This window comes from Ammodytes marinus, assembly GCF_949987685.1.
Source record: "Ammodytes marinus genome assembly, chromosome: 1".
In the NCBI taxonomy this organism is placed as follows: Eukaryota; Metazoa; Chordata; class Actinopteri; order Uranoscopiformes; family Ammodytidae; genus Ammodytes; species Ammodytes marinus.
The window spans coordinates 11,040,509-11,111,029 of NC_137230.1; the positions used below are offsets into that span (position 1 = coordinate 11,040,509).

Sequence of the window (70,521 nt, forward strand, 5' to 3'; positions counted from 1 at the left end):
ATCCTGTCGGTAGTCCATGTATGTAAAATACGTCACTATGAGGGTTAGAGAGATATTAAGGGTACCATTTCACAATATCTGTTGAGTTAGATCATTTGTTTCTTAGGTATTTTTCTGTTACCTCATATCACCTCTTAACACCTTTCTTGCTGCCCACATCCTGTCACCACTGCACTTTGCCTGCCTGCACGCACGCACACACATACACACACAAACACACACACACACACACACACACACACACACACACACACACACACACACACACACACACACACACACAGGACAAACACAGACACAGTGAGCGCTGAGCTGTGATCATCAATACAGCTCTCATGCTCCTCTGGTTTCCCCAGGGACTGTCACCCCACCCTGGCCTTCCCCTCCACCTCATTACCCATCACCTTCTTTTTCTACTGATAAGTTTTGTTTTGCTTGAATATGAAACAGAAGTATGCCATGCATGGTATTCAGTATTTATTTGCAAGTTGCCCACACACTGTACTGCACATGTACAGTCGGATGTATGTCATTCTCATCAACACTAAGTGGATTATTCATATTTAAAGATGGAATCAACGTTTCTATTGAATGCTTGTTGACAAAATCACTTACATGTCCATACAGTGTGGTGCTATAAAAAGAATTCCAGTGTAAATACACATATTATGCTCTGTAAACAGGTGTTTTGCTTTGTTATAGTGGGCCCCCTTTGTTTACATACCCTTTGTTTACACACAAGTTTACAGAGCTTATAGGTTGTATATGAACAACATGTATTTTTAAAACATGCACATAGTACGTACAGAGAGCGGATCAGGAGGAGGTATTCACAGACTTTCACAGAAAGTTATTTCTACTACAAACATTCTCCAGAAGCGCTGACTCCACCTTTAATTCCCAGAAAAACCAAAAACAGTTTACAGCTGGTTTGAAGCGTCTGAATAGTTTCCGCAGCAGCAGCAGCAGGCCTCTGTGTTGACTGTTCCTCTTTTCAGAGGGAGAAGTTGTGTGCTGGACCATCTTCCTGTGTTTCCTGTCCAGAGACACATCAGGCGGTCAGGGATCACTCTTGTCAAAGAGTGCAACAACCAGGACAGACTGACGCAACCCGCAGCTGTCCCTTCACCCACTGATTGCCAAACAATATGTAGCCATTAAGATTACTGTGAATCCTGGCCTGTGATAAACCCCAGGTTTTGTCGAGTGTTAACATTTTTTTCTTTAATCCATTTACTGGCTTGAAGTTGAACAATTGTAATGTTTGAAGAACCTGGATGTTAACTGTATAACTGACTGGGTTGTGAGGTCATTCTCTTGCATACTTGTGCCATGAGCGCTGTGTACTACTGTGTACTGACGGAGGGCAGGTTGATAATGATATATCACTTTGAAATTGAGGACTGGTTACGATAAACGGTTTTCCCGTAAATCCGCACACTTCCTTATCTTCACTTTCTTGCCACATCACACAGTTTTCAATTGTTCCGTATTTTATCAAAGCTATCTCGTTTTTCTTCAATATTGACGTTGATCAAGAAGATTTAAAGGTGGAGTCAGCGATTCTGGAGAACGCTTGTTGTCAAAACCCTTTTTTCAAAATCAATGAATATCTCCTCACGATCCATTACCTGTACATAATATGTGTTTGTGAGAAAAAATACAGTGTTAATACACAGCCTAGGCTCTCTAAATGGGCACGATGCTAGCTACGATGGGCCCCCTTTGTTTACATACCCCCTATATTTATATACCAGTTTACAGAGCTTAGAAACCAGGGAATATCTCCTCACGATCCGCTACCTGTCCCTATTGTGTTTGTGCAAAACATCCAATGTTCATTCACTAGGCCTATAGGCTGTGAAGGCGAGCAGATCATGTGGAAATATTCACTGATTTTGATAAAGAGTGATTTTGACAACAAGCATTCTCCAGAATCCACCTTCAATTTCTGACTAAATTAACAGTTAACAATGAAGAAGATCTGCGTAGGTGTTTGGAAAAGGGACTTTTGTTTGAAAGGACATGAACTGATACTGTTTAGAGGATATGATCCTTGATCGGTGGCTACTACGGTGTGTGTGTGTGTGTGTGTGTGTGTGTGTGTGTGTGTGTGTGTGTGTGTGTGTGTGTGTGTGCGTGTGTGTGTGTGTGTGTGTGTGTGTGTGTGTGTGTGTGTGTGTGTCTGTGTGCATGTGTGTGTGTGTGTGTGTCTGTGTGCATGTGTGTGTGTGTGTGTGTGTGCGCGTGTGTGTGTGTGTGTGTGTGCGCGTGTGTGTGTGTGCGTGTGTGTGCGTGTGTGGTTAGGTGGCTTTCTCCCTGCGTCCCAGGATGTGGGCTCACTGTCCACCTGCGTCTCTCCACTGACATGCGACCCTCAGCTCTCTCCCAGTTCCTCTCTGGATGCCTATTCTCATCTCACACACACTGATTCTAAACCAGCAGCGCTCTCCCCCGAGACACCACCAACGCCTTCAACACCACCACTTGCATAACACAACCTGTTCATGGTAAATCACAACTTCCCACTATGGGCATTCTTTGCGTATAGGCCTACATTTTGTCTCACTCACCTGGCACGACTTGAATCAGGTCTATGATAACATTAGTTTAAAAGGTTAATTACTTTTTTAGATTTTGAAGAAAAAATTGATATGATATGGTATTTTGTATTAGAATATGTAATTATATGAGTTAAATCAGGTTGAAGCCGATACATGCATTGAAAAACAGCTTAACGGAAAGCTCAGTGCTGACCCGGCAGCAGCAAACTACTTTCTTTAATCTATCAGCTTTCAAATTGCAGTTATTCCTCTTTTTTAATTTCCTTGAAGCGCTGCTTTTCTACTAAATTGGTGCAGCTTCCTTATAATGTCCACTGTACAACACAGGAGATTGAAATGTCATGAAGCAGATGGCCACGGTCACGTATGATGGCAACATCAGTTCTGTTTGCGACTCGTCTCTGATGATTTATTGTGGGAAGCCTCAGACGCCACAAAGAAATGTCGCAATACAAAAAGAACCACATTGCAGACACTGGAAATGTGAGAGGAAAAGACACTCCGTTAGCAGAAATGCAAACGAGCGTGTGTCTCCATCTCTTCCTACTTCATTGACAACAGCGACTGGATAAAGAAAAGAATAATCTAACCCAAAACATTGTTGTAGTGTTTTGTTAGCAAATGTAAAATCATAGAAGCATTTCCAAAGAACTGGCTGTCAAAAGTAAAAGTACACTTTGGCAAAAACAGTTCCTACTTTGGTATACCTTTTTTTTAAATAAAAAGATCCTGTGTCAACATTCAGCACCAGCATAGATGAGAGATATACCGATTCATCTGCAAATTAGGACGATAAATAACATATTTAGATAATTGGCATCGGCCGATATCTCTGCTCATGAGGCAGATCAAAAAACCATGACAATGTCTGCAGACACAGCAGACACAGCAGTCAGTGTGGCTGCTGTGGAGGACAGTTAGCAATTTTTTTAACACAAATATCTGACTTTTTTATTTGATTATTTTTTTCTATTTAAAAAATTACAATATGGCTGGACAGAAATCGTGAATTCCCTCATAGCAATATTTAAGAGGGCCAAATCTAGGGAAGGCCATGGACATTTTTTATTTTCAAATATTTTTCTGTCAACGTTTCCTAAATAAATGTCCATTCAAGTTCAATTGTGTTTCTCAGTGATAACTATTAATGTTGTATTTTATCAATTGCAACAACAACAAAAAACAGTAAAAAAACGAACGTGATATTGGCATCATATTTCGGCCATCTGCATCGGAATCAGCATCGACCATTGAAAAACCCAGATCAGTCGACCACAAGGAGAAATATATGTGACGTTGTATCCTTAAACAGCAAGAAGTACAGCATTTCTGACCTGTGGCACTGCCCAGTAGTAGTAAATAAACTTCCCTATCTAGGTCACATTGACCAGCTCTGACTGGGGGATCTCAAGGCATTCCCAGGACAGTGTGGAGATATAATCTCTCCACCTAGTCCTGGGTCTTCCTCTTGGCCTCCTCCCAGCTGGTTGTGCCTGGAACACCTCCCTAAGGAGGCGCCCAGGGGGCGTCCTAACCAGATGCCCGAACCAACTCAACTGACTCCTTTCTGCGCCAAGGATCAGTCCTTCCGAATTCCTCACGGATGACTGAGCTTCTCAACCTATCTCTAAGTTAGACGCCAGCCACCCTCCTGAGAAAACACATTGTTCCTGCAATCTAACTCTTTCGTTGAGGACCGAGCCTTCATGACCGGCGTAGGTGAAGGTTGTAACCAAGATCGACCGTTATGCCTCGTTTCCACCGAGCAGAGCGGCTCAGAGCGGGACAGCTCGCTTTTAAGAATCTCTGTGGTGTTTCCACCACCGACCGTACCCTTACTGGTAGGCCGGGGTGTAGGCTGGACGGCGATAGCCGCCACCAGAATATGGGTCAAAGTATCGGGCTGTGGAACAACTGTGGTCAAGCCAGCGGTCTCTCGTTTTTGCTTGGCCAAACTGGCCGCTTATATTTACTACCCCCGTGTTGGGAGCGTATTACACCGGTACATTTATGCACAGAGACGGCTTGGTGCAAGCAGGTCCGTGAGTGTAGCCCACTGATTAATTCAGGCTAATGAAGAGGAAAAACACCACACAATTAACAGAGGGCTGAGCCAAAAAATTTCGCTAAACACAAGACTCTCTTCACTCTTGCCAATGTGAATACACACACCGATTTAATGCGGAAATGATTCTTTCGACCAATCAACGGACGTCAGTGTGTAGCTCCACCTTTTCGGCACCCTTTCAGACGGCTGGTACCCCAACGGAGGAGTACCGAAAATGGGAGCGGCTTAGAGTGGTTATGCGCGCTTATTTCCAGACCTTACCCAACTTTTGGCAAATGAAAAGCCAAAATAAGCGGACCAAACCGCTCTGCTCTGTGGAAACTAGGCATTAGAATGAGAGCTTTGCCATAGGTCCCAGCTATCTTTTTTGTCACAACTGTGCGGTAAAGCAAGTGTTAAACCGCCCCGCTTTTCCGATTCTCCGGCTAACCTCATGCTTCATTGTTACATCAGTCGCGAGCAAAACCCAGAGGTACCTAACTCCTTCACTTGTGGGGAGGCCTCATTCCCTACCCGAGGTAGGCAATCCATTAGTTTCCTGCTGAGAACCATGGCCTCAGATTTAGAGGTCTTCCCAGCCGCTTCACATTCTGATGCGAAACTGATCTGGTGAGTGTTGAAGGTCACAGACTGATGATGCCACCAGGATCACATCATCAGCAAAAGCACAATGAGATGTATGATTTAGACGCTTTTGAATTTGGACAGAAACTTAAATGAATATGAGAGAATCCACATTCTGAGGGTCCAGGACTTTGACTACATGGTATATTTGTACATCATAAATACATTAAATCAATCCAGTCTCAGACATGCTATTTAGAGAGTGGGGGTGAGGGGTAGAGACTGTTTCCTGTGGCAGTTTTTTAAATAAGTTCCTGTTCTGCGGAACTTAAACAGAACTCCCCCATAAAAATAACCACACACACGCACACACACACACACACGCACGCACGCACACAAACACACACACACGCACGCACACACACACACACGCACGCATGCACACACGCACACACACACACACACACACACACAAAATTCCACCTGTGTTTTTATTCAGTGAACCATTGATTAAATATTCTAATTAAGGGGAAAATGATTTATCCAGAGATGTCATGTGAGGAACACAAGACTTTCACTATGTGATATTTGTGTGAGTCATTAGAGAAAACTTTTTTTTTCATTATTAAAAAAACTGGACTGAGTCACACAAAACATTCTCCCAACAAATATGTTAACATACTATTTATTGGTCGTATGGGGCTACAGGTGGTATCATTTTTATTTAAAGGGCCTTATATAGTTAGTGTATTTATTATTTTTGTATAGTTTTTTCTTTGCAATTATGTTAGTACTATTTGCATTTTTAATACATTTAATTACATTTTTAATTTTTAAGTATAACACCTTAAAGACCTACTTCACGGGTGGGAATATGAAGGTGTATTGAACTCTGAGATCCGATGTAGTATACATGTGCAAACATTTTAGAAATCGGTTCATCCTAGCCTGAGAAAAGGCAGAAAGAGTGTTTTATGGTCTCACTGTCTAACCCTACATTTTACCATGAGTGACATCACACTAGGAAAAATGTAAGGGTTAGGATTAACAGGACAGCTGGGCCAAGGGAAGACTGAGGGAAGACTGAGGGAAGAAAAACCTCATTCATTATATTATAATAGTGATTTTATAATGATAGAAAGCCGGTTCCGTATGGGTGAAGTATTCCTTTAAGTATTCAAATAATGTTTAATGAGAGCCACTTGGATTTCACCTTACAGCAGTGATGTTAAGTTAACATGGCAGCATTTATAATAATCACTAAAAACTAATGTATTACTTATTCATGGGGGAACTGAAATTGTTTTGTTACGTTTGTTTGTGTGTGTTTTTCTACAAACAAAAGCTCTAGTACACACTTCCCTTCCAATATTGCCACTATGTATGAAATGTTTAGTGTGTGGTGACTCACCGTGTGAGACATACAGTATATAGGAGAAGAAAGGAAAAGGAATGTCGTCTCACAGTGAATCATTTGTCTTCATCAGTTTTCATCTGGTCACCTCTCTATCTGTCCTTTCTCTCTGACTCATTTGGGAAATGTCTCCCGGCCATTGACAGCCTAGAATCTGGGCCCTAGATCCTTCTTTTAGTTTCACACAGTATTTTAGTTTCATAATTCCTAAGCCGGAGTAATAATCCGCATGTGTTCATAGTAAATGACAGTCTCAGAAGTGGAGGAGTTCCCTCTGAGGTATTTTGTGGTGACTTAACAACTAAGTGCCTTTTAATGAAGCTTTTATTAATAAGCGTGAATTGGGAAAAGCTGGTTAATTAATTGTTAGTTAAGGCTTAGTAATTGCTATTAAGGGTTGGTTAATGCGTAGTAAATGCTTAATCATTTACGTTTAGTTAATGCTTTGTTAGGCAGTAAACATGCTTACTTAACTAATGTTTGGTTAAGCATTAGTTAGTTGTTGAGCTTATTGAGCATTGACTAAGCATGAACTGACCCTTAATGCTTAGTTATTAAGAGTTAGTCAATGCTTAGTCAGTGCTTATTTAGCATTAACTACTCCTTAACTAACAATTATAATACATATTATATATATCTATCGACACTCTTGATTAACTGGGCTAAATTATGGGAACATTTGGAGGAATAGTATCTGCAGTATTTGTTCAATGTAATGGCTCAGGAATTCAAACAGTTATAGATTTCATCAATGAAGCGTGATAGCGTGATATATAGTCACTCAAGCATCGAAACAGAACACTTGCTGTCTCCACTGCAGAATTTAAATGTTGTCGTATCCTCACATGCACCGATGGTTTGTATTTATTTCGGGTGTGTTTTTGTAATCAAGTTGCCGAGATCAGCTAAGTTTTGTTGTTGTTTGTATATTATTAAATCAATAACATGCATTTATATATCCATTATCAAACAACATAAGGTTTATGCATGTGTGGTAAAGTATATGTGCAGAGCCAAGTTCATATTAATTGATTTTATTGACAAACTCAATGGTTGAAATGGCAGCAGAAAAAGTCCAAATTTTAAAATGCCATGGCGGATGGTAAAATTGTTGACAACATTTTCATTCATATGTAATTTGTTGAAATTGAGCTAGAACATGGTCCTATGACGGTTATGGGGGATCATTAAAGGTTTTTTGTAAGAATTTAACAATCAAAATGAAATAAAACAACAATATCATTGTATAAAGAAAAGCACGTGTGCAGTTCAGTAAAAATGTATCTTTACTAGAAATGCAGTGTATAAAAAACGATGCCAAAAAATCTAAGTACAACAGTTATACAGTTTGATAGTAAAACCTATCTGTAATATGATGCCTCATTGTATCTACAAATCCATGCAATTGTTATCAACTCATGTACATCATTTTTTATTTACTGTAAAAAATAGAAATATATCTAGCAAAAAATATACATATGGTCCACTTATCCAAATGGTCGTCACATAAGGAAGAAACTCAACTGCAAAAACAACAACAAAAATTTCAAAATAAACTTCAACTTTGAGAACTAAATTGCTTACATATTTTAAACTGTTGTCACATTGCAATGGGGCTTTAAGGAAGATATGTATATACTGTATATAAACATTATATAAGATGTGTTAAGAAAGTCACCAGGAGGAATCTGTTCTTAATGTTTTGCAGCACTTGTCAGATTACAATTCTCTAAATGCACTGTAATGCTAAAGCAGAGGTTGGACACAGAGTGTGTGTTAGCGCTTCTCATATACATGTAGAAGCACTACTGAAAATATTAGAGACATCCCAATATTGAGCTACAGCCTAAATGTATTACTGTAAGATTTCCTCCTCCGTATATCTGTCTCCAGTGTGATTACTGAAGAATTTAAAAAGTCCAAACTAACTGATACTGTCTTTTACCTTTAAACACTTCATTATTATATGCCAGGAAAACAGGGGATGTCCCTAATATGTTGTACATTAAGTCTCTGAAGGGCTCCTGACCCGTGTGTTATTCCTCCCAGTTCAGGCCGTGATGGGCATGTTGTCCCTGTAGCAGGCTGGCCTCTGGGGGCCGCTGTAGCTGCACAGGTCCTGGTAGATGCGAGCCATCTGGTCGCTAGCTGCCGTATCAGACATATCCAGGTTTGTGTTGTTGCAGAAAGGCTGCGAGCGACGCATGTTCACTGCATCCAGCAGATGCTGGCAGTTCACCACAGTGATCTGGCATTAGGAGAGAGAGAGAGAGAGACAGAAAGATGTTTTCATTATAATGAACATTCAGTACTCGTAGGGACAAAAAGATGTGTGTGTTGCTTAATTAGTCAACTGTTGGAGTGAGACACATACAGTAACAGTATACTGTCCTGATTGTTCTTACCTGCACAATGATCAGTTTGCACTTGGCATTGTTGAGATCGTGGAGCTCCTCTCCAAAACACAACGTCACTGTCGGATCGGGAGCAGGGAACTGACCCTCTTGGTACATCTGTAGAGCTGGAACATACAAACGGCGTGAATATATCTTTCTAGACAATCTTTTTAAGTTGTCAGCTCTATTTTATTTATATCAGTTGCTTGCTGTAAGCATTGATACGAAAAGTCTGTGTTTTGCATTGAGTTAGATTTTCTGAGCATCTCACCTTGTAGAAACCTCCCGGTGTCAAAAATCTTGACCACGGCGTCCCTCTCCAGTTTGCAGGGCACGGGGCCGTAGTGCGAGCCCACCTCTGCCAGCCCGCTCCAGAAGACTCTGCTCTGGCACAGCCTCTTGATGAAGATGCCCTCCTGGTTGGCCCTGACCAGCACGCCTCTCTCCAGGTGGTGCAGGAGCTTGCGTGTGACGTGGCGCTGCCGGTCGTACTGTATGAGGTCTGCGGGGGGGAAGTGAACACTCTGCATGCTGTCTGAACTGTACAGGGGGCCCCGGCCCAGCTGTGGCTGTGGGGAGATCCGGCAGCCTTCGTGATGATTGACCATTTGTGTGTGAATCAGCTTTCCTCCATAGTAGAAACTCATCATCATCTGGGAGAAAGCTGGAGAGGAGAAACAGTTGGTAAGCTTCAAGATACATAAAAATAATGAACATGTCTATATTCTGTTATCTATGTGTTAATATATCTTCTAATATATATATAGGTCTCCATTGAGATAGATGTATACCTGAGCTGGCAGTGCCTGATGGCAAAGGGTCCTGGTGCGGTTGGAAAGCTGTGAATTAAAGAGGGGGAAGAAGATGTTGAGGACCTTATAAACACAGTGGACACAACCGACCGCACATGTCATGTCATTATTTAGCCGCATCATCAGAAATGGGATTTCTCTAGCACGATCTCACACAGAGAGAGAGACGATCAACTTAGTCAGCAAAGTTCAACAGGATGTTAGTCAATTCTTCCATTGCAGAATTTACGACAGACAAAGCAAATACACCTCGGGTTGAGAACCCACAATCACAGGGAACATGTCATGGAGCCTTTTTTCCACTGTGGTTAATACCGAAGACGCTCGAGCACATATCTCACAAAGCAAAACAGTCTAACTTATGAGATTTGTCAAAACGGCAATGTCAACACTGACCGAAGTTTAACTTAACCAGAGGTACACATGCTTTATTATGATGTGAGTGAGAAAAATGTTGTCTTCTTACCATTGATGCTGCTATGGGGCCAATATTCTGGACTGGACTGGCCTTCCTCCTGCGAAAAGGCGACCAAGTGTTAAAAAGGGTACTGTCAAAAGAGCACCTTTGTAGGCCCAACTATCTGGATATCAAGAGGGATTCCTCATGCAACAATTCCTCATCAAGAGGGATGTCTAGGCAAACTCGGCGCAACAAGTGTTGTTGGGAACAGCACAAGTGTGGTTATCAGAAGGGGGGAAAAGAGTCACATAAGCAGAGTGACTATAACGGCAAAATGCATTTACGGTAGAAAGAGACTTGACGGGAGGATAAAGGTTTAGTAGATGGTTTAAGGGCTATATTCTCACCTCTTTAATGAGCTCCTCTATTTCTGCAGGGCTGACATCCATGTCCGTGATATCGCCAGAGCTGCCGGTGGCTGACATGACCATCAGTGAGCTTTTGCCATCTGTGGGTCAAAGACAAAAGATCATTTTAGCACTCTGCTCGTGGTACAAACATATTGACTGTCTCTCCATGACTCTTAATTGTTGCATGAGGAATCCGAGCATGTGAACCATATCTGTTATAGGTCATCAGTGCTGGCTCTCAGCTGTTCAAATTTGCTTGCAGTCGGATAATAATTTGGATTTTAACAGAACCCTAACACAAATGGCACAGTAATACAAAACTCACTCTTCTGCTCCTCCTCGGGTACAATGCGGTAGACCTTGTAGGGCTCAGAGATGTCCAGCTGCGACCTCTCCGTGGCCTCCTCAAAGTCAGGGCTTTTATTCAAGGCACAGCGGAGTCTGGTCTTCCATGTTGCGGGCTCAGCCTTCTCCCCCTCCTTAAACTTGCCTTTGAACACAGCCCAGGCCTGTGGATGGCAAAATTACATATTAAAGATGTATTAGATTGAAGCTTTATGTTTCAAGAAAATAAATAAACTGAACCATTATTTTTCAATAAAAGAAAATTAAAAAAATACATATATACATAAAAACAAATATACAACAATAACATGAACATGTATGAGAATAACCCAGAGGGTTAACTGAACTAGGCTATAGCTTTAAAACAATGACACATAAACAATTACCTCCATCACACTTTATTGTAAAACGCATGCGTAAAAGTTAATATCGATCTGTGATTTATCCACGGGGCTGTTACGGGAGTGAAAGTCATACCTTAAAAATGGATGCGTCTACTTCTTGGTTGTAATCCTGCTTCCCTGCGTGTTTCCATGGAATTCGAAACAAAGTGCGGCTCTCGTCCTCCCACTGCAGACCCGAGTACTGGCCGCTCTGGATCTGCTCCACCAGCCACTGCTTCAGCCTGCGACCTCCCGTGTTTGACATCTTGATGGAGAAAAGTTGTTTACAGGTTTGTCCACTTGTACCGAAATAAGGAGGATTTAACTAGCCTAGTAATATAATATGAAAATGGTATTTAAGTTTGCCCTGATAAGATATTTAATGAAGGGAAAATAATAAAATAATAGTAGGAAATGGTAGTCCTATTCTATAACTTTCTTGCTTAAGAATAAAGATCAAAGGTTCCAGCACTTACAGTTTGAAGTCCCTGTGTGTGATATCCTGAGATGATGATAGATGGCTCGCTGTCAGATTCAGTCAAGTGAGTTCAACTTCTCCCTGACACATGCCTATAAAGTTTATTGTGCCCCGTGTTATGAATGAAAAGTAGCTGGGAGATGATTTGACGACGCAGCCTCACTCTGACCAATGAGCGCGTAGATGCTCCAGTAGGTGCGGCCCATTCCGGAAGCGCACTTCTTCTAACTGTTGGGCATTTACAAGAAATGGCCTGTGCTGACACAACAAGCGATGGTTGTTAAATTGCTGCCCACGCTATAGAAGCGACGAAGGCGTGGGGCGCTGAATAAACCCGGAGAGTCACAAGTTACCTTGTGCTGAGGGGGATTTCTGCTCTCCAGACCCTCCACGCCTACACACTCAGCAGCGCTTATGAGAAATATCAAAATCTTATTGCGCAGGTACTGTACATCAACCCACTGTGTGCGTAATGGCGAAGCAGGTTTACCAAGTCCTGACAAATATCATTGTCCCATATCGAAATCAAGTCAAATATGATGGTGGTAAGATAAACAGAGAATTCACACTGATAACAAAGCCACGTTTAATATTCTATCCATCATTGCACCAACAATTCCAAAGATTCCTGAAATATTCGAATGTACAGCTGAAACAGTTAGTCGATTAGCTAATTTATTAACCCATCCATCGACAGATAATTGTCCACAATTAATAATTGAATAATCAAGCTAACATATCAGACATTCCCGCTTCTTAGTTGTGAGGATTTGCCGCTCTAACTGTATCAACAGGCACTTTTCACTATTTATAGACCAGACGATTATCCCATTATTTGAGAAAATACATCTGCAGATGAAGCAATGCTGAATATAACTGTTATTTGTGGGCGTAGACTGATGATTTTGCGGAGAGGTGTACTTCCCAATGCCCACACCTGACCATAGGAAAGCCTATTCACAACCCCCACCCCCCTTTTCAGCATTGAAAAGTCAACATAATTGCACCATCACATATTAAATAATAAATATTATGCCAACAAACTTAATTTTACTTTGAGGTAATTGCAACTATATTTTACTGTAATAAATAGAAAGGAAACAATGTACACAATGGAACTATTTTATTATTATTATTATTATTATTATTACTTAGAATGTAATTTGTTTAATAACATTTGACTTCCAGTAACATGAGACCCAACTCAGTAAGCCATTTAAAATATTACCTTACCTCTAGAATTTTGACAAATAGCACAAACATGAACTTCAAAATAAACTGCCAAGTGTGTTCTAATTTCTGTCTTTGGACATGGACATAGAGTATTCGAAAAAAGCTACTTGTGGGTTCACTCATTGTGGTTATCAGGCTGCCTAATGAGACAAGGCGGCAAGGTGAGCAGCATGCTTCAATACTCATCATGCATATGCCTATAGTCATTTTCTCTGCCCATGATTTCTTACTGTTACTTTTTAACCAAACACAGACACATACCATGGTGTTGATAGTACAGATTTATTAATATTTATTTATTTTTCCCCTCAATGACTGCATTGTATTATAAAAAAACACAACAAAAAAATATAAACCATAAATATGCTATAACAACAGTTAACTGTACCCATAAATCTATAAACGCAAATGATCTAAAAATCAGCTTTGTGACAACAATAAAAAGATAAATCAGAGCTTCAGTATAGTCAGGAAGACTTGGACTGCAGAGATCCTTCATGTAACTATGGATGGACTCAGCCATTCTTTAGGTAGCTTGTCATGTGTCACTCAAAAGAACATTTTGTCAATATAACTTCAAAGGCTAATAGTAGGGGCACATTTTTTTAAAATGGCAACAGCATGAACCACTGTAAGCCACAGGAAGCAGCTTTAGTTTACGAGCAGATCACACACATGGCTTATCTGTTGATGGTGAACTATCTACAGCTTTCTTTTTGTTCTCTGACTGATAAGAGACTTTTGTCGGCTCTGACAGAACCCACTCACTCACGTTTTCTCCCCAACTAGCTAGCAACCAACATTATCTAGAAATCAAGTCACTGTGTTTGATTATGTTGCCAATATTGTTGCATACAAGTGTGCAAACGACTTGAAATTCTCTTCAAAGATGAACCAAATGAAATAAAAAGGTATATGGAATGAAAGAACAGTATCTGACAGGGTGTAAACAAAGGCTGTATACTCCATGGGCAGTGATGTGCAACAGTGATATGTGTAATTAGTTGTCAGTACATTTGTAAGTGGCTGGCATACTGCATCTGCTAATCACAATCAATGTTTTTAAATCGGTACTTGCAATGCCAACAGCATTTCCAAATGTGTAGATATCAAATGTTTATGCCGTCATCCAGCAAGCACGCTAACTTTCAAACTAGGAAAGTTAGTATGTTTGCCGGGCTGACAGCGTTAACATTTTTACCATGAGCTGATTTTTATTTATTCTTTTTACATTAGAGACAAAATGTTCTGATAAGAGAACCTGAAATAGCCATGTCTTCAAGGCCAGTGAGCTAAACATGACAGGTGTAAAGAGTCCACGTGGAAGTATAGTTTATTCGTTATGGCTAAAAAGGTGCTGAGGTGTTTTAGAGTAAGGCTTGTGTGGGGACCGATTACCCCTGTGTTGTGGCTTTATTCAGTTAAAGGAGCATGGGCGGTGTACTGGTAGTGAAGAAGAGTCTGTAGCACAATTCAAAATCAACCTCCATTCTCTAAAAGAAATTACTAGACAGATGCTAAATTAAGTGTAAAGCATATACTTGGCTTTTAAGGGGAAGGGGGGGGGGGCATTTATTTTATCCTATGCTTTTCGGAGGTGTGTGCAAAGGCCTCAAGGTCAGATCTGACTTGGTTGGGGTTGATTGAGGCAGGACTGTGGCATGAGCAAGAGGCCAGTGTTTCAGCTGCTGCCTTGTGGCTGGTCATGTTGGTCCGGCAGAGTGCAGACACCTCCACGTTGTATCAAGCGCTGGTCTGCAGACCCTCTCCTCTGGCTCTCCTGTTGCTCTGTGTACTGGCTCAGCAGCGCCCCCACCTGCTCCTCCTCATTGAAGGGACTGGCACGGAAACTGGAACGTAACCACGCTCGGTACTGGGGGGGAAGAGAGCACATTAATAATGTAAGTAGAGTATTTTTAAAGAAGTTATTTATGTCCAATTTGCAATTTGACTTGTGTGTGCAGTTCTGTGTTGCTGGTTGTGTCTATTATGTTGTAGTAAGACTTGAAATAATAACCTCAACACATTGTATTGGTAGCCTAGCTAGCAACATGTATGTTTACAGAGCCTAGGCTGGCTATTAACACTGGATTTTTGTAAGACACAGTATGGACAGGGAACGTATCGTGAGGACATGTTCTCTGATTTTGACAAGAAGTGATATTGACAACAGGCGTTCTCCAGAATCACTGACTCCACCTTCAATTTCCTTGGATTCAAATCTCTCTTTTCATAACACAGTCCGCTTTTCTTATCATCCAGAAAATAGTTCTGTGTGAGTGTAAAGTGTGATTTCGTAGTTTAAACTGAATATGAACCACATTTTAAAGCCTTTTCTTAGTAAGAGGGGAGGAATAGGGAGGATAATATGTCAGGACAAAAGGTCTGTGATGAAGCACTTCTCAGGAACAGTTGGCCTGTGTGCACAGACATTCCTGCTCCCACAGTCACCTGGGATTCAGGATTTCCCCTCAACTCCCCATCTCCTCTTTAAAAAGATTACTTGAGTTACTGGATTTGTGAAACATAACAATTGAATATGTACATAATAAAAGCTTCAATACAGTGAATGAATTATTTACCTTTTAAGTCGGTAAAAATGTATATGGTTGGGCACTAGGGTTGCAAAATTTCGAGAATTTTCAAAGTTGGAAAATTTCCATGGGAATTAACGGGAATTTTGGGAATTAACCAAGCCCCAACCTCAGCGATTTTTACCAGCATCCAATAAGGAAGTGACCACAAATGTAGTAACCCGGAAGTGCCACTGGGGGGTGGTACCAAGGCTGAGCCATTTTTCTTTGACTCACTTGTTAGACAGGCCGTTTTCAAAGTCACAAAATCATTTTAGTCTGTATGTTTAGGTCATATCTCCATGACAACACTGAGGGGGGTGAATTTTTTTGGACCACGCTAGTTTTTATTCTTTTGGAGGTTAAAATGTATTGGCGCGATCTCTTGAGTGACAGCTCTCCGCCCGTTGTCCCTCACTTTGCCTCGGAGGTATACGTCAGCTATCTCCCTCCCCCCGACGTGAGGCGGAGTAAAAATCTCACAAAATGGCGACGCGCACAAACCAGGATTATTGGATGCCGTGTGAATAACTGAGGTCAGCCCGGATGCTACATCCATATTATTTACTATCTATGGAATTAACGGGAATAAACGGGAATTTACTAAATCTAAAGCAAACCAAATGCACTTAATACTTCTAACTGTGTTATTTCAGTCCTGGCAAACGTTCTAGACTGTAAAAAGCAGTTTTTTTCAACTATGTTTTGTAATATTTATGAACATTTAACTTCAAATCAGATTTTTTGTAAAGCTTATTGAGACACCCAACTTGATATCATGTATTGCTTTTTACTAAACCAGGTTTAAAGAGGCTTAAACAGTGATTTTAAATATAGTTGGGGAAAATATATTTTAGCATAAGCTTGACTAAAACAACCAGATTTCATGCAAGTACACTTGGCAAGTTGCACATAGCACACATCCTACTGCAGAGGTACTGAGGCCACGCCCCCTACATATGCACTGTGCATTCCTCCATCACATGGGGGGCAATTTACTTAATTTATTGAATGGGTGGGGTCAGACAGATGAGTAATATTTTTCTCAACATTCATCTTTTTGTTGTTCATTCATTGTTTGTTGTTCATTGAAATTATTGATTGTTCATAAAATAATCAAAACTTGATAACATTCTACTTACAAATAAATCTGTTCAAATGTAATGTTTTTTTTATTGTATAAGTTTGCATGGATGTCTGTCTATGACACAACATAATGTTTATATGTTTAGATTTATGTTTGGTTATGAAAAAAAAATCATTTAAATGACCGCAATTTAGTTAATTCCTATAATTCCCAATTTTGAATATTCCCAAAATTCCTGAGCGAAAGTTCCCATGGAAAGTTTACGGAAACTTTCCACCCCTTTCCAACCCTATTGGGCACCAAAAAAAAACAATGAAGATTTGAGTTGAGTTGGTACAGCTGCAGTCTCCCTTTCAAGTCAATATTATCCATGTTGGTTTAACAATGGCAGCTAGTCAAAAAGCAGCATAACATATTTTTTTTAACAACACACAATTCCTCAAATGATGTCCAGGAATTATGAATTATTTTGTGCAATACATTATCCTTACGAAATACAATGAAGTGAAAGTCACTCTGGATGTAATAAATTCATCTTCCTAAAAACCCCAAACAGTGCAGCACTGACTCATGGCTTCAATACAACTGTAAAAGTACAGTGTGTTGAGATAAGACATCAATGAGCTGACTGATAACAGGTGCTGTGCAAGGTTCTGATAGTGTCATTGTGTCATCTTGAAAACGAAAATGAAACATATTGGAACTAAGCTGCAAAGTCCTTACTGGTCTCCTGCCATCAGATAAGGTGGAGAATGAAATTGTTAAATTTGATGGTAAATGTATCAAACTCAAAAGGTGGAATGGTGTTACGATGAGGTAAAGCTCCTTAAACAAGGTGGAATATGTTCCATAAGGACCCAGAAGTCATAATAACTTTTAAGACAATAGATGGACTTGAGGCAGGTAGTTAACTATACTATGGGAAGGCTTTGGTTTATAGCGTGACAACTTGAATGCAAAAAAACTTCAGTGTATTTCCTGTGCCTTGTTGCTGGGATGATGTGGCAGTAAACAATGTTGTTACAGCTTCAGTAGTGACACAACTACACTGTTGTCTTTAGGGTTCCTTACTTTCTATCTGAAGCAGATGTGGTGGGGAAAAAGCTAAATTACAGAAAACCCATTTCCCCTTCAATCCTCGAAATCAGTGCAATATCTACAAACAGTGAGCATGTTATTTTGCAAGAAGCTGACAGTAATGCTCCACACGTGATGAGCGCTAACAGGCTAATGCAATCCCAGCAAACCCCGCTGCAGTTCCCCTTCTCTACTCAATGGCTTGGTCAATGCAAATAGTAATGGAATCACACGCTAGGTGAATTCAAATAATTGATTTGCTACAAAACCATTAAATGTGGTGAACAGCTACCTATATCACAAACCTCTGAGAGAGTTAAATGCTGTAGAGATGATGGCTCAAAATAAAAAGCCAATAGAAATGCCCTCAATCCCTACATTGTTTTATGGAGGTTTAAATGTAATATTTCCTACAAGTGATGCTATTCTTCAAAGTGAAAGTGACAAAGAAACATTATAGGGCAGGTCTTTGTCTGCAAAAGTGCTGAACCAAAGATTATTTAGCCCTAGATGGCTTCTCAGCCATCAAATAACTGGAATCTATGGTACGGATCCCCACAAAGTGAAAATATTTTATATATTCTTATATTAGACAGGTCACAATTTGTCAACCCTTCAATGTACAACAGAGGAGGTTTTGGAACCAATCCATGTCTACTTAAATACAATAACATATATTGAGGATGAATAATGATGAATGTTTTTCATATAACATTACACCAATAATACAGATCTTACAGAAATATAGTAAGATTGACAAAACTGTATAATTTTGTAGTTGGAATGCAGTTTGAATTTGCACAAAGGCGTCCTGAGCTTATGAGAGATATAAAAACATTTGTGGGCATTTTTCTGCCACTTCAGACAGCAATATGAGCATATCTGTTTATTTGATGCACTGTGCTGCTGTTTAGTTTCTGGCTGTATAGCTGAGAGTCTCAGCTACGCCTGCTTAGCCATCGTGTTGATATGGTTTACTGTGAAATACACCATGGCTGGTTTATTGATCTCTACAGCAATACCATTTTTTTCTCTCTTTCTCACACATACCTTATATTCGCACACACATTTATAAACAACATTACAAAGAAATAATCCCACATGAGACAGTCCACCTCAACGGTCAGGTTTACCGTGTTCCATGACAGCAAGAGAGCTGCGATTAACGGTTGACAGGTTAACCACCGACTGCATGCTTCATATCCTGTGAGTTCCTGTGCACGTCTAAGTGGCTTTGAATCACCCACAACAGTGAATTACGCACAGAAGTATTTAAGAAGGCTCATATATTGTCACTGCAAAATGTTAAAAAGGGGACGGATGCTTTCTGCAAGTATTGTGTGTGAGTGTGTGTGTGTGTGCTTTTTCACAGCGTGTTTACCTCTGAGACTTGTGTCCTCTGGTACTCCTGTAGCTGCTGTTGGAAGCCGTAGTTTGGGCCGACAAAGGAGCGGACAGCCTTGACTGCAGACAGACACTCGTCCCAGCTGTAGTGCGTGACAGTCATCAAGTAGGCCACCACCATGGTAGTGCTGCGGGACACACCTGCAAGGCTAAGGAACACGCCTCAGTCACTGTCATACACAAACTGGATGTTTAGCAGATCATTTCTCACTCGAAGTTGAGAAGTGACAGAACGGGCACTGAACTGTTTTAATGTACCTTAAAAGATGCACTATGCAGTTTCAGGAGAGAGGGATTTGTTTACATGTGTAGAGCCTGCAGTTAGTTTACAATCTTTTATTAAAAAATATAGTAATAATATTGAATAATTCTATCATCATAAATCAAGACAACATTATTTTGTGGCACCAATAACCAAACTTATAGCCTACTATACAGTATATATTAAACAAAATTGTGGGCATTGCTGCTGTAAACAACAACAACAGTGAAACGGTAACATTTCAGGTAGGTTTTAACACTAAACAGTGTTCCAGGGATTAGATTTTCCAGTGAGGAAATTTTTTTTTATTCAGTTGTGAGAATGTATCTCGTAAAATGTTCACTTCTCTGACACACTCAACATTACAGAGTGCACCTTTAAGTTACTGTACAAGACAGATCCACATGACCCTAAAAAGGTCAATATGACATGAATCCCAGCTGCCAAGAAGGAGCCAGTTACAGCTTGAGAGATAGAAACCTACCAGTGAACGAGACAAGATCCACCATTCAGGCGACATTCATGGATGAAGCTGATGCACTCTTTAAAGTGCTGTAATCTGGAAAAATAAAGAAACAAATGTATTATTTCACCACCTGCTTTAGACAAGACTGATACATAGCACACCTTTAAAGTTGTTTGCACTACAAATTATAAAAACAAATGCTTTGAATGAAGAATAACATTAGTATTTGGATTTGGTCAAATCAGGAAACTAGCTTGTTTTTAAGGTAAAGTGGTATGAGGATGGTTATGGTAAAAATAGTTTACACATTATAGGATATGAGAAGGGACACCTTGAACTGAAACTCCTGCGCTGAGGCCCTGACTTTGTGTTTCAAATAGGTTGTCGGCGTCACTGGGGTAGCATTATGTTGTTCTGATTTGACTATAGAAACTCAAGGTAACTCCCAAATATAGTGAGAATTTTGGTCCAGAATGGGGCAGCTAGTTTTTATTGATTTGTGTTAGTTGGAACTAAAGAAACAGCCTTGTTGAGCAGTAATGATTTTTCTTTCAACTGCTCCAACCGGTCATGTGAGGGAAAAGGTTGGTCTGCTCAAACAAAGAGTCTGTGGTAGACCAGTGCACAGACAGAGGGAAGTAACTGTCCTCATTTTTGTCTATCTGCAAATTTACATCAGCCTCAAGCCTTGATTCATTGTGCCTTAAAATCCATCAAGTGAATTCTTCTAACTTAACAAGAAGAATACAGCATATAACCTCCTGTAGTCATGTTTATGCCGTCCATACAGAGGGTGTATCGGCCAAATATGTAAGCCTTTAGTAAACTATGCAACTAACACTGAAGAACAAATCACAAATGGTATTGAAGCCCGAAAAATATATAAACAAATGTCTATTAGTTGTATGAGATTGCAGAAATCCTCCAGAGTGTGAGTCATCTCTCTGAACATAGTGCAACTGCTCCTCAAATATCCTACTGGTTGACTGTCAGGAAACACTGCTGGCGCTTTTTTTTTTTTTTTTGCATAACCAAGAAGAAGTGCATGGCTGATAGCAGCGTCTCCTGAGGAGCAGATGCTGGTTTCTCAATAGCAGACAGGATAACAGACAGAGGGCTAAAATAGACCCGCTGCCAGTCGCTGTTGGTTTCCCCCCCCTCCTCCTTCCTGAGATCCAAACATCTTCTTGATAAAAGATGTCTCCCTCAGCACTTTGGTCTGTCTTCCCAGCACAGAGGTTTCCGGCCTTCTTGTTTTATATGCAGAAAATGATCCGTGTGACAAAGATTTTAGGTTTTTTTTACCCACCACCGCTGAATCCAGAGAATAATACTCACATTAAATAAGATGTTGACTGAGCTACTGCACATTTGAAATGCTGAAGAGGTTATGCAATTTTCACGGTATTTTGAAATTGTATTAAATGATATCGGTATGCAATAAAAAACTACGAGAATATGTATACCACCTTAGTTGTAATCAAAGTATATCATGGTAGACTAGACATGCAGTTTCCTCAAACAAGTCTCACAACTCATTTTGTAAATGTTTGATGCAAATCAGTTGACACCTTCATGGTCAGTGCACCCTTTGCATCAAAACCATGGCAGGCTTGGCGTGAGAAGATAGATGTCTAGATGTCCCAGCTAGTTGTTCCTGGACATTTAACTACTCGTCATCCTCTGGCAGCCATATTGGCTTTTCAAATGACCAAATCAGGCAGATCTGATCAATAGGCCCTAAAGAAAAAAATCACAAAATATCATGCTTGTATCATAATTTGCATGATTTTTCTCTCATCTGCTCTACTATAAACCTATTGAGAAAGTAAGTGGGATTTAGGGCTTTTCAAAAAGAACCAACTTCTTAACATCCATCCCAAAGCATATGGAAGGTTTTTTCCAAAGAGCCACAATCAGAAATACAGTCCCTGCTGAGGCCTTAGTAATGGAAGGGGCCATCATATCTGGCCATGTGGGATCTCTTACAGTTGGCCTCACCACTCCCTTGTGTGATTGTGACAGAGGGGTTTTATAAAGGCCCTGGGGGGGTCCAGTCCAACAGCCAGATGTCAAGCTAAGGTTTCCTTCCTCTGCTGCCTGAGGGAAGGACACTGGATTGCGACAGTGGAGGTCAGACAGACACCTCATCTAGCCCCATCAGCAACATCCAAACCAACACTAAACTGCATGTCTCATTACCTTGCCTTTCTACACAGCTCTGTTTCCTTTACTACAAAATAAAGCAAAGCAAAATCTGCTCTTCAAACCCCCGGACAAATGTGGTGAGCGCCCAACTTGAAAGTCACTCCCAGAATGCTGAAATCAAACTGTCCAGACCGAGAGTAGAAAAAAAAAACTTTTATCAGTGAATTGAAATGACCATGTAATGTGTCACCTATCAGCAAAGAGCTTCACAAAGTCAATGTATTGCACTGGAGTTGGATGCAAAACCCTTCCCTCTGTGTAGTTACCCTGACCCACCAGAAGAAGGCACCACAGCAACAACAACAACAACAAACGGCAATACTGATTTGAAAGTGGGTCGTAGCAAGACATGAGGCTACTCTTTATTATTGATGTGCAAACTGCAACCCTTGATTGATGATGAATGCTTCTGTTTTGTGCCCCTTAGTATTTCATCCAAAATGGCTGCAGCTACCGTTGCATGAGGTCAAATATCCTGCAATAAACCCTATATTAAAGCTGATGACTAATGCATGGTTAGTGACCGCTGCAAAGGGCGGAGGGACAGCTCATGTCTATTTCAACACCGAGTCTGCCTGCAGATGAGCAATGACACATTGGACACTCTTACTCCATGTCTCTCTCTCACACGCATACAAACACAGAAAATAAACACAATTTATAGTGGGCAATCTTTAGGATCATAGCCAACCAGTTTAGAACTACAGGGTCTACTTTATCTTATGCATCTTCAAGCCATGAGATGAACATGACTGATACATTATTTAAATAAACTACGACTTACTGGTCACTTTGCCCTCTACTGTACAGTTATAATTTAGAATGCATTACACAATTCTTAGGAAATATATTTTTTTAAATCTATCAGTTTCTAAAACGGACAAAAATAACGGTAAGTAACGGTTAGTACCGAGCCGTCACACCCTGGGACGGCCATCTGGAGGCTAATAGTGTTGAAATCATGCCGCATGACTCATCAGGTCTTGAGAAATGCACATGGACAAGGACATTGAAAATTGGGGGTAGAAGCATTTTTTTTATAGTGTATCTGCTTGTCTGTGTGTTTACTCACAAGTCCTGGCTGGAAGCATCAGCTGCATGTATACATAGGTACGTCATGTCCTGTAAAAAAAAGGAACAACTCAAAATTAGCCAAGCATGTAATGTAGTAATATACACTCACCGGCCACTTTATTAGGTACAGCGATTCATTTTCTTGTTAACACATATAACTAATCAGCCAATCACATGTAAGCAACTCGATGTATTTAGGCATGTAGACCTGGACGAGACAACTTATTGAGGTTGAAACCGAGCAACAGAATGGTGAAGAAAGGGGTTTTAAGTAACTTTGAAAATGGCAATGTTGAGGGTGCCAGGAGGGCTGGTATGAGTATTTCAGAAACTGCTGATCTACTGGGATTTTCACTCTAAACCATCTCTAGGGTTACAGAGAATGGTCCGAAAAAATAAAAAATATCCAGTGAGCGGCATTTGTGTGGACGTAAAATGCCTTGTTGAAGTCAGAGGTAAGTGGAGGATGGGCATACTGGTTCGAGATGATAGAAAGGCAACAGTAACTCAAATAACCACTCGTTACAACCAGGGTATGCAGAATACCATCTCTGAGCGCAAAACACGACCAACCTTGAAGCAGATGGGCTACAGCAACAGAAGACCCCACAGGGTGCCACTCCTGTCAGCTAAAAACTTGAAAATCAGGCTACAATTCTCACAGGATCACCAATATTGGACAATAGAAGATTGAAAAATCATGCCTGGTCTGATGAGTCTCGATTTCAGTTGCGACATTCAGATGACAGGTTCAGAATTTGGCGTAAACAACATGAAAGTATGGACCCATCCTGCCGTGCACCATCAACCATGCCATGTTCAAAGTAACCTAAACCCCCTTTCTTCCCCATTCTGATGCTCGGTTTGACTTCAGTACATTGTCTTGACCACGTCTAAATGCCTAAATGCATTAAATTGCTGCCATGTGATTGGCTGATTAGTTTTTTGTTTTTATAAGCCATTGAACAGGTGTACCTAATAAAGTGGCCGGTGAGTGTATAATAAAATAACTAAATTTATATTAATGTCTTAAATTATAACCCAGGACAGTTTTGCAAGTGAGCATCTGTCACTCCCATTTCATTTGAACCCAAGGTCCTGTAAGCTTGGCACCCAGAATCGTATACTGTGTAGAAGCAGGCTTAGGGTTAACCGTATCAGTACTCTATTCATGAAAGACAGAAGTGACCTCAACAATGGACGCTTCTTTCTGCTATGGTCAGACAGGCGCTATCCTGTCTGAAAGCCAGAACAGAGGAGTCTCCTCCCTCAGGCCATTCTGCTCCTTAACCAGTATCTTTAAACTTACATACAAAATATGATCCATCACCCCGCTGTACGTGACTTTTCCACTGATATCGTCTTGTTATTATTATGCACTTGTTAAATTTTTCCCAAAACTTGTTATTGGTGGTATTTGGTGGTATAATCAGTATGTATCCTTGTTTCACTTTAAGTTCATTTTACCCATTGTTTTTTTCTCCTATTCATCAGATTCGCTCCTCACTGTGTCCATTTCACTGTGTATGACTGTGTGTGTGTGAGATAGTAAAACTGGAAAACAAAGATATATCTAACTGCATGGAAACTTGAATTTGTCAGACACCTTGATGTGACATGCTGAACATGTCTAAGACACATTGAACAACAAAGCCCTCTGTGACAAATCGCTTTTCCCGTAATGAAACATCTCACAGTTGAGTAATTGCCTACTTTGGACTACTAGAGAGAGAAACTGCACATATTTTCTGATATTATAAGCTCCTCTTCCTCTTCCTAACCCTTTTGAACATGAACTATATTTGAGTGATTTATTAGTTGATTTAAAAAAATGTATACAATTGAGATTGTTTTTGTATTATTTTAACATGTTCTATTATTAATTATTATTATTATTATTAATTATTTAAGAAAAAAAGAAAACATGGACACTGCTCTGTCCATCTCAGCCACTAAACTCTCTTCCTCCAACCATAACTCATCACCACCCCCAGCTGGCTGACGGGACACATCACATCAATATCTGACTGTGCATATACTTAAATACTATCACTATGCACAGTCGGAAATCAAAAGCGACAGGTAATTCACACATGAAGTGCCTATCTAGGTTTTCCACTAACCTCGAACACAGGCTTAGCATTGTTGTACACTGACAGGATGTGGGTGATGCCATTCTTGGACAGACTTTCTTTGTTTTCTGCATCTGGGACAAAGAGAGAGGAATACATTCTGTCAATGACAAGTCTTGTCAGAGGGTCTTGTCAATGAATGTCCTACACTTTGAACAGTTCTATTGTAAGCTGCTGCAGAGGCCGGTCTGCGAGCTGTTTGTTTGTTCTGCATCATCGTTTGGTTCAGTTAGGCCTGTGGTCGCTTGCTCCTGCTGTCAGTCACTTGTACTCATTTTTAGCCGTTATGCTTGTGCTGTCATGTGGAGCAACCATCACAGCAGCTAAAGTTAGACATCAGCAAGTGCCAAATGAACAGGGAAGGGGCTGTCAACTGTTATTAAAGCACCACCTTCTACCTCTTAATTGTCATCCGTCAACAAGACATTTACACATTTTTATCTCTAAATCTACGTTTGACAAAAGACAACAATCTGATGTTGGACAGCTTAAAGCTCATGTTATACTATATACATAACGTTTTGTCCATTCTGTGTTGCTAGCACAACCCGGCAGCTATGCTATATGTATCAAATTATTTACAAACATCAGGTTACATCACGTTGGTCTTACCTCTTATGTTCCCCAGATAGAGCCCATCGACAACCTGTGAAGCAGAAGTCACAGACATGTTGCATTGAGGTTAGATATTCATTTCAGCCTGCGGTTCCCAAACCTTCCCTTGAAAAGAAACAAGTGTCCTGGGTTGAGCCAGATTGGATTTAAAGCTTAAGGCTTATGAACCAAGGACATTCCCTGCCAACTGCAGCCATACAAGGCCTGAAGCAACGATGTGTGATTATCAGGACTAGGTGATGAGAGCCGCTCTCTGTTGCTGTACAGCTGTGGTAGTAGTACCCATGATGCAGCAGTCATTTGAATATAAGTAAGTACTTGAATCATTGAAGTCAAGTCAAAATCAGTGAATATATATCTCCTCACAGTCCACTACCTGTCCTTAGTGTGTGTGCGCTGAAAACAAATCTGGTGTAAATAAAGAGCCTAGGCGCTGTAAACTTAACGGGTATGTGAACAAAGGGGGCCTACTGACTGTAGCAAGCAACATGCAGGTTTACAGAGCCTAGGCTGTGTATTAACTTTGGATTGTATTTCTAGCACACACACAAGCAGCAGATCGGGAGGATGTACTGACTGACTTTGACAAGAATTTTTTTTTAAAAATGTTTCCAGGATCGCTGACTCCACCTTAAAATGAAATTGCACTGCTCTTACTTAAGTGACTCAGGAATCAAAGAGACATTTTTGATTCCAGCCGTGCATTGAATAACTATATACTGGGCAATGAGCAGTAATTCAGCATGTTAGCAGTGAACCTTTCGCCCATAATTTGGAAAGTAAAGGGAATGCATCATAAGTGGGTGGGGCAGGTACAAATGATGAGCAAACTTGAAATAAAATATGAATGTGTTGTAATGTGTTGATCTGATCCTCAGAGCATGGCTGCCTCATTAGAAGGTCAGAGGTCAGGTTCAGCCATAGCAGAATCTGTCATGGATGGATCCAGAGGCTTGCTTGCTTTTTGGGCACTTTGAGAAGGGTGGAATTAAAACCAAGTCTTCCAGTTGATGGCAATTCTCCCAACCCTTGTACCAATCATTTACCACAATGGGATGAAGACATCGCAAACAGCTGTGCCTGTAACACTAGCGTCAGACTACATTTTGAAACAAGGCTACATAATGCTTTTAAGTGTCATCAGAGCTCAACTCCAGAGGCATTGTGCGAGTCTTGGGCTGTTTCCACCATGGTTTACACACTCAGAGGGTGAACTTTAAGCTTCTGCGCTCTACATCCAACGTGCGTTCTGTGGTTTATTTACATTCCTTCTCCTTTCCATGTGGGACAGAGCAAAACATTAATCCAGCTAAAGATAACAGCTACTTCTTTTTCTCTAACCACACAACAGACAATGAAAATGACATGGGCAATCACCCGGACATAAAACAAATGCTTACCTTATTCATTCCATTGCCCATGATGACTTTAACCCCGTCTGCGAGGAGATGCAAGCTTTTAATGCTTAGAAGAAGAACTGCTAGGATATGTTAACGTGGACTTTGAGTCCAGAACAGGAGGGCTGGACGGACTGACTTCCGCCTCATTAAAAAAACAGCTGTCGACCTTCGCTCAAGTTGCTGTTACAGACAGCATGATAAGGAGTCACTAACCTGCCTGAAACAGTAATGTTAACTCAGCTTCAACGTCCTCTCTCTATCTCTACAACAGTTATGTCATGTTCATGCCGCTTCGTCTTCCGGATGCGAGTTCATCCGGTGAGTGACGTCACCGCAGGTTGCCTTCACCGTCACTGGGCTGACGGTTTCAAACTAAAGAGATGGGCTAACATTTCAAATGCAACATTTAATATGTTCATACGTTCAGGTCATAGTTTGCGATTCAGACATTATAGAAAGTATAGGTACACCCACTTGGAAACATAATAAAGATAAAGAAATACATAGACTAGATCATAAAATGGGTAAAAAAGGAATCCCTCTTGAAGCAGCCTAGGCATATGCATATCCTCCCAACCCCACGTTTAGGCTACTTGTTGATTCAAATGTGTCATTAGCGTGATAACAACCCATTGTTGGCACTGAAAAAGAACAATTTAAGGAAGTCACCAGTAGGAGCTACCACACATTGGTATAGGCTATTAGTGTAAATAGCAGGAACTATGTTAACATGATTATTTGTACAAGCCTTACCCAAGGGCGTATGACTAGTTCCTGAAGGTGGTATATCTTTTACAGTCTATGATAAATATATGCATTTGAATTTTCCTAAATGAAGAAAGTCGATAAAATAACATGCCATGATTACATTTGTAATAGTGCCCTTCTATCATAATTTAGGCAAAAAATGTATTCTTTTTCACACAGCAAAGTTTTTGCATAATAAAAAAATGTTTTCAGTGCCATTTTCACAGCCTAGTACTGTCCACAGGTATTCCTATTCCAAGCATCGTACAACCCAACAATCTCCACCTCCTTCCTGCGTGTGTGTAACATGACAATATAGTCGTATAGTAAAATTAATTTAAAACCACTAAACCAACTTCATTGCAATCACCTCATTCGGTTTCATCCTTTCTCCTCCATTTTTTGATCTGGATCGGTCATCTATTTTAAAAGCATAGGAGTCAAAAAGTGCACACAATTTCATTTGTAAAGTTTTGGGGGGGGAAATTCTTTATTCTTTCTTTCTATTTTACACGATGACCTTAGGAGGAAGAGGTCTTCCAGAATGCATTGACTGAGATAAATTGGACGATGGATAAATACAGAAATAAATGGTATTCTTGTATCTTGGAGTTGGTCTGCCTTTAACTTCAAGTATGTGGTGTGGTATGGTCCTCTGTTTCCTTTACTTTTTCCACTGCTGGTTTTCGTAGTCCCACTTGGCAGCAAAGCCCTCAACTGGGTTCATTTTCATGTCCAAAACCCTCTTCAACTCCTTCTCTTTCCACTCGGGCTCAAATGTGTGTGGGACGGGTCCGTACACTGCAAAGAGACAATATCAAATGTGTCAAGTAGTGGGTTTAATAACACTATTGATAATTAATGATACTTGCATTCCCTCTTTGTGTGAATAATCCATATTTGGAAGATGGAGGCATCACTACATCAAATATTGTACAGATTTGCAGTCATATCATTACCAGTATAGCCATTATACTCACCATATTTTCTCTGCCAGAGCACAACCAGGCCGGTGAAGCCCAGTAAGAAGAACATCCCTCCGACCACAGACTTCCACTCCGCCGATCCCTGGTTCATCTCAGCAAAGCTCTGTTTGAAGCTGATGCGGTACACTGTAACATTGGAAACATACAAAAATTACATGACTTAGAATTGTAATAAATGTAGGCTTACCTATAAACACATTCCTATATTAGTCAATGCAACATTCACTGTTGGGAAAGTCCTCTTCACCAATACATATGAACGTTGGAGCATCTTATAAAAAGCATGATGCAATGAAGTCTTACATGCAATCTTCTCCTCATTGGAGAGTCCAGCCCAGGAGCCCTTCTCCTTCACCTTCAGGGACTGCTGCTCAGCACTGAGGTTCTGCACATAGCAGATGTCTGGGAGGGGGTTCTCACGCCTGTCGAAGTAGGCAGGAAGAGTGTACTCCTCTACCTTGGCGACACCTGCAAAGAAAGACACAGAATGGGACATTTAATACGTTTTGCCAACACCAGTTGCCTTCATTTATTTAAACTTTTTTTTTTAATTCTTTGTGTTTTTAAGTGTAAAAATTATTGTCTTACTTTTTAGGAAGACTATGCTGTTAACACCAGAAGAGAAAGCGAAACATTTGAAATTGCCTCAAAGAGGGGTTTGAATCTTTCCAGTCATTCCAAAATCCTATACCTATCAACAGAGCTGAAGGCTCAGCTTGCACATTGTATCCAACACATAGAATATTTGTTAATATTTTTACTAACGGGAATCCTAGGAATAATGTGGTTAAATTACTATTACATTATTTTTGAACCCCAATCCTGCTATGTTAATTGAGAGATTTTTTTTCTTATTTTGTATTAATATAAAGACGACATTCACAATGTCACTGATATTTACACGTGTTAAAAAGTAATCTTGTTCAATACATGTATAATAAACGTCCTGTAGGCAATCCATCTGAAAGTTATTGTGCTCGCAGTAGATTGGCACAAGAAAATAAACTGACAACCACTGCATTGGTATGAGGAATGTTTTTCTGGTGGTTGGATAACATGTTAGGCCAGTCTTTGGTTTGGCTCAAGCACAGTGCCAGTTGTATAAAGGTGTCAGGTGGTAAGATGGGAGGAGAGATAAAGCAGGCAATTCACACCACCCAGACTCACATTACAGAATGCTAGAGAATTTGGTAACAATACAAATAAAAATAAATAAAAAAACTGTAAAACATGTAAAAGTTAACATTAACATTTATTAATTTCATAATACCATTATTCTCATTAATCAATTACTAATTTGGGGAAATTCTGGCGTCAATACATGCACATTTAATGAAATACGTTGTTTTATTTTTATTCATCAATAGTTTGCTTTTAACGATTGTGCATTCTCAGATGACAAACGTTATGGGCTTTTAAAAAGGTTACAGGTGTGTTATCTGTCAGAGGATAAACAAAATGCTTTCACTTTATACCGTGCCAAAAATAGAAAGTAGTCCCGTGTCATTTCAGTTTACACTCACCATGTCCTCCACGTACGCAGACAGACGTGGAAATGGCACGTTTGCCAATGAGGCTAAGCGCTCTGGTAGTCAGCATTCTGTGGAAAATGTAATATTAGAAATATTAGTAAACTAACACATTTTTATGCACATATGAAAGAAAGTGTACACAACTTCACTACAATTATTTTAATCTTCAAACAAAAGTGTAGTTACTATAACAAATGTACTATTTCTTAAACACATACATAAAAGATTAATCAAAAACAATTAACTTAATTTAAGCTGCACATTTCTTCAAAGACATTTGAGTGGTTGCAAGTCTATAACATAACATTTTCAGCTTTCCCCTCTTGTATTTAACACACGAGCAGATATATGCGTTAAAATAAATTCCAGCAGCTTTCATTAAAATTCTCCTACCTACTTTGTATGCACATGCTAGTTTGCTTATCGTTGTTATGACATGACAACAGATATCGCGCTAGCTACTCAGTAAAAGCCAAGCCAAATGCTAGCGTTAGCCGCACACACAAGGTCATAGATCCCAGTATCAAATGATGCAGACGTACTAGTTTATATGAGAACGTATTGTAAAATTAAACAATTTGCAGTCGACTTAGATTGTTTTATACGGTCCAATTGCAGATAACTGTAACAATAGTTGTCTCCGCAACACGTCCGCCTTCACGAGTCTGAATCTAGAAGCTAACGGGAAGTTAGCGCGCGTCCTAGCCTGCACCCGCTCTGACAAAGTCACTTGTATGAGCGCATATTTCCGTTAAAAATGCACCTTCATCTTCAGTCATTACTTACAATGTAAACGGATATTTTGCCAGTGTGTAAACTAGTGGCAAAATGTTAGGTATTACTATGTAACTGGAAATGCTACTCGTAAAAAAAATACAACCTTCTCTCTCTTCCTTGCTCCTGTCAGCCGATGGTCTAAAAGGAAGTATGACTATGAGCGGAAATACGTCACTGGGTTGTATATCTGTCTAAAGAAGAGGTCAAAGCGGGCCAGACCGACCAGACTACACCACTTTTATTAGAATCAATTCGTTAATAGCATGGTTAATATAGTAGCCTATTGATTGGGGAAAACATGGGGTCCTTGATTTATTAAAGTGGAATAAATGTTAACTATTATTTTCGTCAGTTACATCTTGAAACATGCTCACATTAGTTGTTGTATTGTGAATGTAGCCTACGTATCTTGTGAGAATATATCAATAATTGAATAGTCGCCATAGATGGTATATAAAAGTCGCCGACGTTTTGCAAGTGTAATCCTACATTAAGAAATATTATATTTGGCTGCTTTCATTACAGTGACAGACGAAATACATTTTTTTCTTATTAATTTATTTTACCTATTGGGAAGTTCTACATCCACAAATGCATATTCACAAACAAACAAAAAACAAAAATGTGTGCATTTATAAAGGAATGGCGTGTTTGTATCATAGATAGTATATAATTGTATCTTTAACTTTATCTTCTTTTTGTCTTTTCTTTTTTGATATTAAATTAGCTTATAGCTAAATCTGGTACTGCTTATGTGCTGTACATTGTCCCTGTTCAATAAACAAATAAATAAATATTTCCTTTCCTTTTTCTCTTTTTTGGTACACTATGTTTATATTTTTGGTGTTACTTGATACTGCACATGTCATGTATTTATTTGATTTTTATCTATTAATTATTATTATTATGACCTCAACTATTTTATTCACAATTCTATGATAAATCTAAATGTATAATCTTTGTATACCCTTGCAATTAACACATGTTTGCTCTTTTTGTAAATTGATACGAAGGGATAAAAAAAGACAAAGCGGAACATGAGCGCCTCATTTTTACGACACTACCATTGTGGTTTACGGCGCCACCGGTGCTGCAGAAGCGAGTGTAAGGTGGAAGTAAGATTAGCTTCTATGGCTACATTTCTTGAAACCGAGTAATTCCTACAGCGCTAAAAGACTCCAGTTATTTTTTCCGATTGTTAAGCTTACATGTACGTGTTAGAGGGCGTAGGTAAACAACACACACTGACAGCAAGGGGACTATTGAGGTAGATATTTACTTTTCTACGTGCATTAAGTTACATGTAACGTTAGCTAACGGCAGCAGTAGCCACTCTTTAACTGTCACTACTTTGGCAGGATCCGTCGCTCTTCTCACTCTGCCGATTGTCTTATAAACATGCCTATTCAGCTGACGAGTCAGGCTTACTGTAAAATGGTTTTACACGCTACTAAGTATCCTCATTGCGCCGTCAATGGATTGCTGGTGGCCGAAAAACCCAAGGAGAAAAAGAGAGACAGCCACAGTGAGCCAGTGTTGTGTGTGGACTGTGTGCCGCTGTTTCACGGCACTCTCGCTCTGGCTCCTATGCTAGAAGTAGCCTTAACACTGGTAAGTTACCCGCTTGTAAACATTTACACAATCAACTCTGTAACTGTATTGAGTGTACACCCAGCTTTAAACTAGTGTAGCCCGATACAATAGTCTTACAATACAAGACATCGGTTTCTGTTGAAAGTTTGGATTTGATTCAACCTCAGGGTCATTTGGTGGGCTCTAGTTTGTGGTGCTGCTCTGCACAAACAGGTGTTTTTCCTATTCAGATAAATGGGGGTTAGATCCGGGTCTCGACATATCTCTAAACTAGTTTAAATCAAAAACTGAACAATATAGCCTTTATAAACCCGGTTTATATTGCAGGTTACTTTTAGATTGCATTGGTTTCAGCTATGTCTTCCTAATACTCTGGATAGCACTATACTGGTGGTGTGTAGTTCCATGTTTATTTTATTTACCTTGCTGAGAATGTATAGGGTCTGACCTCTGCTGTCCCTCTTCCCCTTTGTTCTTTCATGTTGGCTCTACGACCCCTCCTCCTGCTACGTCAGATCGATACGTGGTGTAAAGAGAATACGTATGTGATTGTTGGATATTATCAAGCCAATGAACGCACAAAGGATGCAAGGTACACACAACTAAAATGAACAAGAACGCCCTCCGAACCATGCGTACAATCTCTGCACTCTGATGCACTAACCTCTTGGTCCGCTCTCTTTCAGACCCAACCAAGTTGCGGAAAAAGTGGCGGCCAGGATTTGTGAGAACTTCAGCGAAGCAGCTATTGTGATGGTACCTACCTACTTAGGCTTTTGTAAATGGATAATACATATATGAATACTTAGACTGCAGACTTACTGACTCAAAGTATGTGGTTAGTTAAACAAATCTTTTTTCCCCCCTCAGCTGGATAACAGTAGATTAACAATGAGCTGTTTCGAGCCCATTGTTCTCATCTATGATCATCACGAGAACAAGTGGAAAAGCAGAGATGTAACTCAGTAAGTGTCTCTGTGTTAAGACCTATTTCACTGTGATACTTGTACGTGTGTGTGTGTGTGTGTGTGTGTGCCTCAAACTCAGCTTCTGGAATACAGGTTCACTGTGCTCTCTAAATGAGTTGCAATATTTCGCAAAAACAGTGTACATACATACATTGTATAGATAATATGTTTTAGGTGTTAAAGGTAAAGTCAGCTATTCTGGAGAACACTTTTCTCAAAAACATTTATTTTGTGGCAATCCGTGAATATCACCTCACAAGATACTACCTGGCTGTATATACTGTGTACTGTGCACTGAAAAAGTAGCTGGTGTTAATACACAGCCTAGGCTCTGTAAACTGGTTTGTAAACAGAGGGTATGCAAACAACAGGGGCCCACCAAAGCAAGCAACATGCCCGTTTACAGAACCTTGGCTGTGTATTAACCCCTTCAGACCCGCATTTTTTCTGCTGGGCAAATAATTTTTTTTTTAGCTGATTCAGACTACTCTTGAACATAAAAACAGAGTGGATATATTTTTTTTTTTCAAACTCATGTTTTTATGAGTTTTTTTTCATGTCCATTCCAATGGACGCCAGGACACGATGCACGTAAAATGCCATAAAAACATTAAAAATAAAAGGCATATATGTCCTCAGGTATGGCCTAAACATCTAGAACTGGATGTTTTTGAGTCTGTGTAAGTTTCTGAACATGCACAACTTGATAGGTGTATCACAGCGAGGGTAGGGAACAGCAGTGGGGTCATCACCAGGAAAGCCCAGTGCCTACTAGAAGAGAGGGAAATGCTATGACGCAATCTGAACATGCACATGAAGACAATATATGTAGGATTGTAGATAAGATGACATAAAAAAGACATCAGTTTTGCCTTCAGTAAAACGATCATGGAACTTCCAACACATAACCATGCTTTTTATAGTAGGCTAATGAACCTTTAACAAGGTTATTCACCCGACTCCTGATGTCCATTGCAATGGACATCGGACTTTGAAAAAATCCTACAAATTAATTACGTGACATATGTTCAAAATAACTTCAAATATTATCACTTGTAATAGTTAAAATTACACTGAGAGCACGTTTGTTTGGCTAGCATGAACATAAATGTAGATTTTAGATTGAAAATGGGCAGTTACTCTTCCCTCTCTGGATCGGCTGAGCCATACTTGTCTTGTCAGATGTCTGTCACTCTCTCAGAGCATACTCAAAGTCATTACATGATTTTGATTGGATAATCAGGATCCAATCAGTAACCAGCAGTGCTGACATCATCCAATTACAGAGTATTTATTGGTTTAGAGAAAGAAATATGTCATGTCCATTCCAATGGACGCAGGGTCTGAAGGGGTTAACACTGGATTTATTTTCATCACACACACACAGTACAGACAGGTAGTAGATATTGAGGAGATTTTCACTGATTTTGACAAAGTGATTTTGACAACATGCGCTTTCCAGAATAGCTGACTACACCTTTAATTGACACAAACATTGACATTTTATGTCTGTCTTCTAGCGACTGCTTTGAGGACTGGAGTGAAGCCCAGAAGATCACATCTGCTCTGTTAGAGGGCAGGACCTACGAGAGCCTGATTGACTTTGACAATCACCTGGATGATCTGCGGAACGACTGGACCAACCCCGTCATCAACAAGGCTGTCCTGGATCTGTGCTAAGACCTTTAGTCAGGAATGATTACCCTAAACACATACACACACACAGAAATATTGCTGCCATTTCAGCATGCATGATGCTACTTATGGTGTAGCACAGGAGTACAGCTATGCTGAACTTAATAGTCTTTGATCCATCCAAAGGCTCCCTTACTAACAGGAACTTGCAGAGCTCTGTTAGCCAAAATCTCTCAAGGGCAAGTGCCATGTGTGCACTGTTGGCACGCGTCAACCTTAACAAGTGTGATACTGAGGCGACGAAGGCAAAATATGTGTTCGAATGCAATTTAAATGTTCTTTTGTCTTTTCCTGCAACGGTCTGTGTTTCGTCATAGTTGTGTGCATAAAGTTTAATTCTAGAGTATTTGATCTGTTGTTTTCCCTCTTTAACTTTTATGGCCATTTTCCATACAGAGAGGAAGTCTTTGTGTGTGTCCTACATTTATATAGAATTTTTAGGTGATGATTGTACTACTGAGATATGATACGATTATTCTTAATTAAACTTCTAGTTTTTTTTTAAAGCCCTAAAACAAAATTCACATGTAAAACTGTAATCCGACGATGTTTTGGGCCAGATAAATTAAAGAGAGGATCATGCATGTTTCCTGCATGTCTCTCCTGCAGCTGTCAATGGTGCCGCTTCGGAATGTCATTCTGGATGATATACATGTTGGCCTGTTGGCTTTTTAATAGTTTTTCTGGGATATTTGTTCAGAAATATAATGCACAGAATCGGATCACGGGAATGTGTGAATTTTGTTTTATGTCTGGTATCTGATTTAATAATTAAGTAGTATTTATTTATATACTTAAATGACCACTATTTAATAAGTAATGTTAAAAAAAAGTTAAATACTTAATGTGAGGATACAGAACTACCTTTATATTTGACGTTAGATTTAACCAGTAAGAGCTAATTGTGTGAACATAACTTTTTTTTTTTTTTACAGAAATTTTATGAACTGAATGTACAATGAAACTTAAACCTTTTGAAATTATCCAAGACTTTGTCAGACTCTTTATTTCGTAAATGACTTTCCCGTTTGTCCTATTACCAATTGTTTTAGAAAAAGTAGCTAAATCACTCACATTTCCAGGGCTGTAGCTGCTTTGTTTTAGTTCTTAGATTGTGGCCTCTAATGGGAAGGTATTTTGGAGAACATACAATTTATTTTTTATGTCAGTTTGCATGACATAATTTATCTTAAAAACACTTATATTACAAATGGTGAAGTAGATGACTCCACTCAATGATTCCCTCAAGTGCAGTCACTGATCATATTTCGACTCATCACACACTGTAATCCTTCCAAAAGTATAACTCACTGATCAGATTTCGACTCATCACACACTGTAATTCTTCCAAAAGTATAACTCACTGATCATAAGGCTAATAATAAACTATCACAATTAGATTTTGCCACTCATACTGTAGACCCAGTGAAAATGACAAGGTTGGTAGCCTATATTGTACTTCCTACTCCAAAACATCTAGACGAACATATAGCATATGCAGTGTTTCAGGTTGTCCAGTATATAAATAAATGAAAATATCCACATTGAAAACAATATCTACTTACATTAACAGTATTAGTAACGTAAAGACAGGGCTTTGTAAAATAGTATATTTAATCGACTGTGTTATAACGTCTACCTAAGTAGCCTAAATGATCTAAATGTTGAAGTATTTAGATCATTTAGGCTACTTAGATAGACATTATCACACAACGGCTTCTGCTAACTACTTTTATAATACAAAAAAACACAACTATTCAACAAGTGTAAGAATAAGAAACACCGCAAAATAACAATGAAACGGGAGTCACAAGTGCAGTAATGTCAGATAAACCACCACAGTCTAGGTTAACTGTCGTTTGCGTCCACCTGTTTATCACTTGGTGTATGTCGCCATCTAGTGGCGCTTGGCTTGAACTGTTGCTTCGTCACGTGACCCACCTAATCTTTCCTGCCCGGGCAGAGCAAAACATTAAGGCCATTATGGCCATTGTCGTCACGGCCAAAACGGGCTCCTGTGTGCGCCCCGCCAGCCAACAACATTAAAACTAAACGTTTATGTTATTTACGCATACTAGTTCATACAAAGACAACGAAGTAGTCGAAGTGATTTAAAAAAAGGTATGACGTGCTCGGGCTCACCTCGCGAGATTACACTTCCGGTTGATGACGTCGCTGTCTCATCCTACGTTTTTCCTGTGCGTTCATGCAGCCTGTAGCGCGGGAAACAACCAACAACAAGCTGTGTAGATTTGAGGCAGTAAAGTTTGTGGAAATACATTACTAATATCCAAACGGACATCTAACATGGATCCCGCGGAGGTAGAGTTCCTTGCGGAGAAGGAGATGGTGAATATAATACCGAATTTCAGTCTGGACAAGATCTATTTAATCGGGGTAAGTAAGCCAGATATTTTTGTATTTCCTACAATGATAGAGGTGACTGTTGTACTACTCAAGCAACGTTCGCCACATTAGCTCGACTTCAACATTACTTTTAGCCAAACCTTACAGTTTTTTGACGAGCTTTCGTGTATTGAGATTTCAGTTTTCCATATCTGCTGTTGCATGTGTCAGTGGCGTTAGTGTTACGTCAACGCATGCAGACAATTCAGCAGCTGCGAGCTACACAACGCCATAGTGTTTACATGCTCATGGACGTGGTGGGTGTCACGCATGGGTGTCAGGTTGTTCTGTGTGACAACAACGACCGTGTTCAGCGCTCTAAAGTCAGTGTCTTTCTGTCCTCAGGGAGACCTGGGTCCTTTCAACCCAGGACTTCCAGTGGACGTTCCTGTGTGGCTGGCCCTTAACCTGAAACAGAGGCAGAAGTGTAGGATTGTCCCCCCTGCGTGGATGGATGTTGGTAAGATATACAGCAGGAACCAGAATAGTTCATCTTAGGTCCAGGTGTTTGTCATGACTTCATCATTCCAGCACATGGGAATATGACTGTCTTCTTGTGCATGCTTTTAACACATCTAACAGTAAAATCTGCTTTATGTCTGCAATGTGCAAAATTAGGTTCGTATTAAGTTAATGTCATAATTTAATATCATTTACACTATCTAATCAATTACTATGTGCAAATAGTTATTTATAACACCTTTAAACATTTGGAAAGAGTCAAACTGTCATTTATAATACTACCACTTTAATGTGCAATATGATATTTCACCATCACATACACTGTTTATTTGCATTTACTTTCAAATTTGTATTTTTATAACGCTTAACTTTTGTAACACTTATTTTTCACTTATTTTGTATTATTTGTTTCTGTGTCTGTACTACCACTAGAATTTGCAATTAACTTGCAATTAGCTTAAAGAGTTTAGACCTTAAAACTGATCCACTCTAACAGGAGTAAATAGTGCACCTGTGTTGGTTGCACTTTTTTCAGCTGCTTACAGAGTATTTTTCTAGCAGCTCAAATAATGGTGTGTTTCTAATAGTGTTTGGCCAACAAAGCAGGTCTGAGGTACATAGGAATATGATGCATCACAGTGACTGCATAGGATATACTTGTTTATGCTATTATTTAATAGCTCAAGACGAATATATGATAATGCCGGCCTTATGGTCTGCAGATGCCAGGTGTGCTGTCCAATTCTTTCCTCCTTTGTTGCGTAACAGGACAAAAGCCGGCAAGGAAGAAAGACAAAAATTAAACTTGTATGACCGGCACATCTGGTGGAAGTCAATGTGTCTCCTTAAATGACGTTGTTTTTGATGCTTGTTGACACCACACAGAGAAACTGGAGGAGATGCGAGACCTTGAGAGGAAAGAGGACACATTTACGCCTGTTCCCAGTCCGTACTACATGGAGCTGACCAAACTGCTACTCAACCAGTGAGTCATATCAGCCCAAGTGGTAACGAAAAGGTTTGGGGGAAAAAATGCTCCCATACTGCCAGCGCATGTGGCACTCTATACCTCACATGATGATGATGGTGTTGTGTGTGTCTCCTCTAGTGCATCAGACAACATCCCCAAAGCAGATGAGATCCGCACACTGATCAAAGACATCTGGGACACACGCATTGCCAAGCTGCGCCTCTCCGCCGACAGCTTCATCAGCCAGCTAGAGGCTCACGCCAAGGTAAGACTGATCGCTTAGTTTACACATACTGTTTACAGGATATTCAGTCAGATCATCGATTAGCCAAAAAAAAGTTTTGGCAAGAATTTTTAGTCATTTTCCTACCCACATTTTGGCTTCTTAAATGTGGATTTTTAATGGTTGTCTGTCTTTACTCTGCTGCTGTGATAGTAAACTGAATAGGAAGCACATTAGCTGGGACACTGGGAATATGGGACTTGTTTTTCTTCCCTCTATTTGATCTCATAGACTAAGCTTTTAAAGGTTCAGTAAGCGGAATGGTCAGTTTAGCTAACTTCCTGTCAGTGACTGCAGTTAGCAGTCCCCTCATCACCGCATTAATACACTGCGGTCTTTAAGCAGCGAGTTATCTAGCATCATCTCAGATCCGTAAGTGTGATAAAACATGATTAAAAACCATCAAAACAGACATTGGGAAGGATTTTTACCTGCTCCGCCATTGTAGGCTCATACACATTCACCCGTCTGTCGCTCTGCATGTGCACCGGCAGTGAGACGGGTGCCGTTTTGTAGCGTTCTCTCATCTGATTGGTTATCAGTAGTGGGATCCCCGAAAAGTTTATTTGCCGATTACATGCAGAGCGAGTGACTGAGAGATCGGCTTTATGAAACGCGCACACTATATAAGTGATCACTGTTTGAATAAAGAGCGATTTAACACTTATATAAACATAAATAAATCGCTTACTTCACCTTTTTAACTGATCAGTTGCAAAAAAAAATAAATAAATTGGTTGCACCACGACAGGGTATTTGCAACATAGCTACATAGTATATGTGTATGTGTACAATCTCATTGGTTTGTATTGGGTTTCAAGAAGAACATTTAAGCTCAAACATTCATTGGGTGAAAATTAGCTCTCAGAAACACTCTTTGAAGTTAGAAAGCAAGATTAAAAGCGACTGTTTCGCTGTTTGTTGTTCACTGCAGCAGGGCCCACAGTTTTGTTTACAAACATATTCTAGTCTGACATTTGGTTCCAGGTGCCTCAACATAATTTTGATTTCATTACGATATAATTATTAAAAAGTCAGAATTGCACGTAGAGAACACATTTTTTGTAAAATAACTGCAAGCTCTTTAAATATCAAATACATCCCCTTCCCCAGATACTGCATAGTACACCTTTTAACTGAACATGCTCTCTGCTTCTGCCTCCCTCCCTCAATAGCTGGACAATCTAACTCTGATGGAGATCAACACCATACGATCGTTCCTCCTCGACACTCTCAACTGCATGTACAAACTACGCTCCAACCTGCAGCCTGGCTCCAGTAAGGGACAGTCCACCGACTATTGATACGCAAGATGGCGGCCATCTTGGACACATTTTAGATATTGTCCCAAGAATATGAGAGGACTGGAGTTAGAGCCTTGGACTGAGGTGTCTACTCACTCACCAGACACTTCAATACTCCAAAGACTGTTTCCTCAGAGACTCAACCCACCACCTGTATGGTAAAGGCTGATTGGAACTTTTTCGACTTTTTAAGAGAGGTTATGTCTTTTTGGGTAAGAGGTGCATTAAACTGTACATATTAAAATCATGTGGGCTGTGTAAGTATCGGCTGTTTCATACCTGTGAATATTTCATTTAGGAACCTCACCATAACGTTTGTATGTTGGTAAGAGACAAAATAAATGTATTTTTGTGTGTCAAGGGGTTTTTCTTGTTTTTCTTTCTTTATACTTTTCACTACAATTTGAAGAAGAATCATCACACAAAAAGCTTTTCTCTGGCTTCACACCTGTGTATAGTGAGTAGACATTTTGCTGAACAGAAATGTGTAAAATCTCAACATGACAACTGGCAGCACCTATCTCTCTCCATCTGAAATCAACACTGCAGTATGTAAAATATAAATCTGGTTGGTGTTCTGTTTAAAAACATATGAAGAATGTTTGCCAAGAAGAGTCGAGAATTTTTTTTTCTTGGTTTTTAACATATGCTCGTATGTTTACAGTGTTCCACCCACCTGTGAAAAAAAACCTTAAAGGTTCAGTAAGCGGAATGGTCAGTTTAGCTAACTTCCTGTCACTGACTGCAGTTAGCAGTCCGCTCCCTCGTCCCCACATCAATGCACTGCGGCCTTCAAACAGCGAGTTATCTAGCATCATCTCAGATAACTAAGTGTGATAAAACATGATTAAAAAAAACATCATAACAGACATTGGGAAGGATTTGTACTTGCTCCGCCATTGTAGGCGCATACACATTCACCCATCTGTGCTCTGCGTGTGCACCGGCAGTGAAACGGGTGCCGGTTTGTAGCGTTCTCTCTTGTGATTGGGTATCAGTTTCGGGATCCCAGAAAAGTTTATTTGCCGATTACATGCAGAGCGGGTGACTGAGAGATCGGCTTTATGAAACACGCACACTATGTAAGTGATCACTGTATGAATAAAGAGCGATTTCACACTTATATTAACATAAATAAATCGCTTACTTCACCTTTAACCTACCAGCAAACAGACCAAGGTTGATATTGAACATTTTTGAAATATTTTATTTTTCTTTTTTGTCTGAAATCACAGCCATATATTCATAAATACCTAATTACTACATTCAACAAAGAATATATTACATTACAATGAATTCAAACAAGTACATTTTTTTTAAAAACAGGATTTCACAGCATCTAGACATCCTCCACTGAGTAACAGGGGCTATTGCATGTGGGCGTGCGTTAGGCTGGAGACGCTAGGGAGGCTGGGTAAATGGGTTCACTGTACTGCACCTCCCTCCCTGGGTCATTGGCAGCTTACCTCAGTGTACATACTCCCTCACTAACTCATCGGCTCTCTTCTGCTCTGTAAAAAAATGACAGACGATCCTAAGAACTGGCCTGGGACTTTATTAAAAAAAACTTATGATTTTATAAGGAATTATGTGTCGGTTCTTGACAAGCACATATTTGAATGGTGTCAGACATACAGCAGACGCTTGTGATGTAAGATGTTAAGTCCCTGATCATTGCAGTTACGTGTTTGGTCTATCAAGTGGACTGCCACTCATTCACATGCTCCCAAATTCTTGAGGCACTTGTAATGAAGTATGAAGGGGATTATTTGTGCTTTAGTTTGATTTTTCTATAAACTTTGAAATACTGGAATCCTTCTCTCACTTCACACCAACCAACACACCTCTAGAACTCTTGCGGCTACCCCTTAAATACATGCTTTTTGGAGTTTTCAAATTGCACATACAACCATAAGGCTGAGGCAACATAAGTTATAGGGGCGAATGTCAGTGGCCCAAGCTCAGGGCAGAGCTGACAAGAAGGATTAAGGGCACACAGAGGAAGTAAATTTGATTTAGCTGGCCTGTCTGATTTTATATGTACTTAACTTGGCAGTGCCCGGTTTGAATCGACTTTTGTGGTGTTGGCATGTTGGCAATTTTAGTAAGTAAGGCTATTAAACATTGGAACATGGCCATTCTGGTTTGAATGTTGTTTGGCTGTCTAATTGCATCTCAATTTAAGAATAGGAACCCAGAATGCTACTGTGTTTTTTTTCATTTTGGCACTATGCTGATAAGGGCTTAATCTTGTAAGGCGTAACATTATGCAAAGCGTCATATAGAGTCCAATGCTATATGTAAATGTCATGCAAAGTGGAGTGGAAGGTCCAATGGTAGGAGAACGCATCAGGAACCAGTTTAGTCAGCTGGCTGATTAAGAGACTCTTCATGTCTTAAAAAAATAATCAAGTATGACAAGTGACCAAAACAAAACAATAGAAACGTATGTCACTGTGGATGTGTATAAGAGACTAGTCATGCCATCAGCAGTGAAGCGGACCAGTGGAGTTGTTGTTGAGAAGGGCATTCAAACAGAGAGACGCATGTTGCTGTGAAGGGAAGGGGATGAGCCATATCTCAGATGCCAGATGAGGTGGCTGGGACTCAGCTGCGCAGTGCCGAGAGAGAGAGAGAGAGAGAGAGAGAGAGACGGAGCGTATCCTGTGTTCTCTCTCACTCGGGTTAAATGTCTCAAAATGAGCTGTTCTGGCCAGCAGCAGTACAAACACTAAAAGCAAGGCTTTTCTTTTCCATCCCCCCCTCAAAAAAAAAGCAGAAACATATAAAAATGGCAGGCTTTTTTTCTTTTAAAAGAACAATGATTAAAGTAATAAAAACATACAAAAATTCTTTTTAAGTCTTCATATTATATACAATACAAGGCCGAAGCACCTCTTTAAAATTCTTATTCTCAATTTTTTTTTTCTATTTCGAAATAAAACATTTTTCCTTAATTCTTTCCAAAAAAATGTGCATTTGTCTAAGTTCTTCCCTAATTTTGAACAGTTCTTTGTTTGTAACACAGTACCAGCAGGTAGTTCTTCAGCTTTTTTTAGATTCTTAAGTGCATTTTCCCAGTCCAAAAGCTCGTGTGGCCACTGTGATAGAATCAGTCCCGGCTGGGCCAGGAGCCTTTTGGAGCGTTCAAGTCTCTTGATGACACACACCCCCTCCTCTACTGGGGTAGAGCTGCTCCCTCATTGGCAGGATTGTCTTTGTAGCTTGTGGCGGTGAGGGACGCAGGGACCCAACAATAGAGCAGCAGGGACTGAAGACTGCTGTGAAAAGCAGGTGCATGTGTGTGTGTGTGTCCTTGTGTGTGAGTTGGTGTTGATCTTCAGGTTCACCTGCCCCGTGCTCTAACTGGGAGGTTGGCTACATTGGCACACGTTAGCGGCTCGAGGCACAGTCCCTGGCTGGCCACAATCCAAAGACTGCCTGTCCTTCACTGTATGGTCCTGTATCATCCATCTATCCATTCACTCACTCATCCATTCATCTTATCCAGCCACGTGGACCAGGCCATGAAAAATAAACTCTGTGTGTCAGTCTGAAAGGGGAGGAGTCCCGGGCCTAGGGGGCCTATCAGGTGGGTGTGTTGGGGGTCACCTGGGAGGGTAGCCTTTATACTGCCCGCCCCTTGGCCAGTGTGTCTGTGGCAGCGTCAAACACTTCCTGAAGTGCTCCAGCTCTGCTTGGAGCTTCTCCCTTTCCAGCGCCAGCTTCTGTCTCTGGGACATCAGCTCCTGGACAGAAGAAATCATACAAACAAGTTAACACAAAATCAAGACGACAAAGATTTAATCCTAATCAATAGACACCAATACATCTCCAGTTAAAGGAATGATTTCTGATGCCTTGCCTTGAACTATGAGAGTGAGACAACAAGCTAAAACTAAAAAAGTGCAACTTTTCATCCATTTAAGCCATTCTGTCCACCCCGGGTATATACTGTACATATTATGACTGAAAATCAAAGAAGAATGGGTGGAGAGGAAGGGAAATGTGTAGCAGGTGAGTATTGATACACCTGGGCTTAGAGATGACTCAAAACCTGTTAGAAGGCACAATAACAATGTCGCTGTGTATGCATAATCTTACCCCCATGCTATGAGACATCTGCTCAGCAGTAAGACTGAGGTTGTAGTTCTGAGCTTCTAGTCTTCGACACTGGCTCTGCAACACATGTCGCTCCAAACTTTGCTCTAAGGACGAAGCCAGAATTGGAGAAAAATGGGGAAAAAGAAACAATAGAGTTAGGGGTTAGCGGATGCAGATGTAGCACGGGTAAAAGTTCATTCAGATGCATTTATTAGAGAGGGGTAATAAAATACACCCGTTGGGTTGTTTGTTTTAAAAGGCTCAGATCAGGTCGCTATTAAACTTGTGTTGAAAGCTGAATACCACCCTCTAGTGTTGAACGAGTGTCACAACAACTTAAAAATCAATGCTCTTCTTGTGTAGTGAGTGATTTAAACCACCAGTCAATACTTGACTGAGTACACACTTGATGAGATTTTGAGATCAACACTTGATCTCAAAATTCCATTTCATCCAGGAAGAAAGGGTAAAACTAAACCATGAACCTATCCAATGAGGTATTGGTGGCTTTTACATGAGGTATGGGTTATGAAACCTATCCCTGCGTTCCGAATCGCATACTCTTTCTTTTTTCTATTCTACATACTACGGTGGCGCTGAGCATTCACCAAATAAAAAAAAGTTTCACAGCAGGATCTCGTAATTACGAGATAAAGATCTCGTAATTACGAGATAAGGATCTCGTAATTACGAGATAAGGATCACCCTCTCATTCATCAATAACGATGTCTGTGTGTGTGTGTGTGTGTTTGTGTGCAGAGTGCAGACGAGGTGAACCTAGCCATAGGAAAACGTAGGCAATAGCCTTGGTTTCCGGACTACAATGGGCCCCATAATCAATACAATTATTTTAAATATTTGTTTACTGTTCATTCATTAATCAGCGATCGCATCGGGTAGCCTACTGAGGGACATCTTTCGGCTTTGTGATAATCACATTTACTTATTTATTTCATCATAACATTGCGCCGTGATCTTGCCTCTTGCTTTTACATCCGTCGTATCCCCATTTGTTTTCATATGGAGGCTCTGTTTATGTGACGTCACTTCAGGTGCGCACTGGATTATGGGTCAGAATCGCCCAAATACGATGCTGTTTTCAACACTTGGCCGGATGTAGTAGACATTTTCTTTCTAACCATCCTAAATCTGGCCACAAGAATCGGGACATCCTAAATCTTTTTTTCTACCATACAAAATAGTAGAAAGTATGCGATTCGGAACGCAGGGCTATATATAATACAGGGTGGAGGAGCCATAAAAACAGCAGCAGCGTTGATACCACAGCATGTTCAGTGTGGCTGCATGCTTACCTTCAACATATTCCTGATAGGCTTCAAATATGGATTCGATCCCCTTCCACTTGGAAGTAGGCGGCTCCTCTTCCTCCTCCTCCTCTTCCTCCTCTGATTCGTCAGGACCAGACATGTCCTCCCTGGTCCCTGAGGCGTCCCCCCGGTGCTGCTGCTGGGGGGGGACAGGGAAGTGCTGGCCGTTGGGTTGAGAGTGTGGGGGATGCGAGTGTGGATGGGGAAATGAATGATGTGCGTTGGGGTAAGATTGTGATTGTGATTGTGATTGTGATTGTGATTGGGGCTGATGCTGCTGCTGTGGCCGACCAGGGGCGCTCTGAAGCTCTGGAATGTTGTAGTGAACAGACGACTCCTGGAGGTGGGACGACTCCGACATCCCCGACGCGCCACCTACAAGGACAGGACGGGAGAGAGAGAGAGGAGGGGTTGTTAGACTTCATCCATTTTTTATGTGATTTCAATTGGTGGTGAAAGGATTGGTTGGTTATGCTAGGGCCATACATAACAAGAAAATGTCCATCACAAATCTCGAGATCGGTGGGTTTCTCAGAGCAACAATCTACAAACCGAAGGTATTCAATCATTCACCATAGAAAGCCCGGAAAAACTAATAATTATTCAAATTTGAAGCAGGAGGGAAAACGTGATTTAAAATATACCAAGCATTCCAATTTGAGTCTCAATCAAATCACATGTTCAGATTTGATGTTACTTATGTTTTGGTCTGTTGATTGGACAAGGGATACAACTAAAAAAAAGTTAACCCGAGATTTTTCGGACTAAACGATTTCTTTAATTAAGTGGAAAAATGAAGGTCCTGCCTGACCTTTTACCCCAGCCTTACTGCTGACAGGTGGTCTCCCTTTTCCCTAGCCACTATACCGTCCTGCTGCCCGTATGCCTTTTTACCTTTGTGTTTCTGCAGAGCCTTCTGGGTGGACTGGAGCACTGATTCGTGGAACTGCTGGGCGAATTCCTCTGGGGTGAAGCTGTCCCAGGGCTTGGTGCGCCCGTTGCCGCTGTGATGGCCCTCTTTAGCCTGCAGGGGGAGCGGAGGAGGCCTCAAGCTGTTGAGCAGGCTGGAGCTCCGCTTAGCCACTGGCCCCTCGCTGGGCCCCCGGGCCTTATCTGGGTGGACAGCTGGGGAAGGGGGTTCCTTTGGTCTTAATGTCTCCCCCAGGGACTTGGGATGGCCGTTGGGGGATGACGGGCAATGCGAGGAGGGGCTGTGTGGTCGGACACTGTGACTGTGGTGGTGGTCTTCTGATTCACTGGGAGGCGGGGCTAGTGCAGAATCTGTAGTCAAATGAACATGTGTTAAGTCGTGATGAGGTCATGATTGACATTAATACAGAACGCTGCTCTTTACAGAACGCTGCGATTAGATGTTTTGAGTTATGCATCGCCATCTCCTACCCAGATACATTCTAGAAATGTGTAAATAAACTGCTCTTCAGGAAGGAGAAAGTGTTTTTATGAGTATGTTCATGTGTCTCACCAGAGATATCTGCTGGAGGGCTCTTACATAGTGGATGAGGGGCATGTCTGATGGTGTCCAAGGTAACGCTCTTTTCTTTAATGGCTTGAAGCAGCTCCACCACCCTTTCATTATCTGAGACATGAAATGTAACAAATGTAACATGTAAATCTTTGTAGCATTAGTCCTGTCTGTCGTTTTTTCACAATTTAATAAGCGCCTATATCTCCTAGAGTGTGTGTGTGTGTGTGTGTTTGTTTGTATGTGTGTTCATAAAAAGGGGATTTAGTGTGGGAGGTTGTATGCTGCCATCTGAAGGCAGCAAACAGTAAATCAAGTGGATTAAACTAGGATCACTGTAAACCCATAGCTGCCACTCCCAATCCCTTCTCAGTGTGTGTTTGTGTGTGTGGCAATCCCTCATCAGTTTGTGTGTGTGTGTGTGAGTGTGTGTGTGTGAGTGTGTGTGTGTGTGTGTGTGTGTGTGTGTGTGTGTGTGTGTGTGTGTGTGTATAACTGCAGACAGAAACCTAACAATGTAATGTGAGGCATTACATTATGCATACACTATTTAATAGGGGCTGTATATAAGGGGTTTGAGGTTTAAATGCATGTCCATTGTTTGACCCCCCTTTTGATTTCCTTCTAGGCTGGAGTCAACATGTTAATGAGAGTGCAGTGCAATGTAAAGCAGGCAGAGCTCAGCCATAGTGAAGAGTCAGCAGGCTGCGGAGCCAACAGAGAATAACTACTACTTTCAAGTACGCAATCAGTCTCCTCCATTAGTCTGCTTAAAATGAGACGTCAAAGACAAGAGACATGATAGGGGTAATGGACGGGGACGTTTCTATGTCATGTAAAGGGCACTGGGTTAGGTCTGTGATGGAAGTGGCTTCTGACTAGCTCCAATACTGTGTGCAGTGCTATGCCTTCGGATACAGCTCAAGCAATTATGAATTTTACAAAAAAAAAGGACTACAAACTATTTCCTTCACCTAATTCTGAAATGTTTACCATTGAAGGCAATGGACAAAGATTCCCGGGCTCACTCTTTAATTAAAAAAAAGGGCATATAAGAGCCATGGGTTATTTAATTAGGAATAGCTAAGAGGGATTGTTATGCACAGTTTAGTCTTCCATTCATTAAGTTCTTTAAACATAATTAAACAAAAGAGTTGGTAATAAACTAAAGACCAGTTCTAACTGACAGAATCACCCGTTTTAATTTGGCAGGCTTCTTTAAGGCGAGACACGGCGGACAAAAACACTGTGTTCTAAAGCGCTGGTCAACATTTAGATTTGTGGTTCTTTTGCTCCCATAACATGCCCTGTTTCATACTGCTTCTATACTAACCTATTTGTAGTTTTAAAAGAGACGTAGTTAGATATTGCCAAATTTGCATATTCTTTCAAAAATAAAAATAAATGTATGTAAGTAATCAACTGGCAAAGTCTCATGATGATATCTATACGTGAAACATTTGACCCTATTCACCCGCAGTGTGCCGCGAGTACATGCTCCATATATCTGAACATTCCCAAGGCCCCTACCTTTCCTCTGCTGCACAGTGACGTGGGACAGTCTGAACATGGTGAGGAAGCGCTTCTTGTCCTCCAGCTGCGGCGCTCTGTCCATCTCCTCGGGGGTGAAGCGTGTGCTGAGTTGTGCAGGGGGAGGGGGGGTGCGTTTGGACTGGGAGGCCGGTGGAGAGGGGCTGCGCTCCCTCAGCATCCTCCTCCTCTTCCTCCTCTTCTGCTGTACCAGCGCATTCCGCCGGCCCGTAGTGGTCAGGCCAAACGCGCCCAGGAAGTCAAGTTTCTGTGCAAAGAGGTTTAAAAAAAAAAAAAGATGAGAATAAAGTCGAATGCTTTGTCGTGAGTGCTTGTGTGTGTGTGTGTGTGTGTGTGTGTGTGTGTGTGTGTGTGTGTGTGTGTGTGTGTGTGTGTGTGTGTGTGTATGGCAGGTGCTTTACCTCTGTGGACTCATCCAGTTTGAGTGGTGGCTGCTCTGCTACTCTCCTGAGATGGGCCCTCACTTCTTCCTCATCGCTCTCGTCGTACGAGTCGTCCAGCTCATAGTAGTAACCTGCAGCCAAGCAAAGAGGTCAATATACGGACGCCACACTTTCTCTAAATTCTTTTTTCATAATGACATTTTATTTTTAGTATCAACAGACAATCACAGAATAAGAAACAATATCAATGATGTTATCCTATTAAAACAATTCAATTAAATTAAAGTGCAAGGCATATTAATAGATTACAAATATAAAAACTGAAGGGAAAGTAGAGGGTACCAACATGAAAAAAGAGATACGTTTCACACACACAGCATTTTTTAAATCCTCAAATTTTTTTTTACTATTGCATAAATTTAAATAAAGCCTGATTTGTGTGTGATTTGACATTATCAGGTGTGTGCCTACTAGGTACCTTTCTCCCTGGCCTCCTTCCTCCTCTTCTCCTCCAGGTCCAGCTTGCTGACAGGCCTTCGGTGCAGCTGAAGGACCTCATCGTAGATCAGTGCCGTGGGGTCTGGACCCATGGACAGTGCTGCTACCTGGCCGCTCCCTGGCCCAGCGGAGACCATTGCCCCCTGGCCACTGTGTCTGCTGTGCCCTGGGTGTCCCTGGAGGCTCTTGAGTCCAGTGGCGTTGTTGCTTTTCACAGTTCCCTCCAACTCATACTGGCTGGTCAGGGACAGCGTCGCCCGCTGCTGGCTGAAGAAGGACTGGGTGGATTTCTCCAAATCGGCCAGGAATGTGTTGGGCTCGGGCAGGCCGGGGGGAGGGCCCCTCAGCTGGGCATACTTGTCCATGGAGCCCCCTTCTCTCCGCCGCGTTATCTCTTCGTATTTAGAGGGCCCCATGTTAGGGGCCAGTCGACTGAGATCGTAGTGTCCCATCCCCGAGGGCTCGTGGTTGCGTCTGGAGTCTGATGCTGTGTCTATGAGGGCTGCGGGGTTCCACAGTGTGGTTGGAGGTGGAGGGTGGTTCTGGGGTTGATGGGGTTTGGGGGAGATAAGGGGTGGAGGGGCGCCCAAGTGAGGGTGGAGGTCCCGGCTTCCTGGGTCATGGTGATTTGGTATGGGCCTGTAGAGATATAATAGAACAGGGGGTCATGTTTTATCTGTTAGAAAAACACTCATGGTAAATGGACTCCACTTGAATAGCGCTTTTCAGACGCAAAGCAATTTACACTGTTTTGCCTCACACACACACACACACACACACACACACACACACACACAATAGCAGCAATGTGTAAGCCAACCATCGTGTGCCATTTGGGGTTCAGTGTCTTGCCCACTGGCACTATGACATGTAGCAAGAGGTGGGGATTGAACCACCGACCCTGAGATAAGTAGATGACCAGCATACTTGCTTAGCCAAAGTCGCCCCGATAGTATGGGGTTATCATGGTTATGTAAAACAGTTCAGAGCCCATATTACCTTCTAAAATGGATGGGTTTAAAGTGGTTTCTCTAAACACACGTGCAACCAAGACACACCATAGTGGCCGGTGCTTATATGCATTGCCAATTTCTCTCTATCCCTGTCAGCAATGTCTGTGTGTGTCTGTGCAAAAACAGTGTTATCAAGCCCAGGCAGAGTAGCCCAGAGCAAAGCGAGGATGTGGCCAAGGCACACAATGTCCTCCAGTTATACAGGCCTGTTTTTGATCTGTTAGGTCCTTATAGTGTGGCACGCATTGCGCGCACACGCACACACACACACACACACAGGGAGGGATAGTGAGAGAGATAGAATTCAGAAACAGATCTACTGGGAAAGACGCCTGCAGAAACTCTCCCTGACAGACAGGCAGGAAGGCAGAGAGGAAAATGACTGACGTAGGGAGGGTATATGGCAAGATGGATTCCTTGAAAGGGCATCATCCTCAATGATATGAGAGAGAAGAAGAATATTCATATATATATATAAATAAATAAAGGTACATTACTAATGGCATGGTGGTGGGGGAAAATGGCAACAGTGAGGATGAAAGCAAGGCAGATGGCTGATGGACACTGTCTCGAGCTTCTTTCCAAATCAATCCTGGCAGGAGTGCACACTACATGACCAGGCAAATTATCTACGCCTCCCTGTTTGTGTTTGCATGCCTGTGTGTGTGTGTGTGTGTGTGTGTGTGTGTGTGTGTGTGTGTGTGTGTGTGTGTGTGTGTGTGTGTGTGTGAGTGAGTGAGTAAATGGGTGTGTTATCTGCAATCTGCAGCCTGCGAGCTGTGATTATACAGTAGGGGTTACTGATAGCAAATATGTGTGTCGCTCCTGCTCATACCAGTCCAGCGCCCCCTAACCACCACCAGCTTACATCTGAATCCCACACATACAACAGCAACACAGACACAGTGCGCAACAACAAAGGTGGATAAGTAAGGGGAGCTTATGCTGTGCAAGGTTGAGAGGATTAGCCGGGAATTAGCCTTTGTGTATCTTAGCTGTCACACTCGCTGCCTGTTTGAAACCCTTAACCCACTACCCAATGAAACAGCGGTAATCAGGACCCCACTTAACAGCCTACAACCACACGTAAACATAGCTGCCTTGCTTGCCTACATGTCAGGCCTGGAAGGAAGCATGCACTGAATTAGAGTATACATGTGATGCCTCTGACAGGGGTTTATCTTTTTTTTTGTGTCCTGCCTGAAAACAAACTCATAAAGCATGCCAGCTTCCGAGGCTTCGAAAACCAGGCTAGCATAGACCGACAGCGCCACACCAACAAATACTGTGTGCACTGGAGGCATGCATGCGTTTCGGTGTTCAACAAGACCCCAGAACTGCTCATCTCTATCAGATAACTTGGGCAAAACAACTCTGCATTGGCCAAGTCACGTTGAAATTAAACGTGGATTCAGAAATGCAGGACAACGCTTGTTGTAAAAAACACTTTTTGTCAAAATCAGTGAATATCTCCTCACGATCCGCTACCTGTCCCTGCTGTGTGTGCACTAAACAAAATAAATAAATAAATAAATAAATCACAGCCTAGGCTCTGTAAACGGTGCATGTTGCTGGCTATTGTGGACACCCTTTGTTTTACATGCCCTTTGTTTACATACCAGATTTTGAAAATAAGTGTGTTAGACAACAAGCAATTCTCCAGAATTGCTGTCTACACCTTTAAATACCACCACCATGCATGATATATTGATATATGGCTAAAAGGAAACATTGCTCTGAGTTGATTAGCCTTGTGTGGTGTTATGTCTGACCTGTGTGAGTCTGTCCTGTGGTCCTGTGGTTCCCCCGGCCGGCCCAGGTCCAGGTGCTGGTCCAGAACCTGCTGTCTGAACTCAGACACCTGGTACTGCCGGTCCTCCTTCTCCTGGCGCAGCTTACGTTGCCGCGCCAGCCACCTCTCCTCCTCGTTGTTCCTCTGAGCCAACATGGCCGCCGACAGCCCCGCGCTGGGCCCCATGTAGAGGCCGTGGCTAGAGATCAGACCCGGGATGGAGTGATGTGACTGGACCATGGCAGAGTGCAGACCTGGAGGGACCGCTTTGGGAGCCAGAGGGGAGGACTCTTTGGTTTTATCTAAGCAGGGAGAAAAGGTCGGGGGTTAACATTCTGATGCAAGAGCTGCAAGCTGCTTATCAATATATTATTTCTGTTTTTTTTAATTACTCAAGTGAATCTACTAAATTTTTTCTATCGTTTTAATGTATTTTTATGAATTTTTACTTTATTTCACACATTATTTGTCTGTTTGTCTTGTCATCCTATGATGTATGTTATGAGTTTTTATACCTGTATTCATACTAATAAATACATATATAAATAAATATAAATATGTCGATAAAAAGTGGACAAGATCACACATTGCTTGTTAACTATGAAGGAAGAGTGTGATTGCTGCTTGGGGAAACTACAGGGGCAGCATGGACACATACCAGCCCGATTAGGGGTGAGTCTCTCTGGCTTGGTTCGGTCCTCCTGGCCCCTCATGGCATGGAGCTCGGCCAGATAGTGGCTCTCCATGGCCTTGGACGCCTGCAGCTCCTTCTCCCTCTGTGCTCTCTCCTTCTGCCTCTCCAGTTCCCTCTCTCGCTCTCTCTCCTTCTCCCGTTCTCTCTCACGTTCCCTCTCTCGCTCCCTCTCTCTCTCCAGCTCCTTCTCCCGCTCTCTCTCTCTCTCCCGCTCCTTCTCTCTCTCCAGCTCCTTCTCCCGCTCTCTCTCTCTCTCCCGCTCTCGTTCGCGCTCTCTCTGCCGCAGCTCATCCTCCAGCTGAAGCCTATAGGAAGTGAAGGGGACAGGGGCAAACAACAGTGTAAGAGAGGTGAAATGGAAAACAAGGACACTCCATAATCACAGCTCACTGCTGACATCCTACTGAGTGACTGCATGTATGAGTGAAATAAAGGTGGAGTCAGCTATTCTGGAGAATGCTTGTTGTCAAAATCACTTTGTCATAATCGGTGAATATTATCTTCATGATCAGCTACCTGTCCATAATGTGTGTGTGCAAAAGAAAACCCAGGGGTTAAACTAGTCTTTTTCAGCGCACACACAGTACGAACAGGTTTCGGATTGTGCGGATATATTCACCTATTTTAACATATGATGAACAAGGGGTTTCTCCAGTATTGCTTAATGCACCTTTAAGTGGGACTTTACCTTTCAGACTGCAGTGCCGACAGTGAAGGGTGCGTGAAGTCTCCGGGGTAGCGAACCCCTGATAGATGCATGTGAACGGCGGAGGGATGCATGGGCGGCATAGCTCCCCCTGCTGGCAGCGAGTAGAACGGTGACCTCAGAGCGGAGAGGCAGAACGGGTCATCCATCCTGGGAGAAGAGGATTGCAATGAGAGGGAAAGAAAAGAGAGAGAGAGAAAGAACGAGAAGAAGTCAGTCTCTTGCGTGTGACAGTGCAGCGTTCGCTTCCATTAACCCATGAGCCTCCGAAAGAAGCCACATCACTCCCTTAGTCCTTCTTTCCACAAAGCAGCATTGCAGTGACTGTCAGCTAACCTCAATCTCACACAGCAGCCAGAGACTAGTCTGTCTGTGTGTGCATTTTTAGTTTTTAGTTGTGTATGCGTGTGACATCCCCTGCTCATCCCCTCATTAAATCCATTACAGCGCAGTGTGTGTGATGGCTGCTGCAGTCCTGTGATCTCGCTGGGGTTGACAGACCAGTGGCACGCAGCCTGTTTGAAAGCCCCAAAGCAAGCAAGAGAGCTCTCAGGATTATACATGGTATACATTTAAAAAAATGTATGTATTTCATAACAAAACACTGCAAATTGATTTTCCGCTGCTGGCGTTGTTTGTTCCCTGTGATAACTGTGCTGTCTGTCGCGCGTATATAGAGAACACTAAAGTACTTAGAAGAAAAATCGAATCTTCCTTATTTGAAAATGGACAAACGGCAGTGGTGGGAAAGATACATCTCATCCCAGATGCATGAGCGGCTCAGCAGTGCTTTGCATGGTAAACAGAAAGCATGGATGAACAGGCCTCGGATACATCAAGTTAAGAGGCAAAACAAGTCTTGCCTCCCTTTTTTACGTTCATATTTCATCCATAAGTGTAAACTAGCTTGGGTAGAGACAAGGGAATAGCTTTTTTTTTGTCCAATACTGCAAACAATATTAGGGACTAATATACATTTTGGAACACTGTCAAAATGCTTGGTTTATGAAGAACAGCACTGCAATGTAGCACGCCCTATATAGCATCATTACAGCAGCTCAAAAGGTTGTAAATGACATTACTGCAGCCTATGGCAATAAACAGAGATGCACTGACTGTATATCTATTGTTAAATCAATCTCTTAAAAGCTTTTTGACACGGCTGACCGGGACATTTTCAAACAAGAGGCTTCTTAGCAGCAGCCTGTCATATGAATTATTTATTTGTTTTGTTTAGGAAGCCCATTAGTTATTACCGTAGAAACAACTATACGTCTTGGGGTCCACACACAGATGATGCAGTGTATAAAGAACTCCTATGGACTCAGTGGATCCAAGTCGATAAACTCTATCAAAGAGTGCTTAGTGCAACAATGTTATAGTGTTAAGTGATACAGTTCACCATGACATGTGGTTCAAGAGAAACCCCTTCCTGCCCATGCTGAGTCTATGAGATGGGTTATTATTGTGTATCTGAATTCTGTCACTTTGCTTTGTGTTTATCTGGGATGTTGTGTGTGTGTGTGTTTGCTTGTTTGTGTTTTGTTTGGGTGTGTGTTTTAACGGCCACCTGTCTTAGTCACATCTCTCATGAACTAAATGAAAAACCCCCCAGTTATATCATCATACAGATAAAGAGTATCAACAACATATCTTAACTCTGGGAACATGAATTCAAGGTCAGCTACGCACTAATGTGTTAACTGCTGAGCGTAAGCAGTACAGATGCTTAGTTCGGGCCTATGCACTGCTTTGCACAATTTGTTCTCAGGGGTATTTTGGTGCCAAGTCAACGAAACAAATGAATAGGGAGGCTTACCTGTATGGCGTGAAGGAAGGGTGGGGCAGGTAGCTGGGGTGGTAGTAGGCAGCTGCTGCAGCTGCAGTGGCGGGGTCCAGGCCCATGGGCAAAGAGGGCATGCGGAGGGCATCCTCCGTCGTGGCATAGGGCCGGAAACCACGCAGATACTCTTCTGGTATGGGACCAGGTGCATTAGTCAACTGTCTGGGCAGACTGAAGGAAGGAGCAGGGGTAGGGGCACAGCAGAGAAAAGCAATGGTTAGTATGATTTGTATGTGTTCATAGAAACTTGTGCAAAATGTTCACAAATATTTGTAGATTCTTAAATGTATTTACATGTTACATTAGCACTACTGATACATCATTACAGTTACTTCATAAGATAGACAAAACTGTGAGAAATCAGATATAGAATTCGAAATTGGCATTTGTGTTTTCTTTGACCGAGTGTCTGCAAATCTCATCTCGCATTTTAGAAATGTTGAAATGATTCCAGCAAAGTGTCCACCAGTGCCAACAAAAAAATATTTGTACAATTGTTGTGGCCGCTATTTCCAGTGAGTTTAATGAACCCATACATAATTGATCACACACTTATATCAAGAAGAACAATTCAATTTGAATTGAAAACGTGCAAACTCTGCGAATCCAGAGAAACAGCCAGAGCAGTGTGTGTGTGTGTGTGTGTGTGTGTGTGTGTGTGTGTGTGTGTGTGTGTGTGTGTGTGTGTTTGTGTGAGACTCACTTGAGGGGCTGAAAACGTGAATCCTGCATGACAGCGCCGGGGCTTAGGCCAAAGGCATAGGGGTTTCCCAGGAGGTGTGCAGGGACTGAGGGGCCACCCTTCTCCTGTTGGAGGGTCCCCTCTGCACCCAGACGTTCCCTGCTGGCCCCACGAGGCCCCGAGTCAGCCTGAAGAGAAAGAGACAGAGAGAGAGAGATACAAACAGAGTGAGGGAGAGAGTCTTTAGTCATTGTGTCGGGAGAGACCGTCACGGTTGTCATGCTAGGCCATCGTATGAGGGGGGAGATGGGGGGAGAGAATAGGGCTGGTTATGCTGCGGCAGCCTCTCTTCCTATCTCAGGCCTTTTTATCCATTCTCACACAAACCCAGCTCCATGTAAAAACAGACGGATCAACATTTCTCTCTGGGGAATATACTTTACATGGGGGAAGCCAGCAGAGGGTGGTATGAAGAAAAAAAGGGCCTCGCTTTGTTTCTCTAAATGTAAACGAGGGATTTCATCTTTAAGATCCATTAAGGAGCGGTAATGGTAGACGGACTAACAGCAGTGCTTCTAGAGAGAGGGTGACTTTGATCTTCTTGGAAAGGTGTGTGTGTGTGTGTGTGCGCTAACTGACACATCTACAGGGAAGACAACAAAGTCCAAAAAAGCAACACATCCCTCTGCCATCCTTTCTCTCTCTCTTCTCTTTCACCTCTTTCTTTCTCCCTTTGGCAGCAAACCTGCTCTCACTTATCCAATCCCACAACAAACACACACACACACACACACACACACACACACACACACACACACACACACACACACACACACACACACACACACACACACACACACACACACACACACACACACACACACACACACACACACACACACACACACACACACACACACTCACACTCAGCAGGCACATGCACCATTTCAAAACAACAAAGGCACACTGCTGTGGGAGTGGAGTGTGCTTTTTTTTGTGAAGCTTTGGTTTTCCCCTCTCTGCCTACAAATGCAAACACAGAACAGAGAAAACTCACAAGCCTTGTACGTCATATAAGTACATTGACTATGGAGGATTGTACAGTCGAGGGGGATTGTCCAAGCAAGGTATGGTGGAACAGATAGCTGAGTTAGGCATAGGGGTTTGAGATGAGATAGCCTCCCTATCTCATCTCCCACAAGAACAAGACCTGAAGTTGAGATTGTCAATGGAACCAATAGAAAGTATGGAAAAGAAAGGAGGAAAGAAGAAGGGAAAGATAGAGATGAAGACAACGAAGAGGAGTGGCAGTAGGAGGAGAAGGCAGTTATTGTCCCCTACTAAATGAACCTCTGGTCTTCCTGGGAGGGGTCTCTACAGCAGCACTGTCCTCTCCCACACACTGCTGCCTCTTGATAAAATAAATCCAATTTGGGGAGCCATTACCTCCGCGTTCTCCTGTTCTGCCTCCACTGACCCGGGCTGACACTGATGCTTTAACATCCCGGCTTAAATGCCGTTAAAGTTGAGACACCCCCACACCGCTCCAGCCCCCCTATTGTTTGTAAGACGCCCTCCCCACTTTCCAGTAGTTTGATTTCACCGTTTTGCTCCGTGTTGTTTGTTGCGCTTCACTAAACAGTAAGGCACTCTACGCCCACCCCCCACCTTACTTCTTCTATCCCTTCAAACCTTTATGAGCTGAGGGAGGGAGGAGGTGGACATCCCCCTTCAAATCAGCAGCCAACTGGAAAAGAGGCTCAGTCATACATTTCTAAAGTCAATAATCAGACAGTGGATTGGGCTCTCCTCCGTTTGCCCATTGTTCATTCACCCTTTCGTCCTTTTTTCTTCATCTGCCTCATTGTCCGACACGAGCAACGGCTAATGGGTGGCTGTCCAGAAGTCTTAATACAATGCCTGTCATATGATCAATTCTCTAAGCACACTGATGACAGCTTTGCTAACCAAATGATCTGCGATTGTCAAAGCTGTCTTTAATTGCTTGACTTATATCCCCGATGCTACAGGTCTGTGTATGTATTAATGTTTGTTTTGTTCCCTGCTTAATTCATAGTGTCAAAAGAAAAATATGAATATGTACATCTAGCAGTAAGGCTGTCTTCACATCTATTTTTTTGCGTGCGCTTAGTCCCCGTTTGTGTGTGTCTGCAGATGCATGTATGGATGCACGTCTGTAGAGAAAGACATGCAAAAAAGGTGTAGGTGCAACAGACCAGCACTGTGAAAAAGCAATGCACACCACAGGAGGCCGAGCCTTCCATCCCCATTAGAGAGGCACCTTTAGTCACTCAGGCACCTACACATGCACCCAGCTGTCACATTTTGACCTTTCACCCTGCCAAAACACACGCCTTCTATTCTCAGACACACACTATTCACCGGCAGTCTGCCATAAACACAGCACAGAGCGCAAATACAGGCACTCAACAGACTCAAAGACACGTCCATTAACAGCCATCTCCCTCTGTGTGTGAGCCCGGCCCCTGTAACCCCCAGCGAGGGTGGGAGACCCCGCGCATTGTAGTGCTCTCGTTTACGCCTCTCAGATGGAGCCATGACTCCAAATTGCCAATTAAAAAGCAATTACAGGCAGCAGCGGGAGCAGCCTCCTGCAGTCATTAAAGCAAAATGCCAACGCACCAAGCCCTCCCTCTTTTGCCTATCATCTCCCCCCGCCACACACACACACACACACACACACACACACACACACACACACACACACACACACACACACACACACAAGACAGACTCATATCTCAGCCAGAGACACCAATCGACCCTTCAGAGAAAGCAGTACACACACACACACACACACACACACACACACACACACACACACACACACAAACAAGCTAGTTGGAAGCTTTACAGGGGGGTTCCTTAAATGATTAATTGTAGACAGAGAAGGGGTGAGAGACGGAGACAAGGGGTAAAGGGCAAAGGGTCAAGGTACAAAATGCCAGGGGTCCGACCTTTTTCTTCATCCTTCCTGATCAGCAATTAGCGACGGAAGCAAAGCGCAAGAGGCTTTGGTCATTGTTTAAGAGGGACATGTTGATGGCGTCTATATGTGAGTGTCCTTTACTGCCCCAGGGCTTCTTTTTGCGTGACCAGAGATGAGCTATGTGCTTACCCAGGCGGCACTGAAGGAATAGGGGGAGATGATACCACGCCAGCATTGGTGACGCATCCCCCAACCCAACCACCTCTTGTCCAGATCACCTCCCTTAACCCCCTCATTCTTTGGCTGGGTGGCCTCCAGCTTCTGGGGACACCACAAACCCAGTGACACGACCCTTTTCAATTTGAGCTTGACCTCTTTCTACACACACACACACACACACACACACACACACACACACACACACACACACACACACACACACACACACACACACACACACACACACACACACACACACACACACAGGATACGCTGGAGAAAGTTCAGACTGATCAGCGAGTGAGAAACAAATATTCGCGTGAGATGTTGTGTGGATGTTGAGGGTTCCCTTTTAACTTGATTCCTTTCTTTTTGAAACTCATCATGTTGAAGGAATGGCAAACGGGGTGACATCGTTGGGCTAGCTCCCGCGTCTCTCAAGCCCCCTCCCCAGCTCTGGTTTGACCCTTGACCCATGTGTGGAAGGGTCATTTTGTAAAAGGCACAGAGGGTGAGGGTTGTGTTGATGGGTAGGGGGGGGATGTGTGGGCTTGTGTTGTCCAGAGGGAGAAGACAATGGTCTACATTCTAGCACAAACTGCTGCCCTGATGACCCCTTCGCCATCCCCCTGTCTCTCTCTCTCTCTCTCTCTCTCTCTCTCTCCATCTCCGGGGAACCGTCAAAGTGTCTCCGAGAGAGTTTTTTTTCTTTTTGCCCGCATGTTGCCTAGCGCTGTTCATCGCCGTGCTTTTGGCCTTGACTATTAGCCCTGAGCTGAGATAAGAAGGCTTAAAGCAAGGCCATAATCCATAATCCACTCCTTATCAAAGCAAGCAGCTCTCCGCCCCTCTCTCTCTCTCGCTCTCTTTCTCTCCCACTACGTTAGAGAGAGAGAGAGAGAGAGAGAAAGAGAGAGAGAGAGGGCGCCGGGGTGACGGGGCGGCAGACGCACTTGACTGCTTGAGTGGAGAGGGTTAGGTTGGAGGTGGGGTTGGGTTAGGAGGGGTGTTAGAAGGCTAAAGGCTAGGGGGGGACTCAGGGCGGGGCTGGTCCAAGGGCAAGTGGGCTAAGTGGGAGGCACAGATGTTAGCTGCAGTTGAGGCTGTCACCCCGCCGTCCCGCTGGCAGCTGGCATTGTTTAACACATGGAGCCATAGAGGGATGGTTATAGGGGGGAGGGGGAGTTAGACCTGCAAGCTATGTCACATGTACGTATGTCTAAATACATATATACTGCCACACCATGGGTTACAGTACCATCTACAAACCCTATTAGAAGGTGGACTCAGCGATTCTGGAGAACGCTTGTTGTCAAAATCACTTTTCTGTCAAAGTCAGATCATTTTTACTTGTGTCCTTAAGTGTGCTTGAACAAAATATGGTGTTAATACATAGCCTAGGCTCTGTAAACAAAGGGTATGAAAACAGGGGCCCACCGTAGCTGGAAACGTGCCCGTTTACAGAGCCTAGGCTGTGGTTCAACACTGGATTTCTTTTTCAGCATGCACACAGTTCTAAATACAGGTGGCAGATCATGGGGAGATTTTCACTGATTTTAACAAAAGGTGATTCTGACAACAGGCATCCTCCAGAATATCTGACACGGCCTTTAATGCCTCGAAAGCTTGTGTGAATGAATGCATGTCTGAATGAGATCATTTGAATACTGCTTTAACAGCCAGATGAGCACCGGAACAATCGGAGAGCAACTGAAAGGAGAATATAAAAAAGGGAAGATAGAGAAAGGAAAAGAGCAGCACACTCAAGGTCAGCGTGAGCGGCATGTTATTTGAATGGGACTTCTTTCTTTTTTTTTTACCTGGCGTCCCTCGTTCCTCCAGAGGCCGTTGCTAGTCTTTGTTGGAGCAATGGTGACTACAGGGGGAGTGTTTGGCACGCTGTGGCCTGCTTGGGGCACCAGGCCGGGGCCTGGGCCGAGGGGACCTCTCTTGGGCGTGCTGACTGGAGAGCTGTGGTTGGTGGCCGGGGACGATACTGGAGACGACTCACTGCTGATGGAAGAGGCAGCTGGAGGAAGACAGAGACAAATGACATGAGGAAAAGAACACAAGACAAGCTTAATAGTCTCTGGGTGGCTGTGTTAATAAAAAGGCAAATTTAACAACAGTATCATCCTGTAAGCTCCTCCAAAGGGATATTAAAAAGGAGTTGCAGCACTACAATGGAAACACATTATGGGTACAAACACAAACGTACACACACAGGGCCAGATGGATGGCCCAAGGCCCCTATTATGAAGTGACAGTGATCAGGATGAGCAGCCCTGTGAGAGTCACACAGCCTTGACACACACCACAAGAACAAACCGCATGGGAGTGAATAGCCATTCTGAATGTATATACAGTCAGTGGCACTTGCAACAGACACGCACACACACACACACACACAGCAGGTGGTGAATAGCTTGCCCAATGAGCTTCTGTGCTGTGCTGTAGCTGTGCCACATTAACAAAGCCCTCCAGGGAAACCCTGTAGCGCAGGGTCACGGTCTGGTCACATGCCTGGCTTTCCACACGTCTTGCTTTCTCTCTCTCTCTCTCTGGTTCAAAAGCTCTCATATGATATGCTCCCATTCACAAGTGTATCACTGCCATTTCACTTTTCCAACCTTACATCTTCACCTACCCGCAAACAGTCTACACCCTCCTCTGTTCTGTTTCCTCCCTCCCGTCATTTCCCTTTCACCTATCTGTCTCTACCTTTTTAATATTTAGTTTTCCCTGAGTCCCTCCTGTGTTTTAACCTGTGTAGCCTCCATTGTTTCCCCTCTCAACCTCTGCCTGTTCTCCTGACTGCACAGCACACAGTATGTCTCCTCCGCTCAGAGCGAGTGCAGCATTACACAGTCAAACTGGGTCACAACCCTCTCAATGGGACACACACTTCGGGGCTGCAGCAAAGGACAGCAGGAGATGTGTGTGTGTGTGTGTGTGTGTGTGTGTGTGTGTGTGCGTGTGTGTGTGTGCGTGCAGGTATTGGGCTTTGTACATCAACAATCTTAGATGCAACCGCGTTTTAAAAAAACAACAACAAAAAAAAAAAGCAGTCGAGACCTCAGGCCAGTTTCAGGTCTACTTTCTCCCCATGTATCACCCAAAACCACAGCTCTCTGCCCAACTCTCATTTCCTCGCTGCTTGGGGTTTCCATGGCAACATAACCAACATAAGAGACAACGTCCGCTTGCGGGGAGGTGCGGTTGGGATATTGAGCGATTTTAAACACCTCCTTCAAAACTAATACCACTAAATAACAGTAGGAATCGATAATATGGCAGTGATGTGAACGTGAAAATCTATGTGTGAGTGGCGGTAGTATCGTGCCGCACGGAGGGAGGGAGGCAGGGAGGGGGGGGGGGGTTCGAGAATAAATTGATGTGTGTGGTAAAGATGGTGACGACACGTGAGGTCAATTTAAATTGAAAGGAGACGAGATAGAGAGCTATTGGGAAAAAGAAGACGGCAAAATGAGAGTGCAAAAGAGGTGTGAGGTTAGGTGAGAGATGGAGAGGAGAAGATAGCAGAGATATATAATAAGGGGGGGGTGCAGATGGGTGAGTGGGTGGCGGGGACGACTTGGTAGGTGTGTGTGTGTGTGTGTGGGGTGGGCGGGGGGGGGCATATCTTGTCTGCACAATGGCAATTAGTGGCCTAATCCCCCCCACCCCCTTCCCCCAACCACCACCTCACCTCGGAGAGCCATTACTCACCCACGGAAGACTAGACCAATCAATAGCAGCCCACTCAGCCCGGGGAACGGAGCTACACTTAATACAGCTCTAGTGTCACAGCCTATTCACTCACCGAGCGCAGGGACAGACACACACACACACACACACACACACACACACACACATGGTTTTGGTGGGTGAGGGGGGGGGGCATAGGACCTCAGTGATTCTGAACTGCTAAGCAACAGGCCACTTCTCCCTGCGTCTCCTCCTTTCTGAAATGCTAAGCAACAGTCTCCATCTTTTCCTCTTACCCCCAGTCCCCCCCCCCCAACCCCCCACCACTATTTTCACATCTCCTCCCTTTCCGTGTAGAGGCAAAGCAGACTGAAGATGAAGAGACAGGGGCCGACTAAATAATTAAGAGAGCAGGAAGAGAAGCAGGTGAGGGGAAGGAGGTAGGTGGAAATAAAGGAGTGGGGCCATCAACCAACAACACCTTTGCTCTCTTCTCTAGCAGAGTCTGCATCCTTCCTCCTCTCATATACAGTACATACAGTACATACAGTACAACACACACACACACACACACACAAAGCACAATTATTCCTCTTCCATTCTCTCCTCCTCACTAACAACCACCACCACCCGCCCACCACCTCTGCATACACCCCAATTTATTTCCCTTCTGTTCTACAAACACAGTGCCTGCCAACCGGTGGTACAGTAGATCTGCCAGACTTAATGCACACTTTTCATCAACACATTTACAACATACTTACAGCCAAGTAAGGGCTCAGGGAAATGTCTTAAGAGAACTGTTTCATGTTTGCATCTTTCTGTCTATGTGTGTTGCCCTTCATATTCCTGTTCAAACCACACACACATTCACATGAGTGTCCATCAGCCCTCCATGCTTCATTAAGCCTCCATCCCTGCTCCGGCTCCGAGATTCCCCCCCCCCCCCCCCCCCCACTCTTGTCCAATTTTGCGACACCCTCCATTTTGCTCCAGTTTCCAGGCAAATCCCCTAGCTTGCTTCACCCCTGCAGCACATCGCCACAGTGCCATCTGAGGAAACGTTTCATACATGAAGCCATGCGATTGGCTCCAAGCATGGTGTCATTTGGAGCCATATGCTCATCCTGTTCTTCTTCTCATTCTCCGTAAAGAGAGAAGATGATGGCCATGCATGCCGGGCCCTGTGGGGGGCTAGAGGAGGAGGAGGAGGAGGAGGAGGGAACCACAGAGCCCTTCGTCCCCAGAGTCTAAAATAGGCTCATCAGCTCTCAACCTGCACTTCATTAGCTGTACTGATTGTCACTTGCTTTGGCGTGTGTGTAGTGTGGTGATGGGGTCGGAGGGGTGTGAGGAGAAGAGGGGAAGGGAGGGGGGGGGGGTGTTGAGAGAGGGATGGAAAGGGGTAGAGAGTCAGAAGGGAAAGAGCAAGGAAAAGGAGAGAAAAGAAATCAAGCGCTGTCTCAGTCCCAAGCTGTGTGTGATTAATGTGAAGCTCCTTTCACTATCGCCTCCTCTATTACCAGTCCCCTACTCTCTCACAGACTGCCTCCACACTTGACCGCTCAAGCTGAGCCACCAACACATGCGCGCACTCACACACACACACACACAAGATGCAACCCTACAGCAGCGACAAACAAACAAACAGAGCTGCGGTCAGAGGCTGGGGCCATGTGTCTCTGCATGGACCACGTCGTTTTACTTCAGCGGCTGACCCAATCAAAGAGAGACAAAAGATATAAAAATAAAAGGGAGGGCAGAGCCATGGTAGTGAATCCCGCTGGATCGCTAAGCCTTGATAGGAAGTCAACACGACACAAAAATGTTTTAGTGTTGCCAAATGGCCTCTACCAAATTCTCCAACCGCCGCTGCCAAAATAACAGCCAGGCATAGCCAGGCACCCGGCCCTGCCAGGCAGAGGGTGCTCTCTCCTCCATCCAGCCAACACACCCACCACACCACACCCTACCCAACCCGCACACCTCCTCCCTCCCTCCCAGCATGCATTACAACAACATCAGCACTTAATTAAACAGTCCATTTCACACCTGGTGTGCATAGCAGTGCCCAGCCAACCCTGCATCCATATGCCACACCACCAATAGCACAAGCCTCAACACGTGCACTCACACACACAGGCACACACACACACACACACGTTTACAGACACACAATTACGACTGATGCATACAAACACCGCACACACCTGCTACTACAGTCTTGGCCACGCACTGTGACAACACACCACAAAGCCTGTAATCTGCATCACTGAGTGGGGGGATGGGGAGAGGCACGCTGTGTGTGTTGCTGTGCCAGCGAGGGGAAGAAAGACAGTACAAGATGGCGGATGGAAATAAGAGGAGCAATCCTCTGTAGCTTCTGCTGACTGTACAAACAGTGTATTATGCTTAAATGCTGCCTTTGCTACTGAACAGAGTCATTTAAGGTTGATGTGTATGGAGAGAGAGAGGAGGAGAGGAGGGGTAAATGAGCTTGTTTGGGATGTTTCAGGGACAGTCACAGCCTGAAGGGTTTTGCCTTCAAGAAACAAACGCGCACGAACACACACACACACACACACACACACATACAGAGCACAGCGAGGCCGTCTGAGCTCCAGGCAGGCTCCAGATGGAGAGGTCAGAGACACACTGACCCGCTGTCCCAGCATGCTCTGGGCTCCCAGATACAAGGGGAGCCTCTGGCCACACACACACACACACACACATGTTCACGTATAGATACTCACAATCTGACACACACACACCCCAGGGTTTCAACAATTCAACTAATTACTTCCAATTTCTCTGTTTCCCAGTCAACTCATTCCATCTCTCTTGTACACCTTTATTCTCTGTCTCTCTGTTCTCTCTCTCCGGGCAGGGTGCTACACTTTGTATGAACGCAGCCATGATATTCTGGTGGTGTGAGTGTGTGTGTGTGTGTGTTCACGTCCAAGACAGTGTGTGAGAGAAGAAACAACTGACAGGATTAAACCCAGGTATGCCTAATTAATCAATCTTGTGTGTTCACATGAGTGTACATGGGATGAGAGTGTGTCCTTTACACTGCTCTGATACTCATTATCGCTCACCTCTCCTCTTCAGCGCAGCACTCGGGACAGACACACAGCTATTCATTGTACACGCGACAAATATGTGACAGCGTGTGTGTGCTTGTGCGTGTGTGTATGTGTCTATGTGTGGGGGCTGGGTGGGTCTTAAATCAATATAGCAGCCAGTGGTGGTGATACTAGAACTCAGACCTAACTCGTTTCTTTATGCCTTAGGACAGTGAGTCACAGCACCTCATACAGCATATACTGCACTACTCACCTCACAGCATCAACTAGAGGGTAAGAAAGACAGAGACACAGAGGGAGAGAGACAGAGGGAGAGCGAGAGAGAGAGAGAGAGGGTGAGTCAACACAGCTAATGAAAGGACAGCAGGCTGTGGCATGCTAAAGAAATCACGAGGCATACGAAGTTGCAAAGACAACTGTTTGCATGTGCGGGGGTGTTTGGGTGTGTTGCCTATAAATACAGGCTCCGCAGACAGAGAAGTGACTGGAGCTCTAGGGGGGGGCTACTACATGCCTCTCTTCCCACCCTGGAACCAGTGCTCCCGACACGGGCAGAGTAAGTCGCCCCCTTCTGCCCGACGGTTGACTCAAACACACACACACACACGCACACACACACACACACACACACACACACACACACACACACACACACACACACACACAACATCACCGCCTACACCAGCCAGACGGCACACAAATAACAAAAGGGGCTTTTTTGTGCTTTTAATAAAGAAAAGGTGGTGGAGCTAAATCAGACAATATCTTGTGTCTGTTCTCTTATGACAAATACACGGGATCTCTCTGCCTTAGTAGAGTGTGTATTACAGAAGGAACACCGATTTGCACCTCGCAAAGCATAATGAAAAATAAAATGCAGAGGTTACTGAGGAGGAGATTTGTGTTCTCTTACTGTAACTGAAAAAAAGGGAGTACTGTAGCCTAAGCAACAGAGGGATAACAAGGAAAAATTCCAATAAAAACTACTGGAAAGGTCCACATAATAAAATGAAAAGGCAGGCAGGACTGAATTATGGAAGAGGGGATGTTTGTTTTTGAGAAAGAAAAAAGAGTGAGAAACAAATGAGGGATGAAGGGGAGAGAAGGATTGAGAGGGAGGTGAGGAGAGGTTGGAGCGTGTCCTCTTTCTGTGTGTGTGTGTGTGTGTGTGTGTGTGTGTGTAATAAATCATTTTCTGGGGTCGGTCTGGGTTCCCCGGATGCAGTGTGTGTATGCTGGGGGAGCAAGGTGTCCAGGGACAGCCAGTGAAAGAGAGGGGGACCATCTGATTTAAGAGCCAGAGCAAAGGGTGGACAGCTGGGGTATAGCTGGGCCTCTCCACAAGCAAAAGGCATAGGGCCACACGGAAATATGCAAGAAATAATATACACACCCATCCACTCAGTATACTCCACAGTGAGAATCTAACTAGGCTATCGTGTTTTACTACTGCTTTCATGTTTATCTGTGTTTTTTTAAGTAGGTGTAAATAATCAGAGACACCGGGCACATTGGTATTGGAAAATACTTGCACGTACATGGAGGCCAGTTTTGCATTTTACAAAACACACAGGAAACAAAGAAGTAAACCAGCAAAACCACAAACTCCTCCCTGGGCCTGAGCAACAACAACTACACAAAAGCATTTGCATGGATCTCTGAACGAGCATGTTTCTCCAAGCCTCAAAGGGATGGTTCAGAATTTCTTGACAAAAAGGTCGGACGAGTTCACGGCCAGTAAATCAACCACCTGATGCTTATTGCATATTCATACGACCACGGGATAGAGATCTGAGGGATGGGAGTGCTCTGAAATGTCCTGCGTGAGTCTGTAAGTGTGTGTGTGTGTGTGTGTGTGTGTGTGTGTGTGTCTCTGTGTGTGTGTGTGTAGACACTCTAAACGGACACATGTGTGAAAGGGAATTATAAAAGCATCACACACACATTGACAAGCCCGCCAGTTACAGCGTACATGCACTGGCACACACAGCAGCACATTAAGTGGGTCAGCGAGAGTGGCTCCTCTTCGTCCCAGCATCTCCAGGGACACCGACTAATTCAATCCTCCTGTGTGGTTATCATCCCATTGCTATTAGCAGCTCCACACTCAGCTACAGCTACAGAAAAAGGGCCATGGAACATTGCACACACACCTATATGACCCCTACTACAAACACACACACACACACACACACACATACCAAATATACAGACACACACATACAGGGTACAGGAGGTACAGAACACCTAATCCATCAGGTTTACAGCTTAGAGTCAGGCGGGCTGGATATAATGATACATTCAGCTCTTATTATGGTTTGACGATATACAATAAAGGTGGGATCAGCCATTCTGGACAATGCTTATCATCAAAATCCCTGTTTGTCAAAATCTGTAAATATCTCCACACGATCTGCTACCTGTATGTATTGCGTGTGCGCTGAAAAACAAATCCACTGTTAATACACAGCGTAGCCTCTGTAAAAGGGCATGTTACTACCTACCTATGGGTCGGTCAGAAGCCCTTTGTTTACATACCCTTTCTGTACATACCAGTTTACAGAGCCTAGGCTGTGTATTAACACCAGCTATCAGTGAAAACACATTCATACAGGTGGCGCAACGTGATAAGATTTTCACTGATTTTGACAATAAGCATCCTCCAGAATCGCTGACTCCACCTTTAATCCCATTGGCAAACGAGCGTGCAGCAAAAGCCAGAACAAAAAAACTTAAACGCTTGTGCAACCTGTCTACATCTACAAGTAGTTCAAAGAGAAGGGTCGTTTTCACTTTCTTCATACTAATCCAGAGAACAAATGCTGCCGTCCATCCAGCAGACTTTAACCCGTGTCATGAGTATCTAATCCCCTGTTGTTTCGAGGCTGGTGTGGCTTTTTACCTCGAGGTTCTTCGGCCTGTTTTGCCAGTTTTCGGAGGGCCGCGGCGAATCCGGAGTGAGCAGACTGGGCAGCCGGGCTCCCATTGGCTACGATGGAGCCGTTGTGGGGCGACGGGGTGAGGGGGCTGACCGTCGCCGTGGTACGGGTCGCCGTAGAGATCATTCCTAACGATGGTGACTTTGGCTCATGGCTCATGCCTACAAGATGGAAGACAGAAGAGAGGGAGGAGGATGGACAAGTATTAATCACCAAATACTGCTTGTGTATCGCAGGAAATATATACGCAAAAAAAAAAGACCACATTTAGAGAAAATATGCTATTAAGGTCTAAGGTCGTCAGAACAGAGTGTGCGGTGCTGGCTGGGTATCTGTTTGTGACAGCTGGGCTGAGATGGGGATTGGTGGTGTGAGGGGCAGAGGGGACTTTGGTTGTATGGCGTGGGGTCAGGGGTGGGAGGTGAGGAGGGTG

General features: G+C 42.7%; 6 protein-coding genes across 11 annotated transcripts in view; 2 read left to right on the forward strand and 4 right to left on the reverse strand.

The window, feature by feature from the left end:
- Positions 1–7,711: 7,711 nt before the first annotated feature.
- Positions 7,712–11,934, reverse strand: irf8 (interferon regulatory factor 8). The gene is made up of 9 exons (XM_080033173.1): positions 11,833–11,934; positions 11,451–11,621; positions 10,954–11,137; positions 10,626–10,726; positions 10,285–10,333; positions 9,798–9,845; positions 9,278–9,670; positions 9,016–9,131; positions 7,712–8,858 (listed from the first exon to the last, which is right to left on the reverse strand). The coding sequence occupies exons 2-9, from the start codon at positions 11,619–11,621 to the stop codon at positions 8,661–8,663; spliced, it is 1,260 nt and encodes a 419-aa protein (XP_079889299.1). The 5' UTR covers positions 11,833–11,934; the 3' UTR covers positions 7,712–8,660.
- A 1,444-nt stretch (positions 11,935–13,378) lies between these two features.
- On the reverse strand, positions 13,379–27,670 carry dusp22a (dual specificity phosphatase 22a; the record flags this gene model as incomplete). Of its 2 annotated transcripts, XM_080027983.1 has the most annotated exons (7): positions 13,379–14,940; positions 19,186–19,357; positions 19,955–20,029; positions 23,217–23,266; positions 25,342–25,424; positions 25,963–25,996; positions 27,366–27,670. In XM_080027983.1, the coding sequence occupies 7 exons, from the start codon at positions 27,384–27,386 to the stop codon at positions 14,749–14,751; spliced, it is 627 nt and encodes a 208-aa protein (XP_079884109.1). In that variant the 3' UTR covers positions 13,379–14,748. The 2 variants fall into 2 exon arrangements, with proteins under 2 accessions (XP_079884109.1, XP_079884108.1); XM_080027982.1 differs by lacking the exon at positions 27,366–27,670 and having other exon boundaries at positions 25,963–26,020.
- Positions 27,671–28,569: 899 nt separating this feature from the next.
- cox4i1 (cytochrome c oxidase subunit 4I1) lies at positions 28,570–31,562 on the reverse strand. The gene is made up of 5 exons (XM_080031181.1): positions 31,511–31,562; positions 30,622–30,698; positions 29,402–29,566; positions 29,093–29,224; positions 28,570–28,913 (listed from the first exon to the last, which is right to left on the reverse strand). Exons 2-5 carry the CDS (start codon positions 30,695–30,697, stop codon positions 28,777–28,779), a joined length of 510 nt encoding a protein of 169 aa, XP_079887307.1. The 5' UTR covers position 30,698; positions 31,511–31,562; the 3' UTR covers positions 28,570–28,776.
- Positions 31,563–32,505: 943 nt separating this feature from the next.
- emc8 (ER membrane protein complex subunit 8) lies at positions 32,506–36,622 on the forward strand. Its single transcript, XM_080031157.1, has 6 exons — positions 32,506–32,674; positions 32,766–33,018; positions 33,516–33,592; positions 33,687–33,756; positions 33,871–33,965; positions 35,489–36,622. Exons 1-6 carry the CDS (start codon positions 32,616–32,618, stop codon positions 35,646–35,648), a joined length of 714 nt encoding a protein of 237 aa, XP_079887283.1. The 5' UTR covers positions 32,506–32,615; the 3' UTR covers positions 35,649–36,622.
- A 1,279-nt stretch (positions 36,623–37,901) lies between these two features.
- gins2 (GINS complex subunit 2) lies at positions 37,902–41,388 on the forward strand. Its single transcript, XM_080034635.1, has 5 exons — positions 37,902–38,060; positions 38,415–38,529; positions 39,417–39,516; positions 39,640–39,766; positions 40,960–41,388. Exons 1-5 carry the CDS (start codon positions 37,971–37,973, stop codon positions 41,086–41,088), a joined length of 561 nt encoding a protein of 186 aa, XP_079890761.1. The 5' UTR covers positions 37,902–37,970; the 3' UTR covers positions 41,089–41,388.
- Positions 41,389–42,292: 904 nt separating this feature from the next.
- gse1b (Gse1 coiled-coil protein b) overlaps positions 42,293–70,521 on the reverse strand; it is a 179,795-nt gene continuing 151,566 nt past the window's right edge. For 4 of the 5 annotated variants that reach the window (XM_080029878.1, XM_080029880.1, XM_080029882.1 and 1 more), the window contains 15 exons: positions 70,052–70,249; positions 62,176–62,384; positions 57,187–57,353; positions 56,460–56,654; positions 54,623–54,790; positions 53,899–54,239; positions 53,221–53,542; positions 50,416–51,074; positions 49,956–50,068; positions 49,534–49,801; positions 48,004–48,117; positions 47,415–47,801; positions 46,506–46,895; positions 45,193–45,296; positions 42,293–44,837 (listed from right to left, as the gene is read on the reverse strand). In XM_080029878.1, the coding sequence (XP_079886004.1) occupies positions 44,697–44,837; positions 45,193–45,296; positions 46,506–46,895; positions 47,415–47,801; positions 48,004–48,117; positions 49,534–49,801; positions 49,956–50,068; positions 50,416–51,074; positions 53,221–53,542; positions 53,899–54,239; positions 54,623–54,790; positions 56,460–56,654; positions 57,187–57,353; positions 62,176–62,384; positions 70,052–70,249 (3,776 nt within the window). In that variant the 3' untranslated portion in view covers positions 42,293–44,696. The remainder of the gene's footprint in view (positions 44,838–45,192; positions 45,297–46,505; positions 46,896–47,414; positions 47,802–48,003; positions 48,118–49,533; positions 49,802–49,955; positions 50,069–50,415; positions 51,075–53,220; positions 53,543–53,898; positions 54,240–54,622; positions 54,791–56,459; positions 56,655–57,186; positions 57,354–62,175; positions 62,385–70,051; positions 70,250–70,521) is intronic. The other variant, XM_080029879.1, reaches the window with a different exon arrangement.

What these genes read in the sequence shown, in the direction of transcription:
- irf8 (XM_080033173.1), bottom strand. Translation starts at nt 11,621, where the DNA reads ATGTCAAACACGGGAGGTCGCAGGCTGAAGCAGTGGCTGGTGGAGCAG. An exon ending in ATCAGGCACTGCCAGCTCAG is followed by an intron (nt 9,671 to 9,797) that starts GTATACATCTAT and finishes TCTCCTCTCCAG; the next exon opens with CTTTCTCCCAGATGATGATG. An exon ending in CACCGGGAGGTTTCTACAAG is followed by an intron (nt 9,132 to 9,277) that starts GTGAGATGCTCA and finishes TGTATGTTCCAG; the next exon opens with CTCTACAGATGTACCAAGAG.
- gins2 (XM_080034635.1), top strand. Translation starts at nt 37,971, where the DNA reads ATGGATCCCGCGGAGGTAGAGTTCCTTGCGGAGAAGGAGATGGTGAAT. An exon ending in CCCTGCGTGGATGGATGTTG is followed by an intron (nt 38,530 to 39,416) that starts GTAAGATATACA and finishes GACACCACACAG; the next exon opens with AGAAACTGGAGGAGATGCGA. An exon ending in AGCTAGAGGCTCACGCCAAG is followed by an intron (nt 39,767 to 40,959) that starts GTAAGACTGATC and finishes CTCCCTCAATAG; the next exon opens with CTGGACAATCTAACTCTGAT.
- cox4i1 (XM_080031181.1), bottom strand. Translation starts at nt 30,697, where the DNA reads ATGCTGACTACCAGAGCGCTTAGCCTCATTGGCAAACGTGCCATTTCC. An exon ending in CAATGAGGAGAAGATTGCAT is followed by an intron (nt 29,225 to 29,401) that starts GTAAGACTTCAT and finishes CCAATGTTACAG; the next exon opens with TGTACCGCATCAGCTTCAAA. An exon ending in GCTCTGGCAGAGAAAATATG is followed by an intron (nt 28,914 to 29,092) that starts GTGAGTATAATG and finishes GTCTCTTTGCAG; the next exon opens with TGTACGGACCCGTCCCACAC.
- emc8 (XM_080031157.1), top strand. Translation starts at nt 32,616, where the DNA reads ATGTACGTGTTAGAGGGCGTAGGTAAACAACACACACTGACAGCAAGG. An exon ending in GAACGCACAAAGGATGCAAG is followed by an intron (nt 33,593 to 33,686) that starts GTACACACAACT and finishes GCTCTCTTTCAG; the next exon opens with ACCCAACCAAGTTGCGGAAA. An exon ending in GCGAAGCAGCTATTGTGATG is followed by an intron (nt 33,757 to 33,870) that starts GTACCTACCTAC and finishes TTCCCCCCTCAG; the next exon opens with CTGGATAACAGTAGATTAAC.